This window comes from Lycium ferocissimum, chromosome 8, assembly GCF_029784015.1.
Source record: "Lycium ferocissimum isolate CSIRO_LF1 chromosome 8, AGI_CSIRO_Lferr_CH_V1, whole genome shotgun sequence".
Taxonomy (NCBI): Eukaryota; Viridiplantae; Streptophyta; class Magnoliopsida; order Solanales; family Solanaceae; genus Lycium; species Lycium ferocissimum.
This window is the reverse complement of record NC_081349.1, coordinates 32550666-32622754: the sequence shown is the minus strand read 5'-3', so window position 1 is coordinate 32622754 and position 72089 is coordinate 32550666. Positions and strand designations below refer to the sequence as shown.

At 36.6% G+C, this 72089-nt stretch overlaps 3 protein-coding genes and 2 pseudogenes across 5 annotated transcripts; 2 read left to right on the top strand and 3 right to left on the bottom strand.

Moving 5' to 3' along the window:
- The first annotated feature begins 13177 nt into the window (after positions 1-13177).
- Positions 13178-19834, top strand: LOC132068085 (probable pectate lyase 5). The gene is made up of 5 exons (XM_059461552.1): positions 13178-13626; positions 15123-15831; positions 17725-17916; positions 18698-18905; positions 19521-19834. The coding sequence occupies exons 1-5, from the start codon at positions 13487-13489 to the stop codon at positions 19763-19765; spliced, it is 1494 nt and encodes a 497-aa protein (XP_059317535.1). The 5' UTR covers positions 13178-13486; the 3' UTR covers positions 19766-19834.
- A 1390-nt stretch (positions 19835-21224) lies between these two features.
- Positions 21225-25110, bottom strand: LOC132068084 (serine/threonine protein phosphatase 2A 57 kDa regulatory subunit B' beta isoform-like). The gene is made up of 3 exons (XM_059461551.1): positions 24964-25110; positions 23427-24821; positions 21225-21882 (listed from the first exon to the last, which is right to left on the bottom strand). The coding sequence occupies exons 2-3, from the start codon at positions 24552-24554 to the stop codon at positions 21580-21582; spliced, it is 1431 nt and encodes a 476-aa protein (XP_059317534.1). The 5' UTR covers positions 24555-24821; positions 24964-25110; the 3' UTR covers positions 21225-21579.
- A 3806-nt stretch (positions 25111-28916) lies between these two features.
- LOC132068083 (uncharacterized) lies at positions 28917-31093 on the bottom strand (annotated as a pseudogene).
- A 17966-nt stretch (positions 31094-49059) lies between these two features.
- LOC132066839 (stemmadenine O-acetyltransferase-like) lies at positions 49060-71615 on the top strand (annotated as a pseudogene).
- LOC132068082 (ankyrin repeat-containing protein ITN1-like) lies at positions 58775-63799 on the bottom strand. 3 transcript variants are annotated; one of them, XM_059461547.1, is made up of 4 exons: positions 63071-63798; positions 62141-62730; positions 60963-61010; positions 58775-59325 (listed from the first exon to the last, which is right to left on the bottom strand). In XM_059461547.1, exons 1-4 carry the CDS (start codon positions 63657-63659, stop codon positions 59170-59172), a joined length of 1383 nt encoding a protein of 460 aa, XP_059317530.1. In that variant the 5' UTR covers positions 63660-63798; the 3' UTR covers positions 58775-59169. The 3 variants fall into 3 exon arrangements, with proteins under 3 accessions (XP_059317530.1, XP_059317532.1, XP_059317533.1); XM_059461549.1 differs by lacking the exon at positions 60963-61010 and having other exon boundaries at positions 63071-63799; XM_059461550.1 differs by lacking the exon at positions 60963-61010 and having other exon boundaries at positions 58775-59310; positions 63071-63799.
- Positions 71616-72089: the final 474 nt, after the last annotated feature.

Below are 72089 nucleotides of genomic sequence, written 5' to 3'. Positions count from 1 at the left end.
GGTTTTGGTCATCTTCCCATCCCTCGGGTCACGAGGGCAGCTAATCAATCCACCAAATCCGGTGCGAGGGATAGCCTAGTACGCATCTTTCCGACTCCTAGCGTGGAGCCTAGGAGAACCAGATCGGCACTAATTATCGTTCTCGAAGATTGCGCTTCTTATCTCGTCCGGTGAGAGTGGCAATCTACTTAAGGCCCCTCGTATCGATTCGGACAAAAGGAAAATGGCCGAATCCTGAACGATTAACGAAGGCATGCATGCGCGGCCGGGTAAGCCTTTTATCCCATGCCTTGTATGATTTGATGTGAGTTTTTGGTTTCTTGTCTAACATTTTTGCTTCTTTTGCAGAGTGTGGTGCTTGTTAACGAGGCCTTCATCCGGGCCCAGCAAGAGGTTGATGACCTTAGAGGCCAGCTGGATGCCCAAGGTCGAGAGACGGAGAAATTCCAGCATCTTTTGCAAATAAAGGAAGATGAGCTGAGCCGAGCAGTGTCCCTAGCAAACCTTCAGCCCGAGCTCGATGCAACGAAGGCTGAGAACCTTCGACTAAAGGATGAGTTAGCCGGGGTTGTGGAGAGGAACCGGCTTCTGGAGGAAGAGAAAATCGGTCTTAGTCAAGACAACACTCGGTTCTCTTCCAAGCTGAGTGAGCTCGAAACCACCATTTCCCAACTCCGAGGGAAACTCGACTCGGTTAAGTCTGATGCCACCAATCTGGTCGAGAGGCACCGACGGCTCGAATCCGAGAGTGCTAAGTATGCAGAGAGAATGAGGGTCTTCGAGCAAAAAGGCGAGACAGGGCTCGAATGTGCGATGAGCTAAGAACCAGACTCGGGGAGATGACCGAGGCTAATGATATTCTTAAAGATGAGCTTGACTCGGCTAATCAATATCGGAGCGTCCTCGATGCAAAGAGGAATGAGCTCCTGGTTAGGCCCGGCCCGGCCGAAGCCGATTTGCGAAGCCTTGAAAAATGTGGGAGCTGTCGAAGCATACTCCATGGTTGTAGTGGAACATGAGCGGTGGAGATCTCGGAGGATCACCCTCGAGGAAGCCGAGCGTGGCTTTACCGATCTCCCAGCCCTTATTCTAGAGGCTAGAAGAACCGAGGAAGAAGCAAAGAGAGCTGCGGACTCCGACTCCGACTCCGAAGACTCGAACGGACGAATCCGAGCATTCGGTTCCGGTCATACCGGATAGGCTAGGGCTTGTACTTCCTTTTGTGCTGTATTTATAGCACTTTGAACTTTCTCAAATTTCAAGTGTAAAAGATTTGTATATATAGAAAGCGTATCCTTTCCGTTTACCATTCTTTTGTTTGAATGTTCGTTGTGATTCTTGTTCAAACTGACGGTCTTTCCCGAGGATAGTGAACATCGGAGTCGCTTTCGGACTTGTACGATTAGAGTTTTAATCTCATCCGGTATGATTTATCCGGGAATCGAATAGAGAAGTTTGCCCGCGGGACTTACTAATGCTTTGTGAATTCAGACGTCTCCGAATCACGCTAGGCATTTTTAGGGCCGATATTTTGTGGCTATTCTTTTATTTTGATTAGGTTTGGACACCTGAATCTCTCGCTACCCAAATTCTCGGTGTAGCAGCCTCCCATTCGAGGATATTCAAGATTTAGGCTCGGTTTGCTATAACCTTGTTGCCTTTGCCGTATTTCGTCGTAATGTCCGAAATCGGATATACGGATAAAATGGTGCCCGATTTTCGGGGCAAAGTACTTTACTAGGAAGATAAATCCGAAATGTAATAATTTGATTTTTCAATAAACTTCAAGTACTTGTATATCATATGAGGACTTTATCCGTTTATACGTTTTTTTTTGCCGTGGCAAATTCTAAGTGGACACGATTCGCTTTGATCATTTGGTCCTTACATCAAAACCTAATACGAAGGTCCGGCATTGGTTCCGGCCATAGTGAATATTAGGGGGGGGGGGACACGACTCACTTTTGATCGTTTGGTCCTTACATCGGAATGTATTCTCATAGCCCCTTATTGCTTATTCGAACTGTGAAGTCGGGTAAGCACTATCAAGCCCCTGGCCGTAAGGTGTTGCCCCCGACTATCCGGTATTCATACTCCTACTTTAGTAACACGTTGTACTTGTCGCCTCATTAAAAACCTTGTCGAAAAACCCATTTGGGACAAAACCGAGCCAAGGAAAAGAGTGCAACACGTGTTTTCAGACCTAGCAAGTTAACTACGTTGGGCACTCGGCTCCCTGCAAAAAAGAAAAGGTGAGTGAATAAAATAAAAGGGTCCATACCTTAACAGTAATATCTCTTCAAACGAGCCACATTCCGATTGTTCGCGCAACCGTTGCCCGTCCATGGATTCCAACGATAGGACCTTTACCCGTTATCTCGGTCACCTTGAATGGCCCTTCCCAGTTCGGGCCCGATTCTCCCTCGTTGGGATTCTTGGTGTTCAAGGTAACTTTTCGAAGCACCAAGTCCCCAATTTGGAAATGTGGAAGTTAGCTCTCCGATTATAGTACCTTTCCATCCTCTGTTTCTGGGCTGCGATACGGATGAGTACGTTCTCACGTAGCTCATCCGTGAGGTCGAGTTTTACGGCCATGGCCTCCTCGTTTGATTCCTCGGTGGTGTAATTGAACCGGAGACTAGGCTCTCTGACTTCTACAGGTATGAGGGCTTCGGTCCCGTAGACCAACGAGAAGGGTGTTTCCCCCGTACTCGACTTTGATGTGGTTCTGTAAGCCCACAGCACCTCCGGTAATATTTCCCTCCAGTGGTGCTTCGACGTTTCAAGTCTTTTTCTCAGATTCTGAATTATCGTTTTGTTCGTGGATTCCGCTTGTCCGTTCGCACACGGGTGATATAGAGTCGACACAATTTTCTTGATCTTCAGTCCTTCAAGGAAATCATTAACTTTGCCACCAACGAATCGGGAGCCGTTGTCACAGTGATCTCGGCGGAATGCCGAACCGGCAAATAATGTGGTCCCAAATGAAGTCAATAACTTCTTTCTCTCATATTTTCTCGAAGGCCTGTGCTTCAACCCATTTTGAGAAATAGTCAGTCATAAACAAAATAAAGCGGGCCTTACCTGGTGCCCATGGCAACGGACCAACAATGTCCATTCCCCATTTCATGAAGGGCCACGGTGATACCACCGAGTGCAGCAGCTCCCCGGGCTGATGAATCATTGGAGCATGTCTTTGACATCCGTCACACTTCCGGACAAAACTCTTCGCATCTTCCTCCATCTGGATTCAAAGAATAACCGGCTCTAATGATTTTTCGGACTAAGGCTTCCGCACCGGAGTGATTCCCGCAAGTCCCCTCGTGTACTTCTCTCATCACGTACTCGGTTTCACCGGGACCTAAACATTTGGCCAAAGGACCGAATAATGACCGCTCGTATAATCCGACCGTCCACCGTGCAAAACCGTGCGCTTTTGTCCTTAGCGATCGTGATTCCTTCGGGTCATTGGGGAGCTTTCCATCTTGCAAATAGTCGATGTATTTGTTGCACCAATCCCAAGTTAAACCCATTGTGTTTATCTCAGCATGCCCGTTATCTATTGCCGAAGTCATCAAGTGCACCACAGTCCCGGGGTTAATTTCTTCCCCTTCGACCGAAGATCCCAAACTGGCCAACGCATCGGCCTCGCAATTCGCTCCCCTCGGTACATGTCGCATGGTCCATTCTTTGAACCGGTGAAGTATGACCTGGACCCTTTCAAGATACCTTTGCATTCGTTCGTCCTTGACTTCGAAGACGCTATTCACCTGGTTGACAACCAGGAGAGAATCGCATTTTGCTTTGATTACCTCGGCCCCCATGCTCCGAGCTAATTCCAGTCCTGCAATCATAGCCTCATACTCGGCTTCATTGTTAGTTAATTTTCGTCCTAATGGATTGTCGGATTGCATCTCCGGCGGGGGTTTAAGGACGATTCCAAGCCCGAACCTCTAAGGTTCGAGGCTCCGTCCGTGTGTAATGACCAAATACCGAGGCTTTCCCGGGGTTAGCGAGAGTTCCTTCTCAACCTCGGGGATCATGGCCGGGGTGAAATCGCCACAAAGTCGGCTAAGATTTGTGACTTGATGGCGTCGAGGCCTATATTCAATGTCATACCCGCTTATCTCTATAGCCCATTTAGTTAGCCTGCCCGATAATTCCGGTTTATGCAAGATGTTCTTTAAAGGATAAGTGGTCACTACACATATCGGGTGGCATTGAAAGTAAGGCTTGAGTTTTCTAGAAGCGCTTACCAGTGCTAATGCCAATTTTTCAAGGTGGGGATAACGGGTCCCGCATCCCCCAAGGTCCTACTCACATAATAAATGGGGAATTGCGTACCTGATTCTTCTCGGACCAGAACTCCACTTACCGCTACCTCGGACACGGCAAGGTAGAGAAAAAGTCGTTCGTCCGCTTTTGGCGTATGCAACAAAGGAGAATTTCGGATAAGTACTCTTTAGTTCTTGTAAGGCTTTCGGCATTCCGGTGTCCATGCGAAGTCGTTCTTCTTCCCGAGTAAGGAGAAGAAACGGTGGCTCTTGTCGAAGATCTTGATATAAACCGGCTCAGTGCCGCTATCCTCCCGGTAAGCGTCTGCACTCATTTGACGTTATTTACCACCTCGATATCCTCAATTGCTTTGATCTTGTCCGGGTTAATCTCGATCCCCCGATTTGACACCATGAAACCGAGGAATTTACCGACCGGACACCGAAAGCACACTTCTCCGGATTGAGCTTCATATTATATCTTCGGAGTACGTCAAAGGTTTCTCGCAAATGTTTTAAATGGTCCTCTGTTTCCGGGGACTTAACAACCATGTCATCAATATAAACTTCCATCGTTTTTCCTATTTGTTCTTCGAACATTCCGTTAACTAGGCGTTGGTAGGTTGCCCGGCATTTTTTAATCCAAAAGGCATTACATTGTAGCAATAAGTCCCGTATCGGGTAATGAAAGATGTTTTCTCTTGATCTTCCGGGTGCATCCGAATTTGGTTGTACCCGGAGTAAGCATCGAGAAAACTTAACATCTCATGCCCGGCCGTCGCATCGATCATTCTATCGATGTGGAGCAACGGGAACGAATCCTTCGGGCATGCTTTGTTTAGATCCTTATAATCAACGCACATTCGAAACTTATTACCTTTTTTCGGCACCACCACTACGTTAGCCAGCCAATCCGGGTATTTTACTTCCCGAATGGAGCCTATTTTTAAAAGCTTTGTTACCTCATCCTTCACGAAGGCATGTTTTGACTCTGCCATAGGCCTCCGTTTTTGCTTCACCGGGGGAAATCTCCCATCGAGACTAAGCTTATGAGTTGTTACTTCCGGTGACACACCTGTCATATCTATATGCGACCATGCAAAACAATCGGCATTAGCTTGAAGAAATTTAATTAACTTGTTCCTGAGCTCCGAGGTTAACCCCGTGCCCAGGTATACCTTTTCGTCCGGTAGATATTCGAACAAGATGACTTGCTCAGCTCATCTATTGTAGATTTTGTCGCGTCTGACTCATCCGGCAAGACGAATGATCTAGGTATGTTGAAGTCGTCTTCTTCGTGCCCCGGGTCCAATCTTTCTTGCTCCGTTGCTGGACCCGTTAACGGTAATTGCTATTTGGAATCCTTGTCCCCGGATGATCCTTCCTTTTGATCCGGCTTTTTGAGTAGGGGTGATGATTCTTCGACTGCGAACATCTCTCTTCTTGTGTTGTTCTCCGGATAGTTTTTATCCTCGGAGTCGGGAACTTTAGCCTGATGTAAGGTAGATGGCACTACTCTCATGCTATGTATCCACGGCCTACCCAAAGAATGCGTTGTATTTCATATCTTTCGATTACATAGAACACGGTCCGCTGGATGGTGCCGTCGATGTTGATCGGCAAGGAAATCTCGCCCTTCGTGGTTTCACTCGCCATGTTGAACCCATCGAGCACCGGGCTACCGGTACGATCTGGTCGAGTAGCCTTAACTGTTCAACCACTCTCCACCGGATGATGTTGGTCGAGCTACCTGGGTCAATTAGAATGCGTTTAATTTGATATTTAAAGACGAGAATAGAAATTACCAACACATCATTGTGCGGTTGAATGATGCCTTCAGCATCCTCGTTGCTGAAAGTGATGGAACCCTCGGGTACACAATCCCGGCTGCGCTTTTCACGAACAGTGGAAACCTTGGTGCGCTTCATTATCGGCCCTCTAGGAGCATCTGTACCCCCGATTATCATGTTGATTATATGTTGAGGCTCTACCGGTTCAATTCGTTTGCTCGACTCCCTCTCCTTGTAGTGGGTCTTTGCCCGCTCACTCAGGAATTCACGAAGGTGCCCATTTTTCAGTAAGCGAGCCACCTCTTCTCTTAGTTGGCGACAGTCTTCAGTTCTGTGACCGTGAGTTCCATGGTAGTCACAAATCATGTTCGGATCCCGTTGGCCGGGATCCGACCTCAATGGTCTCGGCCACCTTGCTTCCGGAATGCGGCCTATGGCCGAGACAAGGTCCGAGGTGTTGACACTAAAGTTGTATTCGATATTCTTGGTGGGTCCCCGTTAGTTACCGAACTTCCGCATCACTTCGAACGCATAGCCTTCCGCTATTCGATGGTCGCTCGTTCTTCTATCTCCTGGCCGGAGAATTGGACCGGGGCCGACCTCGACTTTTCCGATTCGAAGCTTGTTTTCTCTGATTGAGAATATGGCCGGTATCTTTCCCTCGATGGCCGTGTCTCCGGGTCGTAATTTTTTCTAGTCCTCTCAGATCCTTTACTTAGGTTTACCGGACCCGGCGGAAGTTCGAGCTGATCATCCTCCACCCGAATCTTGGACTCGTATGTGTTGTGTACGTCGCCAGCCGCGACCTCGTATTCCGGAAGAATTTTCCTTTAGTTTTTGAACGAGGCCGTCGAGCTCAGGGATTAAGCCCTTTGGTGAATGCTTGTGCAGCCCATTCTTCCGGAACCGGTGGGAGTTCCATCCGTTCCCTTTGGAAACGATTGACGAATTCCCGCAGTAACTCATTATCCCTTTGGGCTATCCGGAAAATATCCGCCTTACGGGCCTGGACCTTTTTGGCTCCGGCATGAGCCTTTATGAACGCATCCGCGAGCATAATGAAGTGATTGAATTGACAGATGGTTCCCGAACTTTTTTTTCTTTTCGCGAATACGGACTCAATCTCGTCTTCTTCAAACATCATTGCCCTTTATAGCACGGGTGTATGAGGTCACGTGTTCCCGAGGATCCGTTGTGCCATCATATTTCTCGGGATATCCGCATCTTGAACCTCTTTGGGATTAACTTCGGAGCCGCGCTCGGAGGAAAGGGCCTCTCGAATATACCTCTTCGAATCCGCCCCTTTAGAATGGGAGGGAGCCCGGGATCTGGTCCACCCGAGAGTTATAGGTCTCGACCCTTTTCTCGGTTGAGTCTACCCGCTTTGCCAACGTCTCGAGCATCCTCAATACTTCGGTAGACGAACCAGCCCCGGACCCATTGCTTTCGACCATTTGAGCTTCTTCTCTCCGGGGTTCGGCAGCACCCTTACTTTTTCCCGGAGTCGTTTCATCCTTCTTGCTCTGCAATTGGGCTATCGCCACTCCTTGCTCGAATAGGCGCTCTTTGTTCTCGCAACATTTCAAAAATAAGACGTAAATTAATATCATCCGGGGCATTCGGCGCTTTCGGCCATGTGCCCGGTCAAAATGACGAAAATTAAAAGTATTTAAAGGAGCGATGGCGGGATGAGTGGCGTTCTCCTGGTTCACGGTCGATACATCGGTTGAGGCCCTCCCTCGAATCGACGAGAATTCGGTGCAATGGGATTCGGCCAACCCCCGTAATCCGATGTTATCGTTTTTCGGCCACAATCTCGTTGTTGACGTGACCGGATTCTCCATTGTTTGCCATTTTATCCGTTTTGCGAGACGAACAAGTAGGGTCGAAATCTTTATGGGAGCAAATAGAGACCGAGATCAAAGACCACAATTATCCTTGCCCCACGGTGGGCGCCAAACTGTTTTCCCCGTAATCGGATAATAAGTTGAATTTGTAAATGAGGTATAGGATACGTGGCACTTTAATCTATTTTTTGGTGAACAAAGATGTACATGTATATTTTGCGTATGAAATGGCCTAAATATGAGTTGGTGTGCTAAAAAATCGGATAATGATATTGGGAATTATGTGTTTTAAGTTGATCTTATGTATATTCCAAACAATGTTTGAACGCAGTGGTTCAATGAATTGCTTTGACTGTAAAACCGGACCAAAGTCTCAGGAAACCAAAGAGAGAGAGATTTTTATATATATATATTCAAAGTACAAAGTTCTTGGATCTGAAAAGCCAACCCTCAAAAGTGAGGGAATGACCCCTATTTATAGTTTTCCTCTATGGGCCTTCTATACATCATGGAGTTCTTTTAGGATAAAGAAAACCTAATATGGATAAGGTTAGGTCGTACGGTCGACACACCGTACGATCGTCCAGCAGTGGCAACAAGATTCCCACACGTGGAGGGTGAATAATCGATTATCCGGGACCAACGGCCACGATCAGAATGGTCACATAGAAACCGGGCTAACGGCCACGATCGATTCGTATATTCGAGTCCGGCAAAACGGCCATGATCAACTCGGCCATGTAAGGACCGGACCCGGACCAACCACGATGAGGAGTTATCTCCGGATACAACGAATTTATGCGGAGCTTCTTCGGATCAAACACTATCGTTCGTTTTCTCCCTTTTACCTACCCCGGTTTGCACCGGACAAACTTTACCCGATTTTTACCGTATACAGAATTAAAGGTTGAACTTGTAATTTGAAAACCGTTATGACATATAGTAACAAGAACTTAAATATTGAACTCATAAAATTAAAATTTTGGATCCCACCCGTAAGTTTAATTTATAAGAGAAAGTTTGCCGGCAAACATTACAATTTTGTGATATTAACATGGGTTCCATATCGATACCCTTTGTTGCATGCTTTTTACTTCAAAAATAAATCAGAAAGAACAGGATATAATTTTTGACTTATAATAGTAATACAATTTCATATAATGATATTTTTAAGAACACATCATGTTATCGAGTTGCAAAGTTACACTCAGACATGTCAGCATGACATAAAAGAAAAGGTGAAACACCTTCTTCGTTTAAACACTTGAATTACAACGGGATTAACACAACCCCAAAAATTAGTTTAAGATTGCCAAGTCATATAAAGAGACCACACACGTTGTGGGACTCTTCAACAAAAAGCTTTTGCCGTTTTCTCAAGCGTTTACTACGTAGATAAATTAATCGTGTCATATATCACCCATACACCTCGGCCCCAATTCTACAATTTAGTTATGTAGTAACAACCCTACATCTATGTTACAAAGAGACCACCCACCTCATTTTTTTTTTTTTTTTTTTTTTTTTTTGTATTGAGTCACTTTAATGCTTACAATATAGAAAAAAGTTAGCTTAGCTTTTACAATTTAGCTATGTAGTAACAACACTACATGTGTGTTTGTCTTGTAATCTATACTTGATGACAGGGATCCGTATTATCCTACTCATCACTTTGTTGCATTCTCTTGACTTGGAAACTACTACTAAAAGGTGGTTTAGAAACTAAGTGATGGCCCTTCCAAAAAAGCACAAGTAACATGACGAAATAGAATATATAACTTTATGATAATTCGTACTAAATAAGTCTAGGGTGGTAATAGAGACCCTCTGAACTATCACCAACTAATTTGCAAAATACACCTCATTAAAAGTGAATAATTGATAGTTGAGGTGTGTTTTGCAAACTAATTGGTGATAGTTTAGATAGGAAAAGTGAACAACTGATAGTTGAGGTGTGTTTTGCAAACTAATTGGTGATAATTTAGGTAGAAAATTCTCACACCTGATAGTTTAGGTAGGAAACTCAAAAAAATGTGATACTTGAGGTGTGTTTTTGACCATTATCCCAAGAATTAACGGATGAGTTGTGAGCTGTAATTAGGAATGAAATGTTAATTCTCCTGGTTGTTTTAAAAACTTTTTATCCTGTTTTGTTTTGAGTGTATTCTAAAAGCAGATTGACAAATATAAGTATATAAAATCTATTTATAAGTTTTCTCTTATTTAAATCAGGAGATATAAGATTTATGAAGAGATGCATAACACTTTTGGATAGGGCTGTACAATGAAAACCGACAAACCGCACCAAACCAACAAATCGAACCAAACCGGAAAAAAAAACCCGAGTAGTGGTTTGGTGTTGGATAAAAAAACCCGATCATAATAGGTTTGGTTTGGTTTTAACTAAAAAAAGTCAAACCGAGACCAAACCAATCCGATTATATATATACAATTTATAAATATTTTTATACATAAATAATTTATAAATACGTGTATAACTTTATCACTTTTAAGCATTGATTAGTCAACTTCGTTCGTGATGCAATCCGTTTAAGAATTGGTACCTCATCCGATTGTATAATTAATTCTTTTTTGACAATTAAAAGAGACTTTTTCATTACAAATAGCTACTGTTGACCAATGTCAAAACACTAATATGGCAGAACAGCCTAGCAGTGATCAAAACTAGCCTTTATCACATCAAAACAACTCAAACAATAAACAAAACTAGTAGACTAAGGGTAGAAAATCAGCTCATCCAATTTTTTTGTGAGTGTTGTCCACTGGGAACCTCTAACAAACACCTCTTGTATGATCCTCCTTGTAAGTATTTGTGGTGTATAATTAATTCTTAATGCTAAGTTTGAGTTATAATCTTTTTGTTCATTTAGCGATAGGCTTTTTAAGTAAATGTTTAAAAGCTAACTAAAACTCATTTTACGGAACAATATTGAAGTTGTTTGTTACTACATTCTGTTTGATTGTTATAGTTATACATCACATGCATGTTCTATACTTATTTGATTCAATTGTTATGAATTTTTTATTTAATGAGTCAATGAATTCACCACACATTTTTCATTCTACATATTTAGAAATAGAAGGGTAAGATGCTTATTTTTGGTCAAGCAAATGCTATTATAAGATGCTTTGTATTGAAAAAAAAAAAAAAAAAAAAAAAAAAAACCCGACTAACCCAAAAATCCGAGAAAAACCAAGAGTGCAAAACCCGGCTTTTATTGGTTTGGTTTGGTTTATCGATTTAAAAACCCGATACAATTAGTTTGGTTTGGTATTTGAAAAATCCGAACCAACCCGGTCCATGTAGACCCCTACTTTTGGATATAGTCAACAAGGGATGCAACTGGGGGAAAAAACTCTTATCGCATCTGATATATATATTATTCTGATGTTATTCGAAGCACAGTTTAAGCTTTCAATTGGGTATCTAGCTAGTTTGTAGTCCCTCCCTTCTTTTTTTTTTTCCACAAAAAGAGAACAAAGTTGGGTATCTCAAAATTGTCGAGACCTTTCACTTACTGCATTAAGCTTTAACTTATGTTAATTTAATTTTGTTATATCAAGTTGTTTGTCTCATTTTCAGAAGACTAGTTTCACTTGATATGAATAATTATTACTTGCAGTATTCTTTGTCAAAGTATAAAATTAAACTCATTACTGCATTATTATGACCTAAAAAAAAAGGCAAACAACTAATATTGTGTTACCAGATGCGGATTTCAAGTATAGTACAATATACTGTATTACGTTAACTCAATTATTATTGTATTAACTTGAGGTCATTGCAGGAATTCATAAACTTCATATTCTAAATCCGCATCTATACTATAGCATTACAGAATCCAAGTTTGGGGCGGTATATATGGACAAAAAATCTTTCTGTATTATACTATTTAATTTTCGACAACGAATTGGTTTGATAATTCAAATATTGTTATTCATGACATTATTCCGATTAAAAATGATTTACCCCATAAGGGTAGGGGTTAAGGTTTGCGTACACCTCGCTCTCCCAGACGCCACTTGTGGGGGCTATAGTAGGTATGTTGTTATTTGTTGATATTAATTCAATTCAAGATCATCAAAAAATAATATTCAATTTAGAGGCTAAAATTTTATCATCCCTATGAGATAAGAGTTTATGAAATCTTAACATTCACACCCTTTTAGACTTTACTTGAAAAGTGCCAGAAAAATAAAGGTTCTTGTCCAGATCCATAGATGTTAACCTCCATAATCTTTCTCCATTTTAGCAAAGAATCTCAGCCCCAAAAGTAGCCAAAACACCTTTTCATAAACCTTAATCGCCAAATTCCACCAAGGAGCTAGTAGTGTGGACAAATACAAATTCAAGATTTAAATTCGATGAATAATCTGTTGAGATTTTTAATACTGAAATAACTGTAATTTAATTATCACGAGTTCAAATATAATATTACTTTTTTGGAAATTTTGCGGGTTTTAAACATGAATATCTAAGTTCCGATTTGAAAATATTAGGTTATGATAAATCCGTTGTCAAAAAATTGCATCCGCCACTGAATATAGTGGAGTAGATGGAATTCCGATCTCTCCATCATAACCAGGAGTCTCGGGTTCAATCCGTGTGATGAGAAAATTTCCGATAGAGAGCATTTAATTTCTTCTTTTACTAGACCCTATGCGGTGTTTAATATGAATTAATGGGAATAGTGAACGTACTCCGGCTCATTTAGTATTTACTGAAAATCCAGTGGGTTTCAACATGAATATTTATATGCTCGATTTCGAAATTATTGGGTTCTGATGAACCCGTTGTCAAAGAGCTGCATCCCCGCCGAGCATGGTTGAGCAGAGTTCTCGAGTTTAAATCCTGAAATGAAAAAAGTTCCGGTAGAGAGCATTTCCTTTTTTACTAGACCCCAGGCAGTGTAAACATATATTAATCGGAACAGTAAACTCCGGATAACGAAAGCATAGGAGTGGGGAGGGGGCAAGGGGAAGGAGCTGTTTGTACATTTTGTATGAGCCGTTTTCTTGCATAAAAATCCAAACATTTCTTTCTGAAATTAATTACGCCTAGAATAATTAACATGCAAGACAGGAATGTAAGAGACTGAGAAAGGCTGCAATTTGCAAAGAAGAATAGAAAGAAATAAAATAAAATAACTGTCTTATCCTCTATTCCTCTTCAACTTCCTTTCTAGTCTCATAGTCCTCTTCAATGGGAATAGGTTTTTTTTTTTTGGTTGTTTTCAACATCATAGCCACCATTTCCAAAACTTCTTCCTTCTTCATCAAATATACTTTTTTTTGTTTTTTGTTTTATTCATCAAATATACTAGTAACATATACCCCTATTATGTCCAACACCCTCGTACAAACTACAAAGCAAATTATTCTTTTTTTCTTTCTAATTAATCATTTTCATCTTTATTATACCTACTATATAAGAGACATTACAAATTTCCAACTTCGTAACAGAGCATTCAACAACAAGAATCATCAGAAACAATTAGCAGTACAAAATTTCAATACAACTTGATCATCAATCAACATTATTGATCCTTCAAGAATGCTTTCTAATACTTTCATTCTCTCTTTCTTCTTCATAATCTTTTTATTTTCTCCACATATTATTACAGCTACCTTTAATAATCTTACACTTCCACATCAACACCCTTTTCCTGAATCTGTTGTTCAAGATGTAAAGAGGTGAAATTATCTTTCTTTCTCAACTGGGGTTTGCTCATTTCTGCATATACTCATCTGGATATCTTTGTTTTTCACATAAGATTAAGGAAAAAAACAATCTTGGTTTTGCTCATTTTTGCATAGAAGCGGAACCAGAGTTTTTAGTTTATGGGTTTCAAATAACAATATTGATTTGAGCCTAAGTTACTCAATTCTGCTGAACCGTAGATACAATCATAAATAAATTTTGTATTTTCTCATTGGGTATCTCTGTTTTTCACATAAGATTAAAAAAATATAATCTTGGTTTTGTTCATTTCTGCATTTTCTCATTTGGCTATCTCTGTTTTTTACCTAATATTTAAAAAATACAATCTTGGTTTTGCTCATTTCTTCATTTTATCATTTGGCTATGTTTGTTTTTCACATAAGATTAAGGAAAAAGCCAATCTTGGCTTTGCTCATTTCTGCATGGAGGCGGAACTACGATTTTTAGTTTATGGATTATGAATCATAATTCGTTCTGCTTATTGGGTTATTTATACATATTAAATAAAACTTTTTAACACAAATATAGGATTTGAGCCTAAGTTATTAGGTTCCGTCAAATTTGTAACTACAATACTAGCTAATACAGGATTTGAGCCTAAGTTATTAGTTTATGTCAAACCCGTAATTACAATGCTAGCTCGGCTCTTGTTAATAAATTCTACATTTTCTCATCTATGTATCTCTGTTTTTCATACAAGTTTAAAAAAAATTCAATCTTGGTTTTGCTCATTTCTGCATTTCATCATCTGGGTATCTCTGTTTACCACATAAGCTTAAACACAATCTTGGTTTTGCTCATATCTGTATTTTTTTCTCATGGCAATCTCTGTTTTTCACATAATTCTTTTTTAAAAAAAATAAAAAAAATCTTGGTTTTGCTCATTTTTGCATTTTCTGCTATGGGCATTTCCTGTTTTCACCTAAGATCAAAAAAAAAAAAAAAAAAAATCCAATCTTGGTTATGCTCCTCTTACATACATAGCTTTCTTGAATTGGCTCTTTTTGCTCATGCATTTTGTGATTGCAAGCTTTTATATTTGGTTCTGATTTTTCTCATCTAATTTGATGCCTTTGTCAACCTCCTTTTCGTCTTATGTTGCTCGGCTGTTCAAAACTACTGTCCCGTGTGTGTAGGATCCTTAAAAAACTATGTATTTTTAGAGGATCCGACATGGGTACTTGCGATATTTTTGGAGGTTCTAAGCAACTTAACTTTTTATAATGGTTCCAAATAGTCTCATTTCGCTTAAAAAGAAAATCATCACAATGTTACATTTCCTCTGGTTTTAACTCTGTTTTTTCTAATATTACATCTTATAATTACGTCCAAAAATAAGTTCGCTTTCTTTTTTTTTTTTTTTTTTTTTCTTTTTTTTTTCCCTCTTTTTCATATGAATATATTTTTCATTCATAGAAGTTTAATACATAGTACTTACTATATCTTATACTTTTCCATCTTTGTACAGGAGGGTCAATGAATCCATTTCAAGAAGGCAAATACTTGACAACACAGTAACAAATAGCCAATGTCTAACGGGCAATCCGATAGACGACTGCTGGCGGTGTGACCCGAACTGGGTCAACAACCGCCAGCAGCTGGCGGATTGCGCCATAGGGTTCGGCCACGGTGCAGTTGGAGGGAAAGGAGGCCGCTACTACCTGGTCTCGGATCCCTCCGACATTGACACCGTGAACCCGACCCCTGGCACCCTCCGGCACGCGGTGATCCAAGAGGAACCCCTCTGGATCACCTTCGCCGGAGACATGATCATAACGCTCACACACGAGCTTATGATCAACAATTTCAAGACCATAGATGGACGTGGCGCGAACGTCCAAGTCACGGGGGGTGGATGTATAACACTACAATATGTTACAAATGTGATCATACACAATATACATGTATACAATTGTGTTCCATCAGGAAATAGTAACATAAGGCAAAGTCCAACACAAGTTGGATGGAGAGGATTGTCTGATGGTGATGGAATTTCAATCTATAGTTCAAGAAATATTTGGATTGATCATTGTGCTTTGTCTCATTGTACTGATGGCTTAATTGATGCTATCATGGGATCAACTGCTATTACTATATCTAATAGCTATTTCACTCACCATGATAAAGTTATGCTTTTGGGACACGACGATCGTTACGTAGCCGATGTCGGCATGCAGGTTAGATTTTTAACTTCTCCTTTTTAAATTTTAATTGTCGGTAAATTTGGTTCCGTAGAGACGTTGACTTAGTAAGACGTCGCAGTTTCAATTCAGTTCATCTGAAAGATCATCATGTCATAATGTTACCATTATCTCTTGTAAAAAGACCATTAGTCTAGAAGACGGTTCAAAAATCAAAATGTCACCATTATCTATGATCGAAAAAGTCATTAGTCTAGAAAACCGTTTAAAATCAAAATGTCACATTATCTCTTGTAAAATATAGTTCGTCAAGAAGACCATTCAAAAGTCAAAATGTCACCATTATCTCTTGTAAAAAGGTCATTAACAGGTGCCAGTTGTAAACAAACGTATTTTAAGAGAGAAGATAGTGTACCAAAACTATCCTGGTACCTGGCATCCTATATAGTACTTTGGTGTTGCATTTACTAAAGATATCTACGACGGTTGTACATAATAAAGATAATTAGGGGTGTACAAAGTAAACCGACAAACCGCACCAAACCAATAAACCGAGTCAAACCGAGAAAAAAACCCGACCATAATTGGTTTGATTTGGTTTTAGCTAAAAAAAGTCAAACCGAACCAAACCAACCCGACATTACATGTATTCAGTTTTTAAAATATTTATTTGTAATGTAATTTATAAATATTTCTTAAATTTTTTCGTAGTTTTTTATCTATTATCATATTATTCAAGCTTGAACTTAGAATTTTGAATGTCAATAAGTTTTATATCCTATGGATGTTAGTAACTCAAATAAAGTTCAAACCAAAACCAACTCAACACTAATGCACAAAAGAAATTCAATCTACCACTATGAATGATAATAATATTGGATATCTATTCTTTAGTTTTGTATAATTGGTTTAGGGAGTGAAAATACATAGCTTAAGTTTTTTTTCTTTGTCATGTAACTAATACTTGTTAGCTGTACTTATTTTAGATGACTTAGTATTTTTAGATTATGGTCATTTTCTTTATGGCTTATTAATTAGCAATATCTATTTTAACCGATTTTATTAGAATACTTAATACAATGTCATCACTCTTCTCATATTTTATGTTATTTTCTTAAGAAACACCTTAATTATATAGTTGTATTGTACTAGGACTAAAGAAATATTTAAAGTAAAAGTGTATATGTTTTGTATCAAGACTATTCCGGAAAAAAAAAAACCCGAAAACCCCGAGAAAATCGAATAACCCGAGAAAATCCGAGGTTGAAAAACCCATTTTATTGGTTTAAAACCCAATTGGTTTGGTTTGGATTGGTGTATAAATTTTAAAACCCGACTTAATTATTGGTTTGGTTTGGTGTTTAAAAAATTCGAACCAACCCGGTCCATGTACACCCCTAAAGATAATACAATGGTTCAAAATCACGGCACTTGGCATGCCTTTTTGCTCTAATTTAAATTGTTTGTGGCTGGGGAAAAAACGTGAAAATTAAATTACAATAGCCTCTGGATCATTGTTGTTCAAATGAATCTTTCCTGTTTCTTCCAGTATCTATATGACAATAAAATTTCTACTGTAAATTTCCTCTCTCTCTCTCTCTCTCTCTTTTTTCCTCGCATTAAAATGAAATCCTTATGGCTTATCTTTTCGGTGATCAAGAAGTTAACATTCATGTCGCACCCATACAGAATCCTCCAAAAATACATTACTTTTGGAAGATCCGATACGCACACATCAACATTTTGTAAAGTTCGAGCAACATAGATTATAACACAAATCATGATGACCACGAGACACTTCCTCTGTTCCCTATTAGTTGTGTGAAAGAAGATATAATTCTTTTGTGAATCACATCCATTTGTTTTCATTTTTTGTTGTATGAAGATGAAAACTTTTGAAATTGATTTGTAAATGATTTTGAATATCAGGTGACAATAGCATTTAATCACTTTGGACAAGGATTAGTACAAAGAATGCCAAGGTGTAGAAGAGGATACATACATGTAGTTAACAATGATTTTACTGAATGGCAAATGTATGCCATTGGTGGAAGTGCTAATCCCACAATTAACTGCCAAGGCAATCGTTTTACTGCACCAGAAGATCCAAATGCCAAAGAGGTAATTCTCCCATCTTTTTTAATATTCTTTTTTTTGTTTTTATAGATTTTAAGAAGGTTGTTTTAGCGTGGCGGTGAAAGCACGCTACGTGACCAGGAGGTCACGTGTTCGAGCCGTGAAAACAACCTCCTGCAAAAATGCAGGGTAAGGTTGCATATAATATATCCTTGTGGTCCGGCCCTTCCCCCCACCCCGTGCATAGCGAGAGCTTAGTGCACTAGGCTGCCTTTTTCAATTTTTTTTTTTTAAAGAATGATTGGATATTCTTTTGTTTCTTTTATAACAGTCGTGTTCGGTTACCTTGTGAGCGTGCCTTGATTATTCTAAGTAATTCTTTTCGTCTAGACTTAAGAGAATGAAAAGAAATCACGTAACATTTCTTTATATAGTTGAATAAGGACTAATGAAGGTTAACAAAAAATAACAATTAGCGGCGATGTATTGTTCAATGAAACTTTTTCTAAAATAAAAGATCAAAGACACAGTTTAGCGTTGATAGAAACAAGGTGCAGAACTAGCTAGGAGTAAGAGAGTTCAATTGAATCCCCTTCGTCGTTACTATATATTTCTTGTTAACAAGAAGTGTGACAAGTTTTACCGCGCGATTAAGGTCACTGAAATTCGAACTCATACCGTATGATTATGATTGCAAATATCAAATTCTTTCGGAATGCTTCAATTACATATATATTTCTCATTAACGAGTAGTGTGACAAGTTATTACTGAACGATAAGGTCGCTGAAATTCAAACTCATACTGTGTGATTATGAGTCTGAGTAGGTGACAAAGCGAGTGGACGTAGACGAGGGGGATTGGGCTCAGTGGAATTGGAGGACAGAAGGGGATCAAATGGTGAATGGGGCATACTTTGTTCCTTCAGGTGATGGACTTAACAACCAATATGCCTTGGCATCAAGCATGGAGCCTAAATCTGCTTTTTACATTGATCAACTCACCACGAATGCTGGTGTTATTGGTGTAGCCAGGGCCCCCCCCCCCCCCCCCCCCCCGCCCAGACACTTTAATTTACTTCCATTTTTTGAAAATCGAGAAATCTCTAAGGGTTAGTGGCACACGGTTCGGAACTTGGTGGATAGTCAACTAGTTAAAGGAAATGAATATGAAACAAGTGTTGTTCATGAGATTATAATACATTTTTCAAGTTCTTTTGCACATAGGTATGTGGTTTGAAACTTGTGGGAAGTCATATAGCGCTTTCTGGAAAATAAGTCCGCCCTTCTACCCTTCTCCACTTAAAGACCAAGCTTTTGTCTAAGAGCAATGTTCCAACACGTGACAACATTTGATGTGTGTGTCAGATACACATCAGGGGTTCAAATCCCGCCGCAAACAAAAGCATGGTATTCAAGTGGAGAAAGATAGAGTGACGGACCGGTTATTTACTGAGTTTTGAACCATGCGCCATTGTGCCTTAGGGATATCTCATTAAAAAGCATATTTCATAAATGAGCCCCCCACCCACAAAAAACAAATTTCTTCTAGTCTTTTGTTAGCATAACAAGCAATCTGTAGACATCTGTCTCCACTCATTCACAAGATGCCACTTTAGAATGGTAAAGAAGTTTTCTATTATACAACAGGGATACCAGTGTGGCCATGTCATATGGTGGGAGAACCAGAACCACTGTTGGAACCAACCGGAACGGCGGTGCTAGGCGTAAAGAGGATGATGGTGACTTCTTAGACAAGGTATTTGGGAGCGTTGCATCGGCGGGATCATCATCATCATCACCTTCAACTACCACCATCTTGTTGTCTCTTCTAATTTTGTATATTACCAACAATAATGGTGGGCTATTAACACTGCCATTACTACTCTTACCATAGTAATTTAATAGAGAATGATTGTTAAAACAAAGAATGTACCTCAAGAAAATTTTCTATCTTACATGATCAGTTACATTGTTTCCCACTTCTTGTACATAGTTAGATAGCAAGAGTCATTTCTACTCTCCCTGTCCTTTTTATTTGTCGTTTAAGGTTTTGGTACACACATATCCTTTTATCTCTCCTCAAAGTGTTGAGAGAATCATTGGAAATTGTATAGATCATATTTATTGGAGCAAGGGTAGAGTTGGGAAAGAAATCAGTACTCTCTTGGTTTCCCAAGCAACACTTATTTTGGACCAAATTGGTTTGGCTAAAACGACACTTATTTGGAACAGAGGGAGTATTACTATTACCACCTTGCAGCCTCACACGCCTACCAAAGGCCTAAAACCTCAAACTTTTGATTATTGCAACACTAGTTCCTCGAAGATCAATCAAATCCGAAGCCTACTCTTGGGGCTGAATATGCTTAAACCTTCCTACTGCTATCACTCTTCTTTTCCTTGGATATCTAAATGGTTGGTTAATAGTTCATGCTTCTCTGGTTCTCGAATCTCTAAACTAAGATGACGCCAAACATAACCAAGAAGATCCTAGATGTTCCCATGAGTAGTCTAAGCAGTTACTTTCTGAATAACTCATATCCAGAGGCGGATCTAGGAGCTACCTCAAGTTAATATTCAATAATTATTGAACTCACAATCAAATATTTATAGATATTTAATGTATTTCTTAATACATATATAGGGTCTGAACAAAAGTTACTGGGTGCACATGAACCTGTAACACATAGGCCAGCTCTGCATCTGTTCGTATCGTTCTATAGTTTTAAAAAAACCCTGTATAAACACATTACTTCCATGTTCAAAGTCCCAGTCTTTAACCTTTCCCTCTTCAACTCCCAGTCCCTCTTTCCCTTTCCCCACCAAAAAAAGGTGAAGAAAAAAGGTTAACCACTTGGGCAAACAAAGAGTGAAATGATAACTATTTTATATAGATGCTACGAGTGTCATTGAAGGGGAAGAACGCAAAAAAGCTCTTAGGTTCATTGGGGCTTTAAGTGCAAAGCGCAAATAAAGCGTCAGCCTTAATGAAGAAAAAATACAAATATGTATATGTAGTCCAAGACTAATAATTATCATAAATAACAAATATAGGAACAAAGAAATTGAAAAATATGAATTGTTTAGTGTCGCCTCTTCAGGATTACGCTCATTGGCAAGGAAACATATGCCTTAGAGCCTTGATGATGACACTGAAGCGCCCGCCCAACATGTTTTGCGCGTTGCTTCAAGGCTTAAGCATGCTTTAAGAGCACCTTTAATTGTTTTTGGGGGTGGAGTTGCTGGATAGGGGGAGGGAGTTGGAGGGCAAGTAGAAACCTTGAAGATTTGTTCGATGTGAAGAACTTTCAAGGAGCTACTACAAATAAATTGCTTAGAGAACCAGAAGAAAAAACAAGCAACAAGCAGATTATCACTATCAGAAAATATTTCAGACAAACATAAGGGCAATAAAGAAATAATGGAATAAAATATTTCTTTATCCCATTTTCCTTGTCCTAGAGGAAGGTAGTGGGAGTGGGGATGATCACAAAGACCAGAAGTTTGATTATTGGTTAGTCCTAAAATGCTAAAGAATAATCGTCTTAGAATAACTAAAATAAACAAAACTTTCACACTATTTCTGCCAAGGCAAGATAACACAATGCCCATACCTTCAGCCTGCTTCCCTCAAATTACGGAAAAGCAGCACGAAGCACGGGAAAAAACTTTGGAGCAATTCACCTTCAGTTTTCAAATTCACAATTTCTACCCGACCAGTGCAGCAGCTTCTTCCAATTTCTTCCAATTAAGCTCGCGCTGCTCCACAAGGCCGGTGGCACCGGCTGCTCTTTCATTGTATTCCTTTTCACACTCCTCGAAAAATTCTGAATCCATCTCCAAGAACATTCTCCGGACATTGGAGGTCAGCCCGTGGACTGCCTGATTCCAGTGGCCATACATATTCCTTTCTAATGGCTCAAAGATTATTGGCAAAATTGCACGTCGATTCTGCGCGATCAAGTCTACTATATGTTCATTGTTCCATAAGAACAGAGCTCTCTCAGCAACCTGTAATACATAAAAATCTTTGGATCATGATATCATTTGCAACCTTCTGAAGTATCAATATGATGAAGTGCGAACTAAAAATCAGGGGGCAGAACCAACAGTAGTATTTCTAAATGCTAGAATCTCAATTTCACAATAACAGAACACTGCATAAGGCATTCTAGAGATACATAAAAACCATGAACAACAACACTAACAACATACCCAGTATAATCCCACCCGGTGAGCATCAAAACCATGGTACCTTGTAAATTTTATCTGGTTCATTTTAGAATATCTACTTCATCCATAGAAACCTTCAAGGAGGCCAAAACAAAAAAAGACAAAATGGCAATTGATGCATATCCCAATAAACTTAGATCTTCTCTATCTGCCCTCATTTTTAAGCTAAGTTGCTCGGATTTGGGTGCAGGCATCCGATACGGGTGCAGATCTAGAGATCAGATCCTTCATGATCTAAATTTTAAGATTCGGGGGTACGGATCTAGGTATGTATACGGGTACGGGGATTTTAGCTAAAAATAATTCAAATAGCTAAAAATAGAGTTATAAAAATATCCCTAAATTATGGTGGAATGGTTGGAAGGAAAGGAAAGCACGAATTTTATAATATGCTTGCATTAGATTTCTAAATCCTATGTCAAGCAAACTACAATAATGTTTTAGGAGTTTCTAGCTAACCAGCAAAGGGAGTGAAGGAAAGCCTTATGCAATCAATAAGCATCAATTTTAAAAATATAAAGCTTGTAACCTTGCGCCAGCGAGAGATAAACTCATTTATATGAACATTTTTCATTGCATTAACTACTCTAATTCAGTCACAGATTACTACAACTCATTTATATGAACATTTTTTGTTGCATTAACTACTCTAATTCAGTCACAGATTACTATAATATCAAGTGCAGTCATGTAAAAGTGAACTCACCTACCTCCATACTGCATAAGATAATATTCAATTTTACTGATAGTTACAAAATATCATATTTCTTAAGTAATCAAGTCATGAATTTTACACTTAAAACCTAGTTCCTTCAATAAACAGGATGGTGGAGTTTCACCTTTTTCTTTTATGACGGTGGTGTCCGGGCCAACTTGCACGCAGCTTGACTAATTCTAGTACCTGCTACCTTCCATCAAGAAAGGTACCGGGTAACTCTGGCAACCTGGTGGAAGAAAATAACCTAGTGTTTTTTTTGTCTCAACTGGATTTGAACTGGCACATAATGGTTCTCCCCCGCTTCAATGACCACTAGGCCACACCCTTCGGTGCAATTTTTCAACTGATATCTAATACTTAGAAGGCTTTCTTTCCTTCCACCTTATTTTTTCTTTGAGGGGGTGCGGGGTTGGGGAGTTATATCGTCAAGACTGACCTTGAATCATAGAGCATAAATCAAGCATCCAAATTACAAAAGCTTAGAGCAAAGAACAACAATAAAGAAACAAAAAGAAAGAAGACCCACATTTATCAGTTCACACTTGATGAATATGCATAAGGGGAAACAATGTAGTGAGCATAAGGATAATGATGATAGACACACCTGAAAATGGGGACTATTGATGCTACGTCCAAGTTGCTTGAAAAGAGGAACCAAACAGCGCTGAAATTCAGCAGGCTGTGTACCTTCCAGAACTTCTTCCAGTTCACCAATAAAAAGAACCTCCTTTCCGCAATTAGTAAGTGGCCAGTATTTTAGCAGCCCCCTGATAACAATATCCGCCAATCTGTAATCTTTCTCAACAAACTGAGTGATGCAGTAGGACAACTGATGGTGATATGCAGAAACACATTTAGGCTTGTGGAGAGGAATAAGTGCCCGAACAAGAAACAACTTGTGCTCTTCTTTCATTGGCAGAGCAAAACCGTTTATTACACTTCCAAGAATCTCTAGCAATTCACCGATACCATTATGCCTCTCCGTCTCAAATATAAACCTGTAGAATACATTGTTTATACCATTCCTTATAAATGGCCTATGAACCATGAATTTCCCGTATATGCGGTGAAGAATAGTTTTCAAATAATCCCGCTCTCTAGGATCCTCCGCATCAAATAAGTCGAGCATTTTCAACACAAACGAATGGTCAAGATATCGTTTCGCAACCTTGGTATCCATTTCGGACGACAGTACGTACCTTAAAAATAACTCATACACTAATTGCAAATGTGGCCACGATGGCTCCAAATACATATCGTCCTCTTCCTCTATACCTTCCGACCCGGTATTTTCATGTGAAGCAGGCGGAAGGCACCGGAAAATGTTGGTGGATATCATCCTAATCAACTCTTCCTGCATTATCTCATTCATTTTACATGAACCCGATTGAACTAAATCAACAAGCTCGGTTAGCGTTTGCCTCTTGATCTCCTTTTGTCTAGCACACTTCACCGTATCCGAGAAATCAAATTGCACACAGCAAATTTGGAGCTTCCGGATAAACAAAACATGGCGTTCGGATAGTGCAACTTCTTTCAATAAGGGCAATACCTCAATCACACTAGGATCTGGTGTGGCATTTGCCAAAGTAACAGGCTGTGATGATGTCACACCTGACGTCGCTATTCGCGAGGCGTGATCGACAGGTGCATTGGGCACCGACGTCGGTATTGGAGGCTCAATAGCCTCCCCTTTGGAGCTTTTCTTCCCTCTTTTTATTATCTTAAACATAACTCCTTAATCTATTTCACCACAAAACTAGCACTATGCAACAAAAATACTAAATGGGGTTCTCCTAATTCACCATTATACAACATTCAAATCAAACAAATCCCTAGCAAATCAATAAAAGAATCATTTTTTTCACAACTTTAATACAAATTCCTCAAAAGGGTATTCAATAAATCTAATTAACAACAAGAATATGAAATCCCAGATCAAAGATTAAATCTTTTTAACAATCCATGCTAGATTGGGAGCAAAAAAACAAGAACCAATCTGCAAAAAGTGAATATGAAATGATACATATAAAAAGACTAATCAAGAAACACATATTCAAGGTGTAATAGGGGCAAGATTTGTTTTTTCTTATTTATTTATTTATTTATTATGGAATAAAAAGGGGAGTTGAGAAAGGTACCTGAATAGTATTGGATTGAGGAAACATAGAGATCCGAGAAGAAAGGAAGGAAGAAGAAGAGAACATTTGTGGCTTTTTTTTTTTTTTTGGAGTTTTTGAGTGTGTGTGAATGTGTAGCTGGTATATTTTGAGGTTAGAAAATAAAAGAAAATATTTTTAATTATTATGTAATACACACTGAGAAAATAAAGAGAAATAAAAAATGAAAAGATAGTACTCCATTCGTTTTAATTTGTTTGTCTGATTTTAATTTGACACGAAATTTAAGAAAGTGAAAAGACTTTTGAATCTTATGATCTTAAACTACAGATAATAGTTATGTCAAATGAACCAAAATGTCATTTTATTTTGTGGTCTTAAACATGTCATGTTGAAAATTGGAATTAAAGAGTTACCAAAAAAGGAAAGAGATATTCTTTTTTAAACGGATTAGAAAGGAAAGTAAGAAAAACAAATTGAAACGGAGGGAGTAGTATATGTTTCCTTTTGCCTGGACTACTTCAAAATTTGAATCCAAAAGGTATTTTTAGTTTCTTGAATATTTTGTTTAATTCTCTAAATTTTCTTCAATTGAGAAACTTTTAAACTATTATGTGCTTCAAAAGATTTTGAAACAATTATAATAAAAAGAAAGTTTGTAAAATATTTAAAGAAAAAGTAGTAACCTATTCTTCTTCATAAAAATATTTGCTTCCGATAATTCCATTAAATACCAGGTAAAAAATTACTAATATTCAGTATTTGCATTAGGCACCCACTAATTCGAATTAGGCTTATTTAAGGGGTTCGCTTATATTTTAGATCTCATCCTACAAACTCGATTGTTTTTTTCACTTCATTTATTTTATTATTTTGTTGTTGTTAATGCCTATTATTACTGCTATCTTTGCATCTCTTCTTGAGCCGAAGGTCTATCAGAAACAATCACTCTTTTTATCGGATGACCCCGAAGGAACTCGAAAACAACCTTTTTACCCGAAGGAAAGTAAAGGTAAGATACTCATGCCTCTCCCTCCCCTAGACCCACTTTTGTGGTGGGATTATACTCATTATGTTGTTATTGTTGTTGCTTATTATGAGGGAAACGTTCCCTGACGGAATGTCTTCATACCTATGACTCAAACTCGAGACTTTTAATTCAGAGTAGCAGGATCTTATCTATCCGATCACAACCCTTATTGGTGTCTTTAAATTATTAAAATTAAAATGTCCGTAACTCCTACCTTAACAAGCAAAGTTAATAATCCCCACAACTTGTGCCCAAGGGACAACAAAAATTCAGGTCCCAAAATTGGGCCGGGGGGGGGGTCCTTAATGGGCCAGGCCACTTTATCTAGGGGACTGGGTTGGGCCTAAATCTCTTTTTGAGCTAGTCTACAACTTTGTTCGGATAGTGGGTCAGACCAACATATTTCCCACCATCAATCCTCTTACAATGCATTACAATACACATGTTACCACTAATTATATGTCAATTTTTTGTGCGGATTAGCCTTCAAAGGAACTGGTCTTTAATTTTTGCCCCTCAAATTGGTGATCTTTAATTTTCGTCCTTAGCCTAATATCCCGAGGGTTTTGAGTTGAATAAAATTTCGGTAAAAAAAAAAAAAAAAAAAAAAAGAAGAAGAAATTTCGCGAGGCAGAGTTTCAACTCTATCTTTGCATGAGGCCTAATAGGCCTGCTTTTCTTCTGAAACTACTTTGCTTTTTTTTTTTTTTTTTTTTTTGGGGAAATTGAACCCCAAACCTTATGGTATTAGACGAAAGACAAAAATTAAAGACCACCAATTTGAGGGGCAAAAATTAAAGACCAGTGCCTTTGAAGGGTAATCGTGCAAATGACCCCATATATCAAGTAGTAAATTATTTATGAAATTTTGGAAATAATATCTATAATGATCTCATTAAAGGATTTATTATCGATTGTTTTCTCCTTTGAAATTTTGAGGTCTATTGGAAAGCCTCTCTCCCCTCAAAGGTATAGGTGAAATCTAATACATGCTCTCTCCCAAGCCCCACTTGTAAAATTCTGTTGGGTATGTTGTTATTGTTATTCATCGTTTTCAAAATCAGATTACAGCATAAGCATAATTCATAATATATTCGACATAATTTTTCAAAAGTTTCATCCAAATATTATGAACCATAGGAAGCCAAGGGAATCAAGTACTACAAGCAACAGAAACCAAGAAACTTGAACAGGAGCATATGGCAAAATCAATGAGAAAATATTTCTAGATTATATCTTTCACTCTAATCAACAAAAGCACAAAAATCAACTAACTCTTGTGGTGTTTACTTGGTAAAATAGTTGACTTGGGTGCATCTTTGTGTTTAACTCCATTGTTAAAACATTTAAATGATCGATTTATGTTGTATAAATTGACAATGAGATGGAAATTTTATAGTAGCAGTGTAATTAAAATAGCTATAACATATTATTAGTCTATTTCTCAAGAGAGTTGTTAAGAACAATTACTTATTGGATGCTGGTCTGCGGGGTACTTATGCTATTCCAATTGAAAGTTTTTCAAGAACTTCCATATTTCCGAAAATATTTTAACATCTCATGAGAAAGTTATATTCTGTAGTTATAGTTGAATTATATAATGAAACAAATAACCATATGTGAAGTATATTAGGGTTCTGAGAAAATAAACATATTCCCATGTCAAATACTAGCATCTAAACATCTTATAATGATCCAAGCTCAACTGTTCAGGTATTGTCCATTTTGATTCGATTTGTTTGAGCCACCTCAAGGCTTTTGGACTTTAAGGGCTCGTTTGGTTAGAAAACAAGTTATCCCGGGATTAGTTATCGCGGGATTGTTATTCACCCTCGATGTGGGATAAAAAAATACTATAAATCCGGATACCCTAATTAAAGGATTAGTTATCACGAGTTTTTATTAATAAAACGTGGGATAAGCGTATTTAAATTTTATCTGGGGCTATTTTGAACATCATGTAAAACGAGCCCTAAGGGTTATCCTTTTGGGCTTGAACCCAAAAGAAGTCTCCACATTTGAATATTAAACTCGCTCTTATATGATGATCATAACTTTATTTGACCATTCTGATGTGATCTAAAACCCTCTTACGAGTTCAGCGCCAACGATCATAGGCTGTTACAACTTTAAATTTTATTGATAGCATACAAATTATATACATTATTATGTATATAGATTATATTCAAAAATATACATCCAATCGAGGCGTCTCACATGTGTAATAATGTCAATAATAATATGGAAATCGAGGTTCAAATTTGATCATTAGTTCATACTCTAGAGAAGATATTGAATAATATTTTTCATATGAAGATAAGAATAACATATGGACAGCAGATAGAAATATTTTGTAAGAAACAAACAATAGAGGAAACATATAATTAAGATTTTCAAGCAGTCTTCCTTATATCAATGCAAGAACATTTTAAATTATTACTACTAGATCTAGATCTCCTCAATACAGAAAACAATTTCTCCTCGTATCAATTAAACAAATAAAATATGTGAGACAATTAACATGGCTAACAACTGGTTTCACAGAGATTAATTAAGACACTCTTTACGTCAAACAAAAAAACAAATCACATTTCTCCAAAAAAAGAAAGTAAAAAAAAAAACAAAAAAAGAAAAAAAAGAGTTACAGTTTAATTAAAGGATTTAAGCTATATACTACCATCTCTTTTCATATTAGTGTAATTTAACCTTTTATATCAAGTTATTATTCTATTTTTGAGGTTACACATCAACTGCCTTACTATAATTAAAGATTTTAAGCTTATTATGGTAAGTCAACTTAACCTACTCATGTAAAAAATCTAAATATTGTCCTTACACAGAACTTGAACTTTTAATCGGATTAACTAGAGAGTCAGGATTCTTTTTCTATTTCTAATTCTTTTTAATTATACATAGAGGTGGGATTGCAATGCGAAATTGAACCTTCATCAACAGTGAAAGTTCAGGCAGTCAATCAACTTCTCGGTAATCTTGATCGACTCCGCCATTGTACACGCAGGTATGCAACTCACCGTTAACGGGATCCAAACTAATGGCATTCCAAAGTGAGTTTAACTGTACACACTGACATTGTAAAACAAAAATTTACACTATCAAATGTTAAAAATTGCAATTAACAAGTGGATGAAAATTTGATATTTGGAAACTGGAGATATGATTAGATATCAGATTACATGTAATTCTTAATAATCCTTAGTAGAATTAATATTATTTTTGAAGAAGACCACCATAATTTTCAGCCATAGCCATTTCTTTCTCAGCCACTTTAGCTTCCTCTCTGAATTTCTTGTAAATATCATTCTTGTAAAACTTCCTAGTCCTCAACACCAAAATAATTGACACAAATGCCCCAAGAATTGTAACTCCTGTGATAATAATAAAGGCCAATTTGAAACACTCAGCCCCTATACACTCCAAATCTTCACCAATTTTCCTAGTTTTCCCATAGCCATCATTTGTCTCTCAGCCTCTTTATCATATAAATGGCCAGCCACTCTTACATTTAGCAAATATGCCCCAATTGGACTTGCCACTGATCCAAAATTGTAAAGAGTTGAGTAATATTTCAGCCCAAATAGCTCTGAAATTATGGCATAGAGCAATGGCCATTGTGCCCCAAAGCAAAATCCTATGACTATTGATGCAACATATAGGCCACCGGGCACGTTGAACGCGATTAAAAGATGGCCTAAACAAGAGATCACGAGCGTTATCGTGAGCATAAGTGGCCTAGGAAATTTGTATTTTGACAAGAAATGTTCAGACAAGAAACCAGACACAACTCTGCCTAAGTAATTCCATATGCTCACTAGTGATACAAATGTGCTAATGCTGGCTTTTGGATAGCCTAATGAAGTCCCAATTTGTCCCAAGTTGTCTATTGCAGTTAGTGTCCCTCCAACGCCACAAATCGTCGCAAAAAACAGGACTAGCATGTCAATGCTGAAAAGGGTTTGAAGTATAGTGTAGTCTTCACCTCTATCCGGTGTGCGAAAAACTGTTTTCCAACAAGAAGCAGATTCTTGATCGCTTGAATTTTCTTGATCTTTTGATGGTCCACTAGTAGAAGGTGCTGAAGGGGGTGTTTGGGTAACCAATTGGGGCTGAGAAATTTCACAATCTGGCTCCTCAGTTACTAACTTCACTTGTGATATACTTTCCAATGCTTGTTTCTTGATTTTCAAAGAATCAATTTCCTCTTTGACAACAATAACAAGTGGCAAACAGAGCAAAAACAGAACAATGGCTGTGCTCAAACCATATTCAGTCTGTTTAAAATCAAGTTTTTTCTGAAGTATAATGATCAACATGAGAAATCCAGCTAGGCCAAGTGATGTATACAGAAACTTGTAAAACACTTTCATCTCATGTGCAATCCGAACCACCCTCATAACACGAATTATGCGCAAGAAAACAAACGAAACGACACAAGGAAGCCAACCGATAAGCAAAATGAGAGACTTAGAGTCATTACCATAAATAGCATGGTAAATTTGTGTCAACATTGCACCACTTAGCCCAACATAGCCCTTAAGTAGTCCAAGAACCGCGCCACGACTCTCAGGGAAGTTCTTGACACAAGTGACCATTGCACCAGTGTTGGCAAAAGACTGAGAATTTGCACCAACACAAATGTACACACACATATGCCATATTTTGGGTTTTGGGATTTTTTGGTCACTGCTAGCCAAACCATGAAGTAGCCAAAAAAGTTAAGGACAGCACCAAATAAGAGAACTACCCAAGGGGGTGTTATTTCATTGATTAGGCCAGATAGGACACCAACATTGGACCCTAAATCTTTGAAGAAACTGAGTAAATTAAGGGTGGTTTGATCATATCCAAGAGAAGTTTTGATATCAGTAGAGTATATACCAAAAATGTATGTGGAACCAGAGGCTGATAATATGAGAACAGCAGCAAATACCATGAACCATCTTCCTGTTAGGACTTGTAGTGTTAGGCTCTTCATGTTGGATTCAACACCAGTACTTGCAATGGCCATGTTTATTTAGTTCTTGTTAGAAGTGAAATAGAATATGCTGTGTCTTTTAATGAGGCACGTATAGATAGATGTGTGTCTACATATATTTAAAGGATTAAGTTATATATAGTGATAGAGTCAGATTCAGAAAATGAGCTTATGGGTCCTACAATGACCATAAGTGAATATTATAAGAGATTTTTTTACATTTAAGAGCAATAATTAATAGTTGGTAACGCAAATGACATAACTTTTGCATCTTAACATAAATAGCAAAATTTATATCACTTTTAGGCTTTTAGCATATACATACAAATTTGTACCGTTATTTACTTAAACAAATATATTAAATGACGTCCCAAAAAATTAGAGACTTGTATTTATACCTTTTTTGTGTTCCAAATTTCTCTCTCCTATAATTGATATCAATTCCCTTATCATACAAATCTGTAACGTTATTTACTCAAATAAATACTGTATTAAATGAGGTCCTACAAAATTAGGGACCCATATTTATGCCTTTTTCGTGTTCCAATTTCTCTTTCTATAATAGATATCAATTCCCTCATCTCGCATATATTTACCTTTTTTCTGTTCATTCTAGTTTTTATTGTTTTTTAATACTATATTTTTGTATAATATAAGTATCTTTCCCGAGTATGTCACATATAATTTTTAATATTATATATATATATATATATATATATATATACACACACACACACACACATATACCATACAAGCACCATCAACAATATATGTAGTATGTAAAAATAATATGAATAATGTCAAATTTGAATTTCAAAAAAGAAAAGAAAGGGAATATTTCCAAGATAAGAAGAAATTAAGAAAGAAAGAAAGATATTATAAAAGGAAAGGAAAAAATTTTCCAACTATTTCCCAGCTTTATTTTGGGGATTGGTTGAGAAAAAGGGAGGAGGGTTATGTTTATTCAGTTATAGAAAGTAAGTGTTTTATGGCTACTTTTGATATATCAATTTTTATGCTAAAATTATGTGATGTTGTTTCTAACATTGTTTAGTTATATAAAGTTCTCTAAAATATAATTATGAAGAAAATAGCATCTACCGACTATTTTGCGGCCTTGTCTTTAAAAAATAGTTAATGTCACAGAGTTTCGAATCTCACCTATGAAATTTCAAAACAATGTCCTAGAGTATTAAGCATGAAAATTGGAACTCCATGACAACGATCATTTTTCAATTGCAAGGCTAAAAGTGGCTTTTTGTGAATTTTACCTAATAACTATTGGGTTAACGGTCAAACATTTATATTGATATCTTGTGAATTTTCTTAATACATGCAATATCTAGGCAAAAAAATATTGGCTTTACATGAAACCAAAGGTTATACTATAGATTCACCTCTGTATACTAACAATATAAAAAAAAAATTTTATGCGGCCAGTGTAGTTTAACCTATGATGACAAGTTAGCGAGTATCAATTTGACGATTTGATCATTAATGCTTATGATAGAAATCTATTTATGATTATTTTACAAGCGATCTAATTGCATAGATAAATGTCATCATTCATGGAGGAAAAGGTTCCTTTCTATATAGATCTTGCGCACCGCACGCCTACGTCTTAGGGGTATGGATTATTGGGATATGGGAAGAACTATTATATTGACTTCATAGTTGACTTAAAAGCCAGATTCTTGGATAGGTAGAATAGAGAAAGAAATATATTGTCAGTTATTTAATTAAATATAATAAGAATTTTTCAGTTAACGTTTTAATGATTGTAAATTTTATTTTTCGCACTTAATGAAGGTCGAATTTGAATGATTCAAATTTCAGATAGTTAATGCTTGTTTTTTAATTTTTTTAATTTATTTTTATATTAATTTATGTTTGAATAGATATGAATCATTCAGCTTTCGGAAAAGGCTCAAATATGACATCGGACTATCGAAAATGACTCATTTATGCCATTCATCAATAGTTTGGCTCATTTATGCCATCGAACTATCAGAAATGACTCATCCATGCCATTTTTCATTAACGCAGGTTTTACAATACCAGATATGACACTTGACCTCCAATTAGAGGTCCATGTCGTTTAATTAAACCAGCACAGATTTGTGGGTCGGGTTTTAGTTTAATTTAGGATTTAATTTGTGCTGGTTTAATTAAACGACGTGGACCTCTAATTGGTGACCAAGTGTCATATCTGGTATTGTAAAACCGACTTTATTGAAAAATGGCATGGATGAGCCATTCCTGACGGTTCAATGGCATAAATGAGCCAAACTATTGACGAGTGGCATAAATGAGCCATTTCCAATAGTTCGATGGCATATTTGAGCCTTTTCCGTTCAGCTTTTGGACATAATCTTGACAATCACTATTATTACTATCACACTTTATCACCACCACCGTTAACCAACATCCACATCGTACCATCGCCATCAACCACCACCATTGTCCCCAGCCATTATTACCACTAGGGGTGGGCCTTTGTTTAGGCTAACCCGAAATTCGTACTTTTTAAATATTTGGTTTGGATATTTGCATTATGGATTGAATGATTTTTTTTTTTAAAATTTATGAATTTCGGATTGGATATGGATTTAGTACTATGGATTTTTGGATATCCGAAAATCCAAAATTTTTATACCTTTTATCTAGACCACCTATATCATATGTGCCCAGTACTAATAAGTCTAGTTTCTAAAGGTCCAATAGATAGTACCTAAGGCCCTACCCATTAAAATATTAAATCCAATATACAATTCTCTACTAAATCAAATATAATATAGGGGTTTTCTTACTTCTCAAGTCTCAAAAGTCTCACGTTAGTGTCACCCACGGCAGAGTTTTTTGTTATTTTTTCAAATGACTACTTAGATTTTATTTTGTTCATTTTCACTTTTCCAGAATGTTTTTATTTGGTATGGATTTATTATGTTGAACATGACTTGGATTTGTTAATCCTAATTTGAGCTGGAAGGCTTTTTTTTACTGAGTAATTAAGGTTTAGATTTACTTCTCTGGAACTAACACATGAATTTCGTTCCTAATAAGTTTGCCTTAAGTCTCAAGAGTCAAATCCGAAAACCCGAAATATTCAAACCGAATAATCCGAAACCGAACTTAAAATATCCAATCCAATCCGAACTTATTTGGATTGTAATTTCTCCAATCTGAAAATCCAATATCCAAACCGAAAATTTCATATCCAATCAGATACTAACGCCCACCCCTAATTATCACCATTGCCACCAGAGGCGTATCTAGCCATGTAGGCAGGGGTTCAATTGAACCCTAACTTTCAACGTGAAATATAAATTTCTGTGTAAAAAATTATTAAAAAATTATAATAAATAGCAGATATAAACCCATAACTTTAAAATTATAATGAGTTTAATGCTAAGAATCTTAAAATTGAATCCATAGAGTTTAAATCTTGAATCCACGTATGATTGCCGCTACCGCCAAACTCTACTACCAACTACTTCCACCATCAAAGCAATCACCATCAACATCATCACCGCCACCATTGTCAATCGCATTGCCGTTAGCCACTATCATTAATTAACCATGAATCTGGAAATTAGATGTTTGACACTGATTATCTGAATTTCATACTTTTTAGATGGAGAGAGTATTTATTTTGATCGATCCAGAAATTCGTATTGAAGCAAAGAGACAATTATACACCATGAAATTTTCTTACCAAAAGCTTATGTATACAAATTTACAATAGTTTATTTCTTACTATAGGTGAGACAAATATGGGATGATCGGGTCTATGCGCAAGATAACACTACAAATTAACTACTATAACCTTTCATTATCCTTAATCAGAGATTTCGGGTCCGAGTCTTGATCAAAATGGATATCTTTAATAAAGGTAAGACTTCCTGATACGAATCTAAATTAGTCAGACCTTAAAGCGGATACTAGACACCAGATAAAAAATCCAAAAAAATCTTTTATCAACAATGAAAAAAAATCTAAAGAGAATCTAATATTTAACATTAAAAATGACTAATGGTACTTTCCTACTTGACTAATTGAACATTGATCAATCCTACTTCCCTTCCGAATTCAATAATTAAATACTACTAATAATTAATGAAATTCCATTTCAAAACCACTTTGTTTCTGAATTCAACATGCACAAACATTATAACAACACTTAGTATTAAAAAAAACTATAAACCAACATACTCAAAAAAGTTAAAAAGGGAAAAAAAAGTTTAAAAAGGGAAAAAGAAAATATTGTCCCAAGGAAAAGTGGCCAAGTTGAGGAAAAAAGAAGTTGAAGATAACAATTAAATACTACACATTTGGGTATGTGTTCTATGTGCATTAACCATATCCAATAGAAGAAAAAAAAAACGATTTATGATCTAAAGGATCCTCTTTCCTTTTTGGACATACTATATATTTAGAAAATGTTTAATCTAATAGCTAGTGGATCCGCTGTACATCTTTTTTTTTTTTTTTGGTTTCCCATATGATGTTCGATACTTGTATATATAGTTGTATTGGTGCTCGATAAAATCTGGATCAAACAAAAATTCCACATTAGGGGCTAAAGCGCTTTCCTATTAAACTGAGATTCGTATCGGGAAATCCCACATTAAAGGTACAACGCTCTGTAACTCCAGTTTCCACAATAACCCTTGTTGTTGTGTAGTGTTGATGCTTCACATTTTATTCATGTCCAAAATAAAATGAGAGATGAGTTCAAGAAATAAACTCCATAAGTCCAAATCATCCGAGAAATAATTTTTTTCCTTAAAAAAACGGAGATAAATTTCAAATGTTGTTGAAACAAATGACTTACACTAAAGGCTTTTTAGTTGCACTCGGATAAAGCTACATCTCCACTGATCTTTTTTCTCTATCAAGTGCTTCTTTACTATACTGGCGGCTTTTTAGTCATGCACTTTAAAAAAAAAAAAAAGCGATTGATTACTCGAATTCGTTCCAACATTTATCCAAAAGGAACAAGTCAGTGTTTACCAATCGGGTGAATTTACTTTTAATTGTCACAATTAAAGGTTTCCACAAGAATGATAGCACAGTCATTAGCTAGTATATCTTGAACACGCCAACAAGGACAAAATTGGAGGCCTTTCATAGTCCCAAAAGACATTAATTAGAATATAAAAATTAAAATATGGGAAAGAGATCAAGAAGATGTTGGAAAATTGTCAACAATGAGTTGAAGAAATCAGTTACCAGTTCCTTTACACCATCTAATATAATATTACTGATAGTGTAACCTTTTCAGTAATATAGCTTAATTTGTAGTGGTAAATCAGTTAGTAGGAGTACTATTTTTCGACAAATACCATTTATATACATTTATCATAAGTATTTATTTATAATTATTGTATAAATAATTTGATTATATATACCTTTTTCATCGTTAAAATTAAATTTTATTTGTAATATATATACTTAGCTCTTCTAAAAAACCACACGTGCCTCTTTCAGTACTTAAAGGGGTAAAAATATAACCTGTACTTTGTGTTTATATCAAATTTTGTCAACTTTACGTGATTACGGGTTTGCGAATTTCAACTATGGGAGCTCGTTGCAGAATTGAATTCTCTCTTGATTGAACCTTATATAACGATCTCAACATCCACATGTAGTTACTTTTTTTTTTCTTCTCATTCAACGTTTGATATTTATAATGGAGCTCTAATTAATTCGGATTTGCGACATGCAAGGTCCAATAAGGAAAAAAATCCTCGCTAACAAGATTTTTTCATACTCAAAGCTAGAATTTCTGCAAAATTTATTTTGATAGTATAATTTCTTGTTAGATATTCTACATGCATGTCCGTAAATGTATAATCTTTGCACAATAATGCATTGAAGGTGTTTTTTTTGAAAAAAAAAAAAAAAAAACTTTTCTCTTGTCACAGTTGTTCTACCACATACTTGTTTATCATTCATCAATGTAGGTGTTTCTGTTGTAAATTGAGCCTGCATTCCGTAGATAGATACTTATCCGTCCTGGGTGGCGGAGCCACCTTATGCTAAGGGGTTTCAAATGACACCCCTTTTGCCGGAAAATTGTACAGTTTAGCTAGGTTAAAATTTTAGTTTTATGTATATATATTACATGTTGATTCACCTTATTTTCTACGTGTCTCTATTTTTTTTTTATTATTTTGACACCCCTTAGTAAAATTTCTAGCTCTGCATCCAAGTTGTCATGATTAAGTGATTTAATGAAGTGAAATACACATTATTAATCATGGTTAAGTGATAATTGTGTATATTCAAATATCCGTTGGTTTGATATAAACGCTTGATGTGGGTATATTTTTACTCCGTTGGTAAAGGTGCTTTTCACTTGTAAATACACAACTTTATTTCTAAAAATAGTTTGTTGGATTGGTGAAAATATAGAATTTGATCATAGCCCAAATTCTTGTGTTTATTAGAAATGAAGTTTTTTCAAGAAATTTTACAGTAAACTTAGAAAATGTATAGAAATAGGGAAGCCCAGAACTCCGAAATTATTTGGTTTAGTTGGCATTAATTAAGAAAAAGCCAATCGAAACCGATATTTGGGTCTGTTCAATTTGGTCCATACAGTTCAGTCCAGCTATATCATGATAACATCGTCTTGGCTTTCTTTTCATCAAAGGTAGAAATTTGGGCAGTCTATTTTGTCACGCCCGAACACAGCTGGACGTCCGAATCAACATGTGATATCAAAACATAACTAATTTATAAAATAAAACTAACACATGCCGATTAACTAAAAGTCTCACCGAAATATCATAATGCGGAAATACTTAGACAATCGAACATATCCGAAAGTAGCCAACATGGCTAAACCAAACAATCGAACGATCGCCAACAAGGCTAACATAATAAATATCGACCGTTCGAATCGTGTCTATGAAGCCTCTAAGAAGTGCCGAATAATAGAAGCCGTCTATAAACCGAACCGATCGGATAACCGACAACGCCCGAAGGAATTTGGGGCTCACCAATAGCTGATACGTGCACTCCTAAATAGCTGAGTCGTCAACCTGTATATCGTTGCCTGCATCGCGAGATGCAGGCCCCCAAGCAATAAAAAGGGACATAAGCACATTTGAATTGTACTGGTATGTAAAGCAAGCTAAGCATAAAAATACCGGCCATCGATAATCGAATCGTAATAGCAAGGAAGTAGAGATATGAATACTCCGCGCCTATATCCGAATCATCGTATTATCCGTGTTTGTATATGTGGGGCCTCGCCCAATAATAAATGCACGCTATGGCCTCGGCCTAGTAGTGCGTCGATCAATGGCCTCGGCCATGTATACGTATACACAAGATCGTGCCGTGCCCTCGGGCAAAATCACATATGTATAATTATGGTTAATTAATAAGGACCGAGACCATAACAACAATGAACAATCCGAACCGAAATAGACATCGCCGGACCGAACCGAAAACACCGATCGTTTCGAGCATACCGAATTTCTAGACCGAGACTCATGTGGTAACAATACATAAGTCTATAAAGATTACGTCTTTGAGTTCATGATATTCAAATTGATAACCATGAACGAATTCAGAATCGCAACCCTAGAAGATAACGCTTCTACAACATATCATAAAACTAGGGCTAAACTGTATTCTGAGTCAAATTACTGACAAGTATGAAGAATGAGGCGTAGGGAGAATCATGAACATTCCCTAACGTAGATAGTTAGCCTCACATACCTTAATTCCAGCCTTTGAGCGAAATACAATGTTCGTCGCCCCTTTCAACTTTGATCTATATCAATACAAGCCAAAGGGATTCTATATTAGCAATAATATTCATGCTTTGGTCATCTAAGCATTTTATCAAACACTTAGTGGGCATAAAGCTCCACAATCTCCATTAATGGTGTTTCTTCACCCAATTCCCATTCTATTAATTCTAGGTGATTCTACAATCTCAATTAGATGTAATTAACATCATTCTCCATCACCCATATCATTATAACAATCTCAAGTCAACAATCCAAAACTCTAGCATAGTTTATATAATCCTCTTTATCAAACCCATTTACTATTCTCCCAAGAACTCATCAATTCACAACTATACATGATTAGAGAGTAGAAACATTACCTTTTTGAAGTCCAATCCTCTTGAATTCGGGTTCTAGGGTTTCCACATCCAACAAAAATGTTCCAATCCTAACTCTATGGATTAGAAGAGTTTACTCAAGTTAGAAAGGGATTAGGGACTTAAATTCACCCTAGAATCATGATAAAACTTACCTTGTAGGGTTCTTGAGGCTTGGGACTTGTTCTTCTTGACTTTAGGTTAATTTTTCGTGAATGGGGTGCTGGGGAAATAGACCCCAAATCTTAAATATAACTTAAAACGCGTAAACCCGACCTTTTGACCCGAAACTGACCCGTTTCGCGATGGTTCCGCGATGCGGGTGCATCGCGCAACATTCTGAAGCTAAAAACTCAGAGTTGCGCGATCTCTCCGCGAAGCGGGGCCATCGCGATCTCTCTCACGCGCCCTCACGCGCCCCGAGAAGCGACGGGTGTCGGTTTTGCACAGGGTTTCGGTAAAATGAGCATAACTTCTCGTACATAACTCCGTTCAAGACCCATAATATACCGTTGGAAAGCTATTTCAAAGGGCTATAACTTTTATCAAGGAAGGTTTCTCAAATTCCCAACGGATTTGCACGAAATTTGACTGGAAGTCAGACGTATCGAAAACTTAGCCGATTCTATAGGATTTCAAGTGCTTTACTATTAGCCATATTGAGATGATCATATCTCCTTGATCCGATCTCTCGATTGGCTTGGTCTTTATATCGTTAGAAAGGTATTTCCACATACTATAACTTTCATTAAGGGTAATTTCCCAAATTCCAAACCGATTAAGGAGTTATCGCTGCCCGAAGTAGGTGTATCAACCATTTTCGCAAAACGTTCAAACCTTCAGTTTTTCCGCTAAAACTCTAATGCTATGAGTCTAAACTTAGTTCCAAGATGCAGGGTGTTACAATATCTCCCCCTTGGGATCATTCGTCCTCGAATGATGGGTCATGGTTAACAATATGGCTGGACATAGCTTGACTACATGAACGTGAAGGAAACATGACATGAAACATGGAGACCGAACTAAGATTATTCATATCTCATAATAACCCCCTCCGGTCTTCAATTACTTCACTGGACTTACTGGCGATCTATGCATCCCCCCTTAGACCAAGGCTAGCATCTTATACTTATAAATTCTTCTCTTTTGATGGGATCTAATTAACGTTCCTTATCTTCTATAATTCCTTGTACTCTACAACATTGATGAATCTTTCGACGACTCTCATCCGAGCAATTTCTCGGGGAAGAACTAAATTTATTTATATGAACGGGTTGCTACCGTATTCATAATCGGCATACTCCATCCTAATGGCTTGACTCTGCTCGACATTGTAAATCTTAGGACAACCCCTATAGATTTATTTTTTTTGTGACGAAAGGTTCTGCAACTTTTCAAGTTCAATACCAAATTTCTTAGCAACATAAGGGGTTTCATAAGGTAAGGTGGATCCCGGGTCAATAAGGGCATATACTTCAACCACTAATGAGTGTACCCGTGACAACATCCGTAAGCTTAACGTATCCGACGGCTCGTCAATGCATAACACACACCGCTTGTGTTTCCGAACCTGTATCCGCATTGTTCCCCCGGGCCCGATTATTTCGAGGGACCGTGAATTCATGGATGAGCTACATTACCCAAATCATATTTCGGGCAATCAAAGTGGCCCGCCGACCGCACCCGAAACAACCATCCGTCAAATCGGCATACCCCCGGGTGTTTTCTTCCACACTTTTCGCAAGAAGGATACATATTAAAATTATGATCTCTTCGGCTAAACTGGACATCCGAAATGGGACACTATTTCTAGGTCCCGATGACCCATTCTTGAAGGATGGGCGGTTTCCTCCTCCCCGACCGAAATTTCCGTACTTAGCCTTCTTACTAAATTCCCTATCTTCGCGATTCTCGCGGGGTTTCTTCAACCTAGTCTCGTTACCTTGGACGAATGCCATATCTTGGAAATAGTCATCATATATATCATATGGCATATGCAACTCGGGTTTAAGCCCAAGTACAAATCTTCTAACCACGGCTCTCAATCGGGAACCATGTGAGGAGCATGTACCGGACAATGACACGAACTTGAGGTAATAATCCCGTTACATGTCCTTCGCCTTAGATTCTCAAACTCGGTAGCCTTGGCTTCTCTAACCTCAATTGGCATGAAATGTTCAATAAAAGCGTACGCAAATTCGTCCCAAGTAGCGAAGGTGCATCCTCCCTCCACCGTTCCCATGTCTCTACCAAATATGGGCCACATCTTACCGGTGGAAAGCTTTTCTCCGTTGACTTATCGCAGCATGCATCACACGAAATATTTTTCGGAGTCCATCAATGAAATTCGGGGTTCTTCCTCCTCTTTGAAGAACATCACGGCGGCTTCATCCGCAAAAAACTACCGAGTCCTAGAACTATTTGACCCACTACACAGCACCTCGAGCCTTACATTGTATTCCACTGGCAATAGCGAGTTGGATGGCTCCTCTCATATCCGTGTCCGAAGTGTTAGGAGGTGTTGCGCAGTGAGTTGTACCCTGTTTGAGTAAACATCTCTTCTTAGACTCTTTGACCGGTCGTGTTCCTCTTGTTGTACTTTCTCTTATAAGGCATTTTTCGAAAATACGTACTCGCACGAATTAGAAAGAAATCCTAAGAGTAATGCTTCATGGCACGATTTAAAGTATGAAAGAAGTGAGACAATCCGAATGTCTTGGTGGTCAATCGTTTATATGTGTGGGGCCCTCACACATATAAAAGAGACCCCACTGGACACGGCTTCATAGACTCCCTAAGACACTTGAACCTAGGGCTCTGATACCAAGCTTTGTCACGCCCCGAACCCAGGCTCCGGACGTAACACGGCACCGGTGCCCGATTGCGCGACCGAGCGAACCAATAGGCCGGGCCGAATCAACATGTGATATCAAAACATAACTAATTTATAAAATAAAACTAACACATGCCGATTAACTAAAAGTCTCACCGAAATATCATAATGCGGAAATACTTAGACAATCGAACATATCCGAAAGTAGCCAACATGGCTAAACCAAACAATCGAACGATCGCCAACAAGGCTAACATAATAAATATCGATCGTTCGAATCGTGTGTCTATGAAGCCTCTAAGAGTCTTGAATAATAAGTTGCTCTATAAACCGAACCGACCGGATAATCGACAACGCCCCGAAGGAATTTGGGGCTCACCAATAGCTGATACGTGCACTCCTAAATAGCTGAGTCGTCAACCTGTATATCGTTGCCTGCATCGCGAGATGCAGGCCCCCAAGCAATAAAAAGGGACATCAGCACATTTGAATTGTACTGGTATGTAAAGCAATTGAAGCAATAAAATACTGAAACTGAAATCGATAATCGAATCGTAATAGCAAGGAAGTAGAGATATGAATACTCCCTAGCTCTATATCCGAATCATCCGTATTATCCGTGTTTGTATATGTGGGGCCTCGCCCAATAATAAATGCACGCTATGGCCTCGGCCTAGTAGTGCGTCGATCAATGGCCTCGGCCATGTATACGTATACACAAGATCGTGTCTTTGTGCCCTCGGGCAAAATCACATATGTATAATTATGGTTAATTAATAAGGACCGAGACCATAACAACAATGAACAATCTTTGAACCGAAATAGACATCTTTGGACCGAACCGAAAACACCGACCGTTTCGAGCATACCGAATTTCTAGACCGAGACTCATGTGGTAACAATACATAAGTCTATAAAGATTACGTGCCGAGTTCATGATATTCAAATTGATAACCATGAACGAATTCTCAGAATCGCAACCCTAGAAGATAACGATTCTACAACATATCATAAAACCAGGGCTAAAGCGTATTCTGAGTCAAATTACTGACAAGTATGAAGAATGAGGCGTAGGGAGAATCATGAACATTCCCTAACGTAGATAGTTAGCCTCACATACCTTAATTCCAGCCTTTGAGCGAAATACAATGTTCGTCGCCCCTTTCAACTTTGATCTATATCAATACAAGCCAAAGGGATTCTATATTAGCAATAATATTCATGCTTTGGTCATCTAAGCATTTTATCAAACACTTAGTGGGCATAAAGCTCCACAATCTCCATTAATGGTGTTTCTTCACCCAATTCCCATTCTATTACTTCTAGGTGATTCTACAATCTCAATTAGATGTAATTAACATCATTCTCCATCACCCATATCATTATAACAATCTCAAGTCAACAATCCAAAACTCTAGCATAGTTTATATAATCCTCTTTATCAAACCCATTTACTATTCTCCCAAGAACTCATCAATTCACAACTATACATGATTAGAGAGTAGAAACATTACCTTTTTGAAGTCCAATCCTCTTGAATTCGGGTTCTAGGGTTTCCACATCCAACAAAAATGTTCCAATCCTAACTCTATGGATTAGAAGAGTTTACTCAAGTTAGAAAGGGATTAGGGACTTAAATTCACCCTAGAATCATGATAAAACTTACCTTGTAGGGTTCTTGAGGCTTGGGACTTGTTCTTCTTGACTTTAGGTTAATTTTTCGTGGATGGGGTCTGGGGAAATAGACCCCAAATCTTAAATATAACTTAAAACGCGTAAACCCGACCTTTTGACCCGAAACTGACCCGTTTCGCGATGGTTCCGCGATGCGGGTGCATCGCGCAACATTCTGAAGCTAAAAACTCAGAGTTGCGCGATCTCTCCGCGAAGCGGGGCCATCGCGCGCTCTCTCACGCGCCCTCACGCGCCCCGAGAAGCGACGGGTGTCGGTTTTGCACAGTGTTCGGTAAAATGGGCATAACTTCTCGTACATAACTCTGTTCAAGACCCATAATATACCGTTGGAAAGCTATTTCAAAGGGCTACAACTTTCATCAAGGAAGGTTCCTCAAATTCCCAACGGATTTTCACGAAATTTGACTGGAAGTCAGACGTATCGAAAACTTAGCCGATTCTATAGGATTTCAAGTGCTTTACTATTAGCCATATTGAGATGATCATATCTCCTTGATCCGATCTCTCGATTGGCTTGGTCCTTATATCGTTAGAAAGGTATTTCTACATACTATAACTTTCATTAAGGGTACTTTCCCAAATTTCAAATCGATTAAGGAGTTATCGCTGCCCGAAATAGGCCTATCAACCATTTTCGCAAAACGTTCAAACCTTCAGCTTTTTCCGCTAAAACTCTAATGCTATGAGTCTAAACTTAGTTCCAAGATGCAGGGTGTTACAATATCTCCCCCTTGGGATCATTCGTCCTCGAATGATGGGTCATGGTTAACAATATGGCTGGACATAGCTTGACTACATGAACGTGAAGGAAACATGACATGAAACATGGAGACTGAACTAAGATTATTCATATCTCATAATAACCCTCCGGGTCTTCAATTACCTCACTGGACTTACTGGCGATTTATGCATCCCCCCCTTAGACCAAGGCTAGCATCTTATACTTATAAATTCTTCTCTTTTGATGGGATCTAATTAACGTTCCTTATCTTCTGTAATTCCTTGTACTCTACAACATTGATGAATCTTTCGACTCCCATCTGAGCAATTTCTCATGGGGAAGAACTAAATTTACTTACATGAACGGGTTGCTACTGTATTCATAACTGGCATACTCCATCCTAATGGCTTGACTCTGCTGACATTGTAAATCTTAGGACAACCCCTATAGATTTTAGCTATAACGATTTTGTGGGTACTTCGAAAGGTTTGCAACTTTTCAAGTTCAATACCAAATTTCTTAGCAACATAAGGGTTTCATAAGGTAAGGTGGATGCCGGGTCAATAAGGGCATATACTTTGCTGAAAATTTCTTCTTCCACTAATCACTATCCGTACGACGGCGAACTACAAACGGTTTTGCCCCGCTTGTGTTTCGAACACGCATTGTTCCCCCGCCGGGCCGATTATTTCGAGGGACCGCCGACTTGGAGCGAGCTACATTACCCCGAATCTTGCGGAAATCCTTCATATGGCCCCGCCGACCGCACCCGAAACAACCATCCGTGCCCGAACGGCATACCCCCGGGTGTTTTCTTCCACACTTGCCGCAAGAAGGATATGTACGAAATTTTGACTCTTCCGGCTAAACTTGGACATCCGAAATGGGACACTAACCGTAGACCGAACGATGACCCATTCTTGAAGGATGGGCGGTTTCCTCCTCCCCGCGAAATTTCTTAGACTTAGCCTTCTTACTAAATTCCTATCTTCCGAAGGTTTCTTTTTCCAACTAGTCTCGTTACCTTGGACGAATGCCGTATCTTGGAAATAGTCATCATATATATGGCATATCCCCGTGCAACTCGGGTTTAAGCCCAAGTACAAATCTTCTAACCAAGCTCTAAATATGGGAACCATGTGAGGAGCATGTCGGACAATGACACGAACTTCGAGGTAATAATCCCGAACGTCATGTCCTTTCCGCCTTAGATTCTCAAACTCGGTAGCCTTGGCTTTCTAACCTCAATTGGCATGAAATGTTCAATAAAAGCACGCAAATTCGACCTCCGGTAGAAGGTGCATCCTCCCCTCGGGGCCCATTCCCATGTCTCATACCAAATATGGGCTACATCTTGCCGTTGAAAGCTTAGCTTCTTTTCTAATTAGCATGCATCACGAAATATTCTAAGTCCATCAATGAAATTGGGGTTCTTCCTCCTCCTTTCTCAAGAACACGGCGGCTTCATCCGCAAAAAAACTCCCGAGTCCTAGAACTATTTGACCCACTAACACCCGGGGGTGATTCTTGTCATTGTATTGGCAACGATCGAGTAGCAGCTGGATGGCTCCTCTCATATCCATGTCCGAAGTGTTAGGAGGTGTATTGCACAGGAGTCGTGTACCCCTATGTTTGGTCGAAACATCTCTTCGTTAGACCTTTGGCGGTGAATGTTCCTCTTGTTGTACTTTCTCTTATAAGGCATTTTCTGAAAATACGTACTCGCACGAATTAGAAAGAAATCCTAAGAGTAATGCTCTAACTGCACGATTTAAAGTATGAAAGAAGTGAGACAATCCTGAATGTCTTGGTGGTCAACTGTTTATATGTGTGGGGCCCTCACACATATAAAAGAGACCCCACTGGACACGGCTTCATAGACTCCCTAAGACACTTGAACCTAGGGCTCTGATACCAAGCTTTGTCACGCCCCGAACCTGGGCCTGGACGTAACACGGCACCCGGGCTCGACCGCACGTGACCGAGCGAACCAAGGCCGGGCCGAATCAACATGTGATATCAAAACATAACTAATTTATAAAATAAAACTAACACATGTCCGATTAACTAAAAGTCTCACCGAAATATCATAATGCGGAAATACTTAGACAATCGAACATATCGAAAGTAGCCAACATGGCTAAACCAAACAATCGAACGATCGCCAACAAGGCTAACATAATAAATATCCGACCGTTCGAACGTGTCTATGAAGCCTCTAAGAGTCCGAATAATAAGTATCTATAAACCGAACCGACCGGATAACCGACAACGCCCGAAGGAATTTGGGGCTCGCAATAGCCGATACGTGCACTCCTAAATAGCCGAGTCGTCAACCCGTATATCGTTACTCGCATCGCGAGATGCAGCCCCCAAGCAATAAAGGGACATCAAGCACATTTGAATTGTGCGGTATGTAAAGCAATTGAAGCAATAAAATACCGAAACCGAAACGAAATCGATAAGCAGAATCGTAATAGCAAGGAAGTAGAGATATGAATACTCCTCGCTCTATATCCGAATCATCCGTATTATCCGTGTTTGTATATGTGGGGCCTCGGCCCGATAATAAATGCACGCTATGGCCTCGGCCTAGTAGTGCGTCGGTCAATGGCCTCGGCCATGTATACGTATACACAAGATCGTTGCTTTGTGCCCTCGGGCAAAATCACATATGTATAATTATGGTTAATTAATAAGGACCGAGACCATAACAACAATGAACAATCTTTGAATCGAAATAGACATGCCGGACCGAACCGAAAACACCGACGTTTACGAGCATCGAATTTCTAGATTGAGACTCATGTGGTAACAATACATAAGTCTATAAAGATTACGTCTTTGAGTTCATGATATTCAAATTGATAACCATGAACGAATTTCAGAATCGCAACCTAGAAGATAACGGTTCTACAACATATCATAAAACCTAGGGCAAAGCGTATTCCGAGTCAAATTCGACAAGTATGAAGAATGAGGCGTAGGGAGAATCATGAACATTCCCTAACGTAGATAGTTAGCCTCACATACCTTAATTCCAGCCTTTGAGCGAAATACAATGTTCGTCGCCCCTTTCAACTTTGATCTATATCAATACAAGCCAAAGGGATTCTATATTAGCAATAATATTCATGCTTTGGTCATCTAAGCATTTTATCAAACACTTAGTGGGCATAAAGCTCCACAATCTCCATTAATGGTGTTTCTTCACCCAATTCCCATTCTATTAATTCTAGGTGATTCTACAATCTCAATTAGATGTAATTAACATCATTCTCCATCACCCATATCATTATAACAATCTCAAGTCAACAATCCAAAACTCTAGCATAGTTTATATAATCCTCTTTATCAAACCCATTTACTATTCTCCCAAGAACTCATCAATTCACAACTATACATGATTAGAGAGTAGAAACATTACCTTTTGAAGTCCAATCCTCTTGAATTCGGGTTCTAGGGTTTCCACATCCAACAAAAATGTTCCAATCCTAACTCTATGGATTAGAAGAGTTTACTCAAGTTAGAAAGCGATTAGGGACTTAAATTCACCCTAGAATCATGATAAAACTTACCTTGTAGGGTTCTTGAGGCTTGGGACTTGTTCTTCTTGACTTTAGGTTAATTTTTCGTGAATGGGGTCCGGGGAAATAGACCCCAAATCTTAAATATAACTTAAAACGCGTAAACCCGACCTTTTTGACCCGAAACTGGCCCGTTTCGCGATGGTTCCGCGATGCGGGTGCATCGCGCAACATTCTGAAGCTAAAAACTCAGAGTTGCGCGATCTCTCCGCGAAGCGGGGCCATCGCGAGCTCTCTCACGCGCCCTCACGCGCCCCGAGAAGCGACGGGTGTCGGTTTTGCACAGTGTTCGGTAAAATGGGCATAACTTCTCGTACATAACTCTGTTCAAGACCCATAATATACCGTTGGAAAGCTATTTCAAAGATCTACAACTTTCATCAAGGAAGGTTTCTCAAATTCCCAACGGATTTGCACGAAATTTGACTGGAAGTCAGACGTATCGAAAACTTAGCCGATTCTATAGGATTTCAAGTGCCTTACTATTAGCCATGTTGAGACGATCATATCTCCTTGCTCCGATCTCGATTGGCTTGGTCTTTATATCGTTAGAAAGGTATTTCCACATACTACAAATTCATTAAGGGTACTTTCCCAAATTCCAAACTGATTAAGGAGTTATCGTTGCAGCCTTCGGTTTTTTTCGAAATAGGCCTATCAACCTTAGTTAGGCTTAATGAAACTAAACTTGAAAAAAATGCGGTTAAATATGAGTGTTCATTTTCGCAAAATTCGTTCGGTCGTATACCTTATTTTTGCTTGACTTCAACCATTTTACTTGAATTTAACCTTTTCCGCTAAAACTCTAATGCTATGAGTCTAAATTTTGTCTTAGTTACTCAAATTTTTATAACGACGTCGTTTGTCTGGATATTTGTTAGATGTTTTAGCGAAATATAATTATAAAGAAATATATAATATAACATAACATAAAAAATATTGACTATTATAAAGAGGTCTGACTGTACACGTCTCACAACCCGACAGGACGAAATCTCTTACAAGTGGACTCGAACATTAGACCGTTCATGGAGACTGAGTCCTTTTTCCCCATATTCTTTTCTTCTATATCAATGAAGCTAATTACATTGTTTGAAGAATCACAAGAAGCTAAATTAACTTAATTAGCAATAATGGAACCCATTATCCTATCAAAGGAAAAAGTGAAGCCCAACACCTCCACACCTAAGAAACCACATATTATGCTTTTTTGATCAACTAGCACTTGGAACATTGCATCACCCTATCTAACTTCTACAAAAACAACACACTTTCAAAAATAAATAACGTAAATATTGTTGATAATCATCTCAAGAATTCCTTCTCAAAAACCCTAACTCTATTCTATTCGCTTGCTGGAGAGCTCAGTATAGAAGATTCAATTTTTGTTGATTGTAACGCTAATGGAGTTCTTTACGTGGAGGCTCACGTAAAGAATGTTCGTTAGGATGAGTTTCTTTAGAACCCTGATCTCTCGCACCTCATCAACTTCCTTCCGCAAAATGCTAGCATGATGAATTATGTTCAAAGTCTTGAAACCCTAGTTTCAACTTTCCATACAAGTTACAAGATTTGATTGTGGGGGAATAGCATGCAATTGGTGGAGTCTTGCTTCATAAACTCTTGGATGGTGCCTCTATGAGTGTTTTCTTCAACACGTGGGCTAAGATTGCACGTGGTGGCGATAATAGAGTGGAAGAGATGTGTCTTGATTTCACATCATCATCGCTATTGTTCCCGGCTGAAAATCATTTTCCCGAAGAGTTGTTGGAAAATGAAAAGAAAATATTTTTCAACGAGGGAAAGTCCCTTGTTAGAAGATTCGTGTTCGATGGCAGAGCAATTGAAGCCATTAAGACGAAAGTAGCAAGTGAAATTGTACCTAATCCAACTCGAGTCGAGGCATTAACAACTTTCATTTGGAAGCCCATGATTTTAGCAACAAGAGCAGTAAGGGGTAGTTCATCAAGACCATACATGGTGACACATTCTGTGAACTTAAGGCTAAGACTTGAGCCAAAATAGCCGAATATTTTGGAAATTTAATCTTGTTAGCCGCTAGTGAATTTTCAGAAAAAATGAGTGAAACATTAGAGGTGTCTCATTTGGTGGGAAAAGTGAGACAAATGATTGAGAATGTGAATAGTGAAAAGTTGAAGGCCTTGGAAGGTGATGGTGTTGCAATTTCTTATATTTTGGACATGGCATCAAATCTTGATCGAGAGCTTGTTGCCTCAAGTGGTAGTGGATACTTATAAGTTCTCTAGTTGGTGCAATTTTGGACTTCCCGGGGCGGTGGCATTCTTGAATGAAGTCTATCCGAACCGAATTAGCACTTCTCGGTTAGGCTGAGCCTCTCTTTGAAATTTGGGCCGGGGCCCTGGATGCGAACTAGCCCAACGAACTCAATTTCCTGAAGAAAAGAGAGGGCGCTCTTCTAATATTTAGCTCCTAGCTGCTCTACCTCTCTCTTTTCAAAAGCCAACAAATTGTTCTTGTGGAGAATGGATTTAGTGATGGAATTGAGGCTTGGATACTTAGAAATTGGGGTGTTCAAGGTTTGGTTAAAAACCGATCCGAACCACAAATCAAATCAAACCGATTAAATAAACCGATAATTATTTGGCTTTAATTTCAAATTTTACAAAACCGATAATGTTTGGTTTGATTTGGTTTGTTTTTATTAAAAACAAACCAAAGAAAAAATCGAGCCAAACCGACAAAGTAATATACACAATTTTACAGTTATATATATACTTCATATTAATTTTTATAAATAATTTGAATACTTTGTTTACTTTTTAATCAACATTTTCTTTATCTCTATTAGGCTAATGAACTTTACACCTTAAGCTCACTTCTTAAAAGAAATTCATGAATCCAAACTCATTTATTCAAAGAAAAAATTATTTCTTATAAACTTTGTTCACTTGATTAGAGCTTATAGATCTTAAGACATTTTCTCTATAATCAGAGAAAATTATAGCTCCCATAATAAAAGAGTAATAACTAATTATAAGTTGAAAGAGGATGAAAAAGTCTTTCCTAAAAAAAGAAGAAGAGAAATACCATTAGGTTTCTTAAAAACCGAAAAACCGAACCAAAACCGACAACAACCAAATCGATAGTTATTTATTATATTTGATTTGGTTTGGTTTTAATAATTAAAAAACCGATTAAATTGGTTTGATTTTGATTTTGACCAAAAACTGACCCAAATCAACCCATGAACCCCCTACTTAGACACAATGAGGAAATGATTGAGTTGGAGAATGATGAGGACTTTCTAGCATATGCATCTCCAAATCCTAGTGTTCAATATGCCCCTTAAGTTGTTCAATTTATGTGGATTCCCTCAAGTTGAAGCACTAAGGGTCATTCCGTTCATGGACTAGTTATGCGGGAATTATTCATACGGTCGATACTACACTAATAAGGAGTACATGCTACGTGTGGGGATTGCTTACTTTAAGAGCGGCTTGAATTTGTTCAATTTTATTACTTGTCCTCGTATTAAAGCACTATTGTCGTGTTGTTAGATTAAATACAATATTATTTTGATTGTTATTTAAACTTTATTATATCTTATCGTTAAATTCATTGTTATGTAATGACAAAAAGTCTAATTTTGTGTAACGACCAATTTGGTGTGATCGAGTGGCCACCTTATGTTTTTTCTCATTTTGTCTTTATTTATTATCTAATAATCCTATTTAATTTTTTACTCTACCTTTATATATTTGCTTTGGTGATGGATGGACTGACGCGACAAATTCAAGGTGAGGTGCCATAGTGTATGTTATTCGCGGATGACATAGTCTTGATTGACGAAACTCGTAGTGGAGTTAACGCTAAGCTAGAGGGTTGGAGACAAACTCTGGAGTCTAAATGGTTCAAGTTGAGTACTTGGAGTGCAAGTTCAGTGACATACCACATGAGGATGATGTGGAAGTGTCGGTTGGTACTCAGGCTATCCCAAAGAAAGGAAGTTGCAAGAATCTCGGGTCTATTATACAAGAAAATGGAGATATTGACGATGATGTCACACACCGTATTGGTGCAGGGTGGATGAAATGGAGGCTCGTTTTAGGAGTGTTGTGTGATAAGAAGGTGCCAGCAAAACTTAAAGGCAAGTTCTACAAAGTGGTAGTTAGACCGACTTTGTTGTATGGGGTAGAGTGTTGGCTAGTCAAGAACTCTCATGTTCAGAAGTTGAAAGTTGTGGAAATGAGAATCTTTGCGATGGATATGTGGGTACACTAGGAGAGATAGGGCTAGGAATGAAGATATTCGAGACAAGGTGGGAGTGGCCTTAGTGGAGGACAATATGCGAGAAGCGAGGCTACAATGGTTTGGACATGTGAAGAGGAGAGACATTGATGCTCCAGTACGGAGGTGTGAGAGGTTAGCTATGGATGGTTTCAGGAGAGGTGGAGGTAGGCCGAAAAGTATTGGGGCGAGGTGATTAGACAGGACATGGCGCAGTTCCAGCTTACCGAGGACATGACCTTAGATAGAAGGTTGTGGAGGACGCAGATTAGGGTAGTAGACTAGTAGGTAGTCCCACTTACGCTATTTCACTAGTAGTCGTAGTTTTGCCCTATAGTTTCTTGTCCTTTGTTTTATGCTACAATCTATTGTTTCTTGTACTTCGATTTTTTTATTCATCTATGGTAGCTACGACTCCTTTTTTTCAGTTTGTTGTACCATGATTTTTTGCTTTCGTTATTTCATTCCCTAACTACTTTGAATTGCTTGTTCTTATCTAACCTTTTTTGTCATGCTTTCTCTTGAGTCGATCGTCTTTCGGAAACAGCCTCCCTACCTTCCTAGGTAGGGGTAAGGTCTGCCTCCACTTTACCCTCCCCAGACCCTACATTATGGGATTTCACTAGGTATGTTGTTGGTGTTGCTTTTTATAGTTGGTCTACCCCGCACACTACTTTTCTTGTAGCTTTATCCTTCAAATATAATTACTGATGCGTGACATTATGTAATGATGGAAAACAATACAATCTATCCAAACATTGTATTAATCAAAATAATGCAGTAAGATATGCAACACAACACAATACAATATAATATGATACATTATGAAATAATATGTAACAACTAACCAAACAGAATATTAAGGTTGGTTTGGATATTTTTTTCTCTTCTTTCTATTATCTTAAACATAACTCTTTATCTATTTCACCATAAAACTAGCACTTTGCAACAAAAATATTAAATGTGGGGTTCTTGTAATTCACCATTATAAATGTTTTTCTTTGGGATAAAATAGAAATGTCATGATGATTAAAGATTGCTCGTTAGAACGGAATATATATAGCAACAACAATTGTTGGGTTTTGATATTGGTGAATGGGAAATGATGGGATGAAAAGTGAAGGGAATGTAAAAGGTCATTTTTTGCTTTGGTTAAAGCATTTGTCCCACATATGAAAAAGTGAGGAAAAAGAGAGGTGTATATATTACATTGGTTTGCTAAAAGGGTTTTTTCGTCGTCGCTCGCTCGGCTCGGCTTTGGCTTTGGAAAAAGATCGATTGATTGATTATCTTTTTGGACAAACTTTTCTTTAATTTTTTCAAATTTCCCTCTTTTTCACCGAATGCAAACAAAAACAGCTATAAATTCCTTCATTTTTTCGAATTCGGTATGAATTTTCGCGCTTACAAATCTTTCTCTCCAAAATGATACACTACTATTGAGTGGTTCGCTACGGGAATTTGGAGTACTACTATTCAGTAAGATAATCGTTCTATCAGGAGGGATATTCCATCAACCTTCTTGAGGGGAATAATTTCCTTAAGGACACACTTTGAACTAAGTGGGCTCGATTATATTCGAAAATATTTTCTATCTTCCAACATTTCTTGTTCATTTTCCGGTTTACGTAGTTTAGTTTGGTTTTAAATATTTTATCTTGTATAATCGAGTTTTTTACTAAGTGTCTTAGATTCGTTGAAACTTTGTTTAAATATATATTTTGACAATAGCAATAACATTACTTTACTATTCTTATAAGAAAAAAATGTTTTATCTTTATTTATTCATTTATAAAAAACAGCTACGATATTCTCCCAGGTTTAGAGTTTAAACAAACCAATGTTTCTTAATTATCAGCTTTGAATGCATGGCTGCTAATAATCAAATGTCGTGAATAAAATGTTCTTCCAATAATAATAAGTCAACTTCAAAATAGGTTTGGCAGACCCTTTGTTGTGGCTAAACGAATTAAAGCTTAACTTTTTATTTAAATAAGTAAATGTAACATTAGTATTAATTGTTACAACTGTTCAAGAATCAGCAGATCCATTATTAGTTAGAAAATAACCAGGGGACCCTCCTCACTTTAATGCCTTTATTTAATTTTTGGTGGCTAAAACGAGAAAATATTTTAAAAAGAGTCTGCCAAGAAATACTTTTGGTGCCTTTATTTTAATTTACAAGAAATACGCTCTCCGGATAAAAAAAAGAGTCAACTTAGCTATTTGCACACCCCTTAAAAAAATACTAACTCCTAGACAAAAATAGGTAATTTGACTAAATTACCCCTAATTAAATAGGCATTGGGATTTGATCATATAACACTTAATAGGGGCAAATATGAAAAAACAAAGTTAATTCTTTCTCGATTTACTAAGTGAACTCTTTTTTTAATCCAAAAAAAAAAAGCTAAGTGGACTTTTTTTTAAATCCGGAGGAAGTACTATGTATCATTACAAGAACAGGGATTTGGCTCACCTACAAATACACTAGGTGATCTTTTCGGTTCCTTCGGTGCCATTCTTATCTAATGGTCTAGAATCATTTTGTTAACTACTCCTTCAGTCTCAATGTAGATGTTTGACTGGGTACATAATTTAAGAATGAAAGAGGGATTTTTAAAGTTATGGTTTAGAAAATGTTATGGATATTTGCATGACTGTAAATCCTTTTAGTAAGGGTAAAATGAAAAGTTTAAAATTAAATTGTTACTATACATAGAATTGTGTCATTCTTTTTGGGATTGACTAAAAAATAAAGAGTGTCACATAAATTAGATTAGTACTCCCCCATCACAAAATAAATGTCGCTTTAGCAAAAAGAAATTGTTCCAAAATAAATGTCGCTTTAGAAATTCAAGACAAAAAATAGTACCAACTAGACCTTATATTAAAGAATTACTTTTCTTAATGATGCCCAATTCTCAACAAACATCTACTAAATAAGAATAACTTAGTAAACTATATACCTTGTATTTTTTTTTTTTACAGGTATAATGAGCTAAAGCGATATTTATTTTGAGACGAAAGGAGTATTAATTATGATTGCCAACAGTCCTCAATCCTCTCGCTTCCCTCTTTCCTTTCATTACCGCAGCAGGAAACACCCTTACTTCCAAATTCTCCAGTGAACAAAGCAATTAAGATGCAAACATCTACTTGTGTAAACCAAATAACTGAAAAACTACAATTTCATAAATATTTTATAACTCTGAATTTCTTACCATGAACATAGGGAGAATCTCAAAAGAGAAATGCTGAACGAGAGCGTGGTCTCTATCGAAGATTACAATATAATTACAAAACAAGAAACAAAGAAAACTCAAGAAACAAAGATAGTTGATCTCATAAGAGAGGCCCAAATTTTGCAGCAGTGCATCACCCCTTTTGTCCTACTTCCCAATTTTCATAGTCCTTTAGTTGGGCTTTGTAGTTTAATGAAGGGAAAATTATGCTCCGTCTTTTGTTGAAAATATTTACGCCACGTAGTCTATAGTTTATGTATAAACACCCGATTTTCAATATATTTGTATATAAACACCTTTTATATACTTTATACAAGGTTGATACAGTATGTATATAATGCTTTCACCCCAAGTATAATATTGTATATTGAGCTACGTGGCGTAAATATTTTCTGTATATTTTTGAAAATTTCCTGTTAAAGAAAACCCCAACGTTGAAAAAATAATTTATTGGAAAATATTATCCGGGAATACAAAACATACATGAAGAAGAACACAAAGATGAAGGCTCGAAAATATGAACAACAAACACAGTATTGAAGGCTTTCCAAAAAGCGATATTTGCTCCCTCTCCTCTGCGAGATTGCTATGGTATTGTGTGCAAATAGCTTTAGTAGATATGACAAGCCTTTTGGATATCTACATCGAGCAAATAGTGGAAAAATTCATCTTAGGAAAGCAAGAACTTTTCTGATTTTCAAGAGCAAGATTTGTAGAAGAGAAAAGAGGTTTTTTTTTAGGAGGAAGAAAGTTGCTTTTCAGAAGGAAGATAATTTTTTTTTTCAACGTACACTACAAGAAAGTATAGAATGGCAACAAAAAATTTAATATTTGGCAACAACTTAGTTTTATTGTTGGCAAAGAACTTTTTTGTTGCCAAAGAATTTAATTTTGTTGCCATAGTATTGATTATTGTTGCAAAAGTACTTTTGGTAACAAAAAAAAAGTTGTTGCACGTTGTTGCAATAACAGCCATTGGAAAAAGCGTATGCAACAAAAAAAAAAAATGTTGCCAAAAGTACTTTTTGCAACAATAATCAATCTATGACAACAAAAATAATTTTGTTGCCATATATATTTTTTCTTGTAGTGGTAACGTTGAATTGGTTTTTATATGCAAAATATTTGATAACCAACACACCCTTTTAATAAAAGACATATCCTTTCTCTAAAAGACACCTCTCTCTATAAAACTCTTTGTAAATAATTATCTATATTTAAATAAAATCACAACAATCCCCCACTTATTTAAATATAAATCAAGACTTAAAAATCAAATAATATTTATGCGTAGAGTAACGTATCTTTCGATTTGAACATTACCTTAGTATAACATCATAAGATGAAATCGAAATACCATGTAGCATAATCTCTTTGAACATGTTATTCCTTGTGATAACATCGGTGACACTATACACATAAATATTTCATTCTTGCTTTTCACTCAACATGCTTAGCACTTTTATAGCCATGTGTTATCCAAAATTCATGAACATTAATGAGAATAACTTCACATCTCAATCGAAGCGGCACCACTTCTATGTCCATATAGGTGAGGTTCTTTCAGTGTCTTTGGCACATTTGAGATAGTTGTTCCTTGAACTGAACTTCATTAAGATTATAAGAACTCAACCCTCTATTCTGTGACAACAAGTACTAGTATATCTCCAAATTTAGTCTTTGAAACATCCACATATCAATAACTTTTTGTTACCCTTTGAACCCATAACTATTGATTTAATAGTGTCGGGTAGAGTTACCATTATTGGTGGATCTAATTAAGGAGTCTTAATTTAATCAACTCGAGATTGGTTTTCACCAACTTCCTTATAAATGTTTTAGTAATTGGATCACCAAAATTACTTTTTTTTTAATCCACAAATATGAGAGAAATAATTCCTTCTTGAATTAACTTGCTCACATAATTACATAGAAGATTTATGTGATTGATTTCAATTGACTATCATAAAATTGAGCTCATATTTTGCAAATCAATGAATTTCTAAAGAGAAAATCCCTCATCCACTCAATTCCTTTCCTTGATTCTACAAATGCAAGTCTATTTCTTGGTTTCAAGAAATTGCACCTTCTCTTAAGGTAATTACCCATCATGTGGTAAATTGTGTTTTCTCACATACTCGATATTCAATTTACACTGATTTATCCTTATAAAATAGTATGAAACATTGAGTTTTTCAAATCTTTAGTTTTCTAAAGAAAATCAAGAACTCTCCTGCTGGCCCTTCCAATAGCGCTTGCTTACACAAATTAAGCTATAATTCGCTTGCTTACACAAGTTAAGCTATAATTCTTCCATCATTATTAATTAACTCAATCTAGGATAAATAGGGTATTGACCTCTTTTATGTTTAAGTGACTTTATTTAGTACTTTCTCAATGTAATGATATTAACTTAATATACATTACCCCCACTATTTACTTTAATCATGATACCCAACATAATGTCAATTTGTCCAAGATCCTTTATTTCTATGTGGAAGAAAGGAAACATCGTTGTGTCTATTCTGCTATAAAAACCTCTTTGTTTCTATCATACCGTAGAAATCTCTTTATTTCTATCATGTTCTTCATATCATTGCTTGCAATAACATATGAATAAATTAACTAGCACACATAATTACGACATACATTGGTGTATATACAACTTTTCAAGTATTCATGAAAGAATACGATTTTTTTAACTGACCCCCTTCATGAAAGAACACAACTTTTTCTTTTGAGGACATAATAATAATTGTGTAATGTTGACTTCTAATCATAAGCCAAATACCCCAACATTTGACTATTTCACGCATGTATGAAACTTAAAGTTGTCAAGAGACATTAGATTCATGAAAGTCATTAACATTTGAAAAATATCTAAAATGTAAATATATATCATATATATATATTCTCATGATCTCGTAATGATAAATCAACTTTCAAGTACTGATGTTATTATTCACGATAAAGTTACTAAAGTAATTAACTCCCTGTGAACTTTATGCAAGAATAACAAATATCACACACACTAAAAATGTTATTCCTAATTCTCATGCATATCAAGATCATCACAAAGTAAATTATTTACTCTAATATTTACAAAATCAGATTTCACAAAAATCATAAAGAGTAAATAATGAAGTTAAGAAAGTAGAACCCGATTTATTGCCATTTTCTCCTTGACTCATGTCATTGTTGTAGTAGTTTTCTTCAGTTTTGAGTCCCGAAACATCAATTTTAGCAATTACTTTTAGTAGAGATATCACTGCTTTGTCTACACACCCACCATGTACAAAAGGAAAGAGATGCAACCGATGGCACAAATAGTAACGGTGAGACCAACTGAATGTGCTAAAGCAGCATACATACCAGTTACAAATGCAATTACAACGGCTGACATTGCCAAAAGATGCAAATAAATTGTGCTATTAGCAAACGTCCTCATAGGAGTCACTGTATATTGAGACGGTCGTTCATTAATTGCTGCCATGATAAAGTAGCTGAGTATAGCTCCTGCGGAGCATGGAAAGGCGATGTCATCTGAAACAACAAATGCGCAGAATGCTGTGTTACTTATTAGAATCGCCATCCCTTTATTAGAACTATTGGAATCGCTCTCAAAACCTCCTGGCAACATGAAATCAGCTGCGGAGGTGATTGTCATTAGTAAAGTGGCGACAACTAGATGCATTTGAGATATCTCCATTATATATTAGCTTTCACTTTTCAAAAATTCATCCCCTTTAGTGACCCACTTGTTTTGATGCCGTGCCACATGATGAGTTCCTCTTGCTCCTGCGATTTTATCTTGAAGCCACGTCGTCCAAATTGACCACGGTGAAAAGGGTACAGGTTATCGTACTCCTCCTTATTGTACTCCTCCTGTCAACGCCAGTTAGTTGAGTTTATATATAGTTGAACAACATGTAACTTGTTCAGCAGGACCATTGATACCATGTGAAAGTAAATTCAGGAGAAGATATATAGAGGAAGAAATAGATTGCAGTTTTGCTTGTATCCTTTCAATAATATGTATTTCAACACCACAACTTAGGTGTTAAATAGGCGGGTTGAGTTGAACTGGGACTGGTCAAAATAGACTAAGTTAATAAGTGACACCGCCCAAAACTTACTTGGGTTGAAATGGGTACGGCTGAAATGGGCTAAATAATGGGTCATAATCCAACCTATCCAACTCTTACTAAGCTCCCGCTTGGCCATAGATTTTTGGAGCATATTTTGAAGATTTGTTTTGAAATCTTTGTTTGGCCATAAAATTTTGATAGATTTTGAAAACAAATCTTCAAATCCCAAATTCTTGTTCAAAAACCTGTTTTTGAGCCAAGATCTATGTTTTGGACTTTTAAAAACTATCCCCAACTTTTGCATTTTATAAAAATGCCCCATCTATTTATGACCCAACTAATTCTATCTACCATGTTCCTCCATTAAAGTCGTATTTATCATGTTTTCACAATTAAAACAATCTCTTCTATAAAGTGAATGAGTTAAGCTGTGCTCAAATAGTAGAAGAAGAAATCCTAGGGAAAATTGCTCTGCCAAGTGTAGAAAACCGTAAGATAAAAATGTATCTTTGTATTGTAAATTGAATTGTAGTAGCTAATAAGTATGTAATTAACACAATTGTTATTAAAATATCATGTTCTGCATAATTTGGGATTATCAAGAATGTATGTTTTTGTATGGTTGAGTATTTTTGATAGTTTTTAGAACTTATGGGTATAAGTAATGTTTCATATTTTCCAAAACAAAAAGTGAAATATGTTTTGAAAAACTATAGCTAAACACATTTTCAAAACTTGAAAAACTTCACCCAAATCAAGTTTTTTTTTTTTTTTTTTTTTTTTTTTTTTTTTTTTTTGGGAATCTATGGCTAAACGCTAGTTAAGTTTACCTAATAATTTCTTCTTCTTTTTTATGGGTATATATATCATATCAAACCGAGAAAATCTCTTTTCAAAAATATTTTGACAAGATTTCTCATGGGTCAATTTGAGCTATATATCAACCCAACTTTTAGAAGAGCTGAATTGGATGAGTCAAAATAGGTTGAGTTAATAAATGGACAACTCATTAACCCGCTCAAACTTGGACGGATTGGGCAGGTCATGTTTTCATGGACTAATTTTGCCATATATCAAAAAGGGGAACTTACACAATACTAGTAAATATACAACAATTTACATAACCTACAACTATTTTTTAATATATAGAATCTACAAAATATACCCTATAAATGATAAAAGGAAAAAATCTTTAGATATGGTCAATTTAGTATATAAATTTGTTGGCAACAAATTTATACAGGTTATATTTTTTCCTTAATTTGTCCCTACAAATTCTCCTTTCCCACCTATCATTAAAAATCCTTAATTTGTCCCTACAAATTCTCCTTTCTTACCTATCATTAACAATAGAATAATAATATGATGAAGGCAATAATATTAAGTCTACTTGACATAAACAATATACATATACCATATGTACTAAACATGTACCTTTAAGTCGTCTTTTGAAGGTTTTTCCACGTTCCCTTTGTATTTAGCCTTCAAACATAGATCGTGTTAATATAACATATATTAAAAATAATATACTACTACATACTATATATATGCAGATATGTGCATCGATGTACTATATTAATTTAAGTTAAGCAAAGTGCATTGATATACTATATAAGTTAAGTTAAGCATATAATATATAAGTGCATCGATATAATATATATTTTATGAAATACATTAATATAAAAATACCTCTATTGATATTTTTGGAATGTAAAAAGTTATATTTATGTAATTAAAAAGTTCAAATTTGAATAAGTTGTATTTGTGTAATTTTTTGAAAGTAGTAATCTTTTTAATTACCATTTTAAAAAATTGTATTGGGTGATTTTCCCCATGTACTGCCAGGAATCCCATAAACAATAATTGGTTTTATATAAATGTAGCTAAGCCAAGGATGGCTTCAAAGCTCTCAAAGATTGCTTTATTGCAGTTTTAAAATTGGCACATTAGCTGGATTTGAAATGAATCCAGCCAAGCCATATTTGATTATATTAGAGTGTTGGAGTGTCACCATCTCATCTAAGTTTAAGCTTAATCTTTTAGATAAGATGGTTACACACTTTAACATAGTGTCATTGGGATAGGTAGAGGTTGAATTCGAGTGTCAACACATTTACCCATCATCAAAAAATAATTTTCACGTACTTGACCTAGGAAAAAATCAGGATGCACTTAAAAGGGGCAATATTGATGACATATTTAGTTCCAACAGCTTAAATTTTTAAATGAAATGGTCACACATTTCAATATAGAGTAATAGTTTGTCTCAATTATATGTAAAAGGTTTAAACTTCAGTTCAAAAGAAAAGATTATTTGTAAAAGGTTTTGAAATTCATTCTTAATGTTCTACTCTGTGAGGACAAAATAGTTTCAGTAGTTATATTTTAATTCTATCCAATGCGTACTATCAAACAAGCTATTTTAGATGATAAGAATATTCAATAAATTTCAAAATTCACAAAAAATACTACAAGTCAACATAGCTAATGATACAATATATTTTAAGGACTTGAGAAAATTAGTAGTAAAAAAAAACTGTTTGACTCCCAAATAGTAAGACCTTCACATAAAATTGGACGGAATGAGTAATCAAGTGCCTGCAGGTGCTTACCTCCCGTTTTGAATTCTCTGTGACTGCGCAAGAAAATATATCAAGCGGAGTTTGGTTATCTTTGTTAAATGTCATTTTCTTTGCTTTGGGATGGATTATTAACTTATAAGGCACACAGTTCCTATAATGCTTACGCTGAAGAATTTCGTCCTTATTAAAGTACTTTCCAAAGGCAAGCAAATGCATAGGAGTGTTGCCATCATTATCAGGCTCATCGACAAGGCTACCCCAATTTTCGGACTTCAACAAGGTAAGAAGTAACACTGCTTGTCCGTTCATTACGGCTACATGAAGAGCATTTTGGCCCCTGCTGTCAAGCATTTCCCAGCAATCAGGGCAGTGCTGTAATAGCTCACTTAGCACATTTGTAACATATAAGGTATCAACTTCACCGGCTGCAATGTGAATTGCTGTCGTCCAGTCATTTTCATTGCCTGCTGGAAGGTAGGCTAAGGATTTATTCCATCCCAGCATATCAGAAACTACTTCTTTCAATCCTAGTTTAACAGCATAATGCAGTGGATTCCAACCCCATTTGTCTGGTTCCTCACATAAAGAGTTGTTCCATTGCCTTAGTAATATTGCGCAATCTGGATATGTCAAATATTATGATTATAAGGGGTCAATTCATCTACACTCTTGAGATCTTCATACATACACATATAGGTTCACAAGTAGTATTAAAGTTATGAAATCATTCAAAAAGACCTTACCTTCACATTAATTTTTTTTTTCCTTAAAAAATAATCTTTTCTTCCTGTTTGGTTAGTTATAATTTGAATTTTGGGAGTCAATTAAAGGGAATGCGTACTCATTATTAGGCCTCTTATTGAGATTATCTGACATCATTAATCCTAATTTATGTAGATGATATTATGGGAAAATCAAACAAAAGCTAGATGTTAATACAGAGTAACAAAAACTACTTACCCGAGTGTTCGTGAACAACTGCTGCGTGCAGAGGTGTTCGACCAAATGGACCTGCAACATAATTTGGGTTCTTGCATGATTCCAAGATTTCACGCAGAATATCAATAAAACCAGACTCCGCTGCCAGATAAAGTGGTGTCTCCCCTGCCTTGTTTGCTGGATATTCAAATTCAGGATCCTCTTCTTTCTCCAAGATGATCTTGACAACATCAACATGTTCACTCCTCACAGCCTTGTGCAGGGCTGTATCTCCATTCTCATTTGTCATCCTCATGAGTGTCTCCTTATAATTCTCCTCACCAGCTACGCTAAGTAGCACACGGACTACCTCAGTGTGGCCTTCATTAGCTGCTATGTGAAGTGCAGTCTCATTTCTCTTGTTTCGACAGTATAACAACGCCGGAGTAATCTTAAGGACTTCTCCCATGAAATCGGAGTGGGAACAGAGGGCTGCCACGTGGAGGACAGTGTTTCCCTTTGGAGTGACTTGGTACCCATTTTCTTCGTCCCTTTTTAGATATTCAGCAAGTGAAAAATTACCATCGCTAGTATTGCCTTCCACCGCAGCATTGTACAAGGTTGGATCCATTCTCTCTCTCTCTCTCTCTCTCTCTCTCTATGGATTTTGGTATTTACCAAAAATTTCCCAAATTATGATCTTGTGAGTCCTTTACTTCCTCTGGATCAAACATTACATAGAACACCACACAGACCTTTGCCTTTGACTTAAAAAAAAAGAAAGAAAGAAAGAAAGGTACTTGTTCTTTGCTTTAGAAGCAAGGAATTTGTAAAGAATATCTTTTTTCATTTCTCATTCTTTTCATTTCTCATTCGGTGTCCAGTATCTGTGTTATGGCCCCGACTAATCTGGATTCGTCTTGCGCTTAAGACCCATTCAAGGGGGATACGCTCCGTAACAGGATTGTTTCCATATAAAAGGCTCGAACACAAGAACTCTCAACATGAATAAAAACAACTACTATTTAACCTCCTAAAACCAAATTATTAATCAGTAGTACTTATTGTCTTAAGATTTACCGTTTCTTATGACTCATTTTTTTCAACACAAACGAGACTTAAGTAATTAATTAGGAAAATAATAGAACAAGAAAAATGTTTTCATGAGGTCCAAATAAATTTGAAAAATTAAGTTTTTACTAAAATTCATATCCTCATTAATTCTTTTCTTTCCAAAATAGTTTTCAAAAAAAAAAAAAAAAAGAGGAGGATTTTTATTTTTCTAAATTACACCGAATATAAGTTTTTTAGGGATAATTTCAGAAACCTCCCTCCAATTGTCTTTTGTAATGTTAACCGATATGGTTTTGAGATACTATGCTTACCTCACTTATTACAATACCGGTTCAAATGATAAAATTTTCATTCTATTCCAGAAATACCCTTTGGTGTATCTAATTGTTGAATGTTAAGTATGCAACACAAAACTCCCTCAAATTCTTTTATGCATGCTGCACAATTGGTCTGATTTGTTTTTAAATCATAAAATAACACATATCTCATTTTAATTAATACATACTGACTAATTACTATTGTGTTAAATTAAAATATACTACTGGAAGTAGGAGAATTTAATTAAAGCAAAATTGCTTAAATTATTTTTCTTCGTTTCCAGTTACTGGAAAAGGTACTACTGGCTCTGGCTTTTCCTTTTTCTTCTTGGGAGACAATTCACTGATTCACTCTAGTGTTGAAGAAACAACCTATGGTGATAATCTTTTTTTTTTTTTTTTGCTTTCTTTTTCTTTTTGTTCTTTTATTACTGACTTTGTCTTTTTCTTTTTAGGAAACAATTCACTTTGGTGTTTAAGAAGTAACCTATGGTAATACTCTTTTGTTTTTCTCTCTTTATTTTTTTCTTTCTTGTTCTTTTTTTTAGATTATGCCCTTCATTAGCTGCTATGTGCAAGTGCGGATGCATCTTTTTCAGGTAGCGTGTTCATTTTAATTCAGTACTATCCGTGCATAATATAAATTACGTGTAAGAATATCCTAAAGGTGCAATTTATAGTACGTTGCGTATGATGGATTCAATGCTAAAAACTTTAAAATTGAACTCAAAAAGCTAAAATCTCAAATACGCCTTTGGATGTGTGAAGCACACGTTCTACTTTCTTATTACTAAGGGCATAAAAAGATGCAAAGGCGGATCCAAGATTTGAAGTATATAGGTTCTGAATTCTAGCCCTTTCGAACTATTGAGTTCCAAATGAATAATTTGCTTGTATTAAATGCCTTTTTTAAGACAAATACAAGACTACAACAACAACAACATACCCAGTAGATTCCCACAATGTGGGGGTCTGGAAGACAAATACAGGACTAGGGTAATTAGTAAATTCTGCCAAATTTGTACTTCAACGCTACCTCCGCCTCGGACAAAATGGAGTAATCTTAAGGCCTATAGGACTTCCACATGGAGGAATGTGTTCAGTGGCGGACCTAGGATTCAATGGGCCTGGATGCTCACTTTAAAATCAACAAAAATATATTGCTTTGAGTAGGATCCAAACTCAGCTCCTTCACGGCTTAGCCTAAAGCCTACCACCTTTTAACCAGAGCATCAATATCTTTCATTGCTTCCTGGGTGCTATTTATTATTTTATACTAAAACTAGTAAATCGACCCCCGCTTCTCGCGGTAATTAAAATCTTATTAAATTTTTGAAATTAATCCGTTCAATATTTTCTATATGTCTACATCTAGTATCTGCCACTGTTAATGGGTGCTCGAGCACCAAATATTACTACACGGGTCCACCCCTGACTGTGTTGACCACTCTACCTCTGCCTCTGGCTATTTTTATTTTTTTTGGATTTCGGTATTTGTCCAAAATCCATTATTTTCTTTTTCCGAACTGCTTTGAAATGCTTTTCCCTGAGCCGAGGGACTTTCAGAAACAACATCTCTGCTTTCCAAGGTAGGAGTAAGGTCTGCGTACACACTATTCTTTCCGGATCCCAGTTGTGGAATTACACTGGGTATGTTGTTGTTGTTGGAGATTTGTCAAAAATCTCCCAAAATTATGATCTTGTGAGTACTTTGCTTTATTAGATTCTTGATGAACCCTGAAGAAAGGGATTTGGTGTTTGCCTTGATAAGAAGATAAGGATTTGTTTGGGTTTTGCTAATTTTTGTATTTTCTCTTTAATCTCCTTTAGAGAAAACTATATTCTATTCTACTACATTATATATTAGAAATTAGAAATGGGAGTTAGAGAACGAACATATGCTTGAAAATTTGTACTATATGCTGAATTGAGAATACCAACTGTTTGCCTATTATTTTTGTTGCTCCCTAACGCACACGCAAGTATACGCGGTCGTACAAGTAATATAGGATTTTTAAGTCCAGATATCGATTCCACAGAGACTTATAATTAACTATTTATCAAATTAAACTAATGCTAATTATCTAAACAAGAAATAAAATCCAAATTATATTTGTAAACTAATTAAAAATAAAAGAAAACAAATAATGAACTTCAACCAAGAAAGAGCAAATTTTTATCGGAGAAGAGATAGATCTAGGGCTATGACCACTAACAATCCGTTGAATTTTCAAATCGTTCTACCATGGGTTACTAGTTGACGGGTTAATTGTAACTTTATGATATTCTCTCGAACCACTCACAAGCTTTGTAGATGCTACTATAACGCCTATATCTCTATGGTCGTCGAGGCAAGGTAACAAGAACGCATTTATTTCTCCGTATTCAACTAAGTAGGGCTAAAGAGGTATATCTCTATCCTCGCAGCGAAACGATTAAATCGAACAAACTCTATTTATTCTTATTACGTGCGTGAATTCCCTTTCTCAAGTCCAATTCCCGCACCACAGATAGTGTTCAATTAGTGATCAAGTAATTAAACAATTAAGCACAAGAATAAATAAGCAACCCAAAAATATGGAAATTTAATAGATAGAAACGATAATCAAACATCAACTTTCATGTTTGTGTCAAAGCCCTAGAACTAAAGAGTTTAGCTCCACATAGACATGGAGGAAAAACAACAAATCATCCGAATAAAAATGTCAAAATAAGTGTTGTAGAGAAGAGAAGATAAAACCTTGTAACTATGGCCTCCACGGCGGCTCCAAGCTCTCTCTAGGTCCAAAGTTATGAACTAAGGGTTTCAAGTTTTTCCCAAAGTTCTGTAAAAACCTGTCTTATGGACTATTTATAGGTGTGGAAAAAGGCCGATATAAAATAACTGAGTCCAAAACAAATTGGGAAGACTTTTAATTCCGAAAATCCCTTTCCTTCGCACTGTGTAATGCAGGAAAACACCGCCTCGGGTCCAATTTCTTTGTCTCCAGTTGTTGGTCTTCGTTTCTGGCTGCCAGTACTACTTGTTCAAAATTCAATTGCACATTTGCACTAATCATTACAACGTAATAATTATGTTTCCCACTCTTGTCTCCTCTCTTTTCTTTTCTCTTTCTTTTCCTTTTAATTCAATGTGACACATCTCTTATTTTTTCATTTGTTCCATATTTCACACCGTTTTCTTCCTACATTGTGAAAATATAATGTTAGGCATAAATTATCATAATTAATACTCAAAAGACAATTAAAAGTACTAAAATATGAGGCAACTAATATCTAAATATATGTAACTTTAGGCCAAACATCAATTTTAATACCCTCATCATTTCGCACAATTACCTTTTTATCTTATCCTTTGCCTTTTTATCTTATCCTTTAAAAGACGTGATGGACCACGGTTTCTCTTTTGTCTTTGTCTCATCTTATCAAATACCAACTGTCTGCCATTTTTCTATAATGATTTGTTAGGGATAAATCCTTAACCTTACAAAAGAGGGAAGAAATCTTAAAGCATAGCTTTTGCTTTTAATTTTTATCTTAAAGAGCATAGCTTTTGCTTTTAATTTTTATAAACATACATGCTGCCAACCAACTTGTGTTCATGATTCTTTGCTTTAGAGCTCCAAAAAGTAAAAAAATTATAGTTCAATTTTCGATATTTTGTTTTTTACTCAACAAGAGGGGAAAGAGCTCTCCACTGGTGTAGTTTTTCTTGCATTCAGAAACTAATATTTTTGAAGCTTCCGGAACAATTTTACCATGTAGGTCAAAGAAAAAAGGATAAAAAAGAAAGTGAAAGCAGTCATAGAAAAATAAAAACCAAGCTTTGATTGTTAAAAATTCTTGTATGATGCAAACTTGCAATATCATAATCAATCTGTTACTATCATGTGATCCTTTTTTTTTTTTTTTTTAAATCACTACTGTTATGTTTAATCATCTTTAGCTCCTATAATTCCTTATAATACAATTGGATATGATTAAAAATTGAAATTTAGTAATCTAAAAGAAATTGGTGAGTGTTCACTGCTGCAGGAGCTTCACTAAGAATTGTACAAAATGATATATAACTGCCTACAAGGAGCTTCTCAGAGAACAAATAGCACTAAGAATATAATCAAAATTATGAATCTGTTTACATCATTTGTGTTACTAACTCACGCAAGTTAACATTTTCAATTATCTGTTGATTACATGTTACCAGTTCAAAAGTAAATAAATTATACCACTTCAAAAGTAAATAAATTATCTGTTGATTACATTATTTCTCTATGAACTTTGAGCTCAAGAGCTACCTATACATTATTCACTATGCAGTCCATGGTTTAGTTTTAATTCTGTCTTTGAAAGCCCTGTTCTATCCTATTCAGTCCATGTTCATTCACCTTACTTCTTGCTGATGTATTTTGGTAATTTTTTACTCTAATTTGCTGCATATACATTTAAGAGATCATGTATTAAAGTGTAAGATTAGCTTGGTCATTGTTTTCTTCTCTAAAGCGCAGTATTACTCCCACTATTTGATAAAAGGTTTTATATGTTGTTTCAGTGTAGAATATTTTTTAATGCATTTTATTGATGTATTCTAAGTTTGCTTTCCAATATTACTGTATATATATAGAGAAAGGAATGTTGGCAAGGGCTTTCAGCCTATCCTATCTTTTCGCTTTGGGTTAGAGTAATGGAGTACCTATAATCTCTAAAAAAAAATAGGCCTAGTGAAGTATATTTTCCCCCCTTTAATCTCTAAAAAAATAATAGATAGGCTCTATTTAAATCAAATTCAGAGGTTTTTCTTAATTATTTTAATGAATTGGTGGCTTCCCTTCAATTTGTTTTACAAAACAATCGATCTAAAGTAGTGTGATGACACTAGACAGTTAAGGAATCATGACATGTTTCTGATACCATAAAATTGCACCATCTCTCTGGTCTTTGACCAATTTTACGTCCAAGTTCATGGCCGCATATTGCTTGGCCTAGTGAAGTATATTTTCCTGTTTGCTTGGATAATTTTCCTACATTTGCGTACTGTTTGCTGCAAAATAGACTCTAAGATTACAGTATATAACCCTATATAGGTGGCCCACTATGTTATTTGCACGATATCGTGCTGGAAAATTAAGCACTGAATTTCGAGTATTTGTGCTTTGTCACTTATAATTAATTCTACTGTCTTATTTCCAGATCATACACTATATTCTTAATATAGTTTTGGCTGTTTGAATTTGTTTTTATTCGGGCTTTAGTTTTTCAAAGTGGTTTGCTTATAAGTTTTAATTTCGCTATTTGTAATGTGTTTAAATTGATGTTGTTCTTTTGCGTTTCACAGATTATTTGCATGGAAATTGTTAGTCCCTGAAAGCAAACATATATGATTTACTAAAAATAGAATTAAGGAAACAGGAGATGAAATAAAAAAAGAGAAAGAAGATTAACGTGGAGGGATCATCTTATGCATGTACACACATTTTTATTTTAAAATTGAATGATATAATCATATCTTTTGAGAATTATCTTCCCATTACTCCCTATATCCGTAAAGGAGTGTCGGGATTCAGATCCAATAGTTAACACATTAAATTTTCATCTCAACTATAATCGTTAACCAGCACCAGCAGCACGTATTTACAACCAACTAAATAATTAACCGTAAAAATCAACAATTCAAAGTGAAATTGCACATCACTTAACCACAAATAAATATTAAAAAGCATATACGTGATACATAGATCCGACGACATTCTTTGACTTGGTTAAACACTGGATAAGGTTTTACTATTGTTAATTATGTATCCCCTAAATTAAATTTGCATATTTAGACTATGCATAAAGACTAAACTAAATTACTTTCTTAATAATTTAAATTTTGAAGAATACTTTAAAAAAAGCAGGATAGTGAGAGAATCCGTTTAACTTCTCAAAAATAAGAGTAAGTAATAAACTAATATTAATAACGAAAAAGGCTTAACTATGCCATTGAATTATCGGAAATGGCTCATTTATGCCACTCGTCAATACTTTGGCTCATTTATGCCATCGAACTATTAGAAATGGCTCATTTATGCCACTCATCAATAGCTTGGCTCATTTATGCCATCGCCCGTTACCAAAATGATTCATCCATGTCACTTTTCATTAACGCTGGTTTTACAATACCAGCTATGACACGTGGCCTCCAACTAGATTATGGTTGTGGGTGGGTAGGGTGTATGAGTCGGATTTTTTATTAATTTGGGATTTAAAATTGAAATGGTCTAATTAAACGACGTAGACCTCTAATTAGAGGCCACGTGTCATATCTAGTATTATAAAACTAGCCTTAATCAAAAATGACATGGATGAGTCATTTTGGTAACAGGCGATGGCATAAATGAGTCAAACTGTTGATGAGTGACATATATGAGTCATTTCCAATAGTTCGAAGACATACATGAGCCAAACTATTGATGAGTGACATAAATGAGTCATTTTCAAAAGTTAGATGGCATATTTGAGCCTTTTCCGTATTAATAATTTCAATAACCGCGCTTCGCGCGAAAAAGTACACTAGTCATATATAAATTCAAAATAGCAGCAAAAGCAACACATAGCCCACAATATAATTAATGTTCAATAAATTAAAGTAAACGAGCACCAAATCTATAGCACACATAAATTTATTGAAAGTCGACATTGTCATAAATAATTAAAGGCATAATACATAAACAGACCCTTAAACTTGCCTTCCGGTAGCAAAGTATGCCCTCTAACTTTGGGTGTGCTTGCACAAGAAAGACCTCAACTTGTCTAGAGTGGAACACATAAACACAAATGCTTACGTGGCAGAGGGTTTGAGAATATGAATAGTGAAAACTTGAAGGCCTTGGAAGGAGATGATGCACTTGATTCTATTGTAGATTTGGTAACACAAGTTGGGAGCTTGTTCGCCAGAATTAGATACATATAAGTTCTCAAGTTGGTGCAAATTTGGACTTTATGATGTTGATTTTGGATGGGCTAAGCCTATTTTTGTTGCTCCCTTCATTGACAATATTGGCTCATTGAATATGCAACAAATTATTCTTGTGGAAAATGGAATGAATGATGGAATTGAGGCTTGGATTCTTAGAAACAATGAAGAAATGCTTGAGTTGGAGAAAGATGAGGAATTTCTAGCATATGCACCTCCAAATCCTAGTGACCATGCCCCTTGAATTTTTCAATTTTATTGGATGTCACTACTAAAAAACGGGAATTTATGACAGACGGTTGTTGAGAAATCCATCAAAATTTAGCTCGTCAGTAACTGAGAAATCCATCAAAATTTAGCTCGTCGGTAACAGTTCTAACGGATTTTCGAACTGATTCCATTGAAAACGTCCGCAAAAAAATTCCCGGTTTTTCAGAAGTGTGTCCTCAAATTGAAGCTCTAAGGATCTTTCGGTTTATGGTCTAGTTATACAAGGATTATTCATGGGGTCAATAATAACTTAACTCCTATGCGGAGAATATATAATAATGTAGGGATTGTTGCGTGTTTACTTTAAGGGTGGCTTTGTTGTTGTTAGTTATTTATATTCATTTGTTGTTGTATTGTTATTCTACATGCATTCTGTTTCTAATGAAATTATAAAGATTCGTGCAAAACTTATGTTGAGTGTTTGTGATAAAGAGTTTTTGATAGGAGT

Bases quoted from the DNA above. Each gene is read 5' to 3' on its own strand.
- LOC132068085 (XM_059461552.1), top strand. From the start codon at position 13,487: ATGCTTTCTAATACTTTCATTCTCTCTTTCTTCTTCATAATCTTTTTA. The intron at 15,832-17,724 runs GTTAGATTTTTA...TTTGAATATCAG, and splicing joins TAGCCGATGTCGGCATGCAG to GTGACAATAGCATTTAATCA. The intron at 18,906-19,520 runs CCCCCCCCCCCC...TATACAACAGGG, and splicing joins TGTTATTGGTGTAGCCAGGG to ATACCAGTGTGGCCATGTCA.
- LOC132068084 (XM_059461551.1), bottom strand. From the start codon at position 24,554: ATGTTTAAGATAATAAAAAGAGGGAAGAAAAGCTCCAAAGGGGAGGCT. The intron at 21,883-23,426 runs GTGTGTCTATCA...TATGTATTACAG, and splicing joins TCAATAGTCCCCATTTTCAG to GTTGCTGAGAGAGCTCTGTT.
- LOC132068082 (XM_059461547.1), bottom strand. From the start codon at position 63,659: ATGGATCCAACCTTGTACAATGCTGCGGTGGAAGGCAATACTAGCGAT. The intron at 61,011-62,140 runs GTAAGCACCTGC...CTATGTTTGAAG, and splicing joins CAGAGAATTCAAAACGGGAG to GCTAAATACAAAGGGAACGT. The intron at 59,326-60,962 runs GTACATGTTTAG...TGGCGTTGACAG, and splicing joins CTTCAAAAGACGACTTAAAG to GAGGAGTACAATAAGGAGGA.